At 41.5% G+C, this 60,897-nt stretch overlaps 1 protein-coding gene and 1 pseudogene across 1 annotated transcript; both read left to right on the forward strand.

Moving 5' to 3' along the window:
• The first annotated feature begins 31,067 nt into the window (after window positions 1-31,067).
• On the forward strand, window positions 31,068-31,612 carry LOC126493008 (40S ribosomal protein S15-like; annotated as a pseudogene).
• Window positions 31,613-46,952: 15,340 nt separating this feature from the next.
• On the forward strand, window positions 46,953-54,209 carry Anhx (anomalous homeobox). Its single transcript, XM_050129759.1, has 6 exons — window positions 46,953-47,201; window positions 48,952-49,079; window positions 51,479-51,602; window positions 52,350-52,557; window positions 52,848-52,968; window positions 53,849-54,209. The coding sequence occupies exons 1-6, from the start codon at window positions 46,953-46,955 to the stop codon at window positions 54,207-54,209; spliced, it is 1,191 nt and encodes a 396-aa protein (XP_049985716.1).
• The last annotated feature ends 6,688 nt before the right edge of the window (window positions 54,210-60,897 follow it).

Genomic DNA, 60,897 nt, shown 5'->3' on the forward strand with positions numbered 1-60,897 from the left:
GGGAAAGGGGAGGCGGCGGTGGGGAAGAGACAGAAATCTTTAATAAATAAATAAATTAATTAATTAAAAAAAAGAAAATCCTAACAATAAAAAAAATTGAGGTAGACTGATTGACATTAAATTTCTTTTAATGTTTCTGTGGCTGTCTTCACTGATAAAAACATTAAATCTTTGCATACAAATATCATCTCTAAATCTTTATACATGTGTATTCCTTCCTCTGGAATTCCTGTGTATTATAGAAGGAATATTATAATTCATAAGCACTTTTGGCAAAGCAATCATGTCTTCCCTCAAAATCTAAAGTTAATCTTGCATTACTTTCATTGCCTTTTTTAATTAATGGAATATTCTTTTTTCATTTCAATTTTTTATTAAAATACTTTTTTGATTACAGAGACAAGCAATGAGAATACACAATTATATATGTTTTAGGTCATGCTAAATGCAATAAACAGATGCTTGGGAATAACCAAAGTAAGTTAAAGTCTTAAAAGATGCTGTCTAAGTACAAACCCTTCAAGCGTGTCCAGTTCTAAACCTTGTTTTCCAGAGAAGCTTTAGTTTCTTTTCTCTATTTTGAAGGTTTTTTCGATTTACAAATACTTGTTCAAATATCCTAATGACAATCTTATTTTCTGAAACTTTAGAACATATACTTTGGCCAGGCAGTGGTGACACACTTTAATTCCAGTATTTGGGAGGGAGAGATGGTGGATCTTTGTGAGTTTGAGGCCAGGCTACCCTACAGAATGAGTTCTGGGACAGTCAAGGCTATACAGAGAAAGCCTGTCTTGAAAACCCAAAAAGTTTTCTTTTGATGTGAAGACCCATTTCACACCATCCTGCGTAAACAAACACTACATTTTACTTGAATCACCATTTGCTTTTGTACCATAATTATGAATAGTTACAGTCCTAATTAAATGTTATGGGAGAAACACAAGACAAAAAACTGCCCATAAGCCCATGTCTTGCTACAGGAAAGTGTGTGTATATATGGATTTAATAATACCCTCAGATTCACAGAGATGCTTCACTCATATGTTCCCAGTCCTGTGTCAGTTAAATATATTAAAAATAGTTTCAGATGCACCCAAATGTATTAGGACATCACCCTTGGAATAACTTGATCAAGAGAAATCCCCAAGGTTGATTTCTCCACTTTTTCTCTTGTGACTTGCCTCTTTATGCAACAGGTGGTGTTCTATCTGAGATTTATGCCTGTTTTTCTGTCATGAACTATTACTCATGTATGAGTTCCTAACAAACGGCTTTATTCTATATTTGTTGAACATCACATAAACCATAACATGGGAAAGAGATGATTTATGTTTTCCTAATATTTTACAATTTTACATGGAAAAAACTGATTTATTGACCCCAACAAACATTGCAACACTCAGAAAACCAAAAAGTTTTGTAAGCCTACAACTGTCAAAGTACATCTATGGGCTGCTTGCAATGCTTATGATACATATTTATCTATTGGTTTGCTTCCAAACTGTTGGCCACTTTAGCTAATGATTACTGCACCACACAAATACACACATGCATTACTCTTAGTCTATGGCATGATAGGATACATAATTATGATTTAAACTGTGCAATAGCTTAGATAATAAAGGCTCATTACATAGCAACTCCAAAGCAAATAAAGTTGTTTGGGACATTGTTGCATTAAAGGCAGGATAAATAAACAGGGTAATTACACAATAAGGTACCAGGACAAGACTTGTGCAATATGAAGGTATATTATTAACTTGGCTGTCAGTCTAAAAATGTTCAGTCTCTTCAAATCTAAGGGTTATAAACTGAACAAGATATATAGAGTTGTGTCAATACACAGTCTTGATCAGATTAGATATCCTTAAGTGTTTGTTTAACTGAGTTGAAGGGATTATTAACTTTCAAATGACTTTGCAATTGGTTAGGAAATGGAATGTTTTACATGGGTGACCTAAATGATGTCTTGACTGATGCTGAATTCAAAGACAGAAATAACCACCTTAGAAGCATGATGTCATCCATATTATGGTATAGTGATTTTCACGGTCATCTGTGAACACACACCACACTCCTAATGGTAGATTCCTATGTGATGTTTTAGGAATCACATAGGAGGAGCTGAGGAAGATTCTCCTTAGTTATTCAGTCTTTCTGGTTCAGTCAAAAGAACAGGAAAGTGGCCCATTGGCCCTCATAACTTTCCTATATCCTTGGTTCAGATCCTAAAGACACAACCAAATAACTATTACCTCTTCCTGACACACTGCTCACCCTCATTCTAGGCTCTTTTCCACAACTTGAACAGATAGCTGCTCAGGTACAGGCCAAGCCAGTGAAAAGGACATGTGAAGGCCATGGCAGTTGAGAGAAGAGATAGGCAAACTCAACTGCCAGAACTTCAGAAAGGTGGCCCACATATATAATTACTCTATTATCTCCGCACCCAACCGTATTAAAAATATCACCAGTGACCCCTCTCCTAATCACCATGTACCACCATTAACTTAACATTAAGAGACTCTCTGCTTGACTAGATATCAGACCTGCTGCCTGAATATCAGGCCAGCAGACCATAGAAGACCAAAGAGGAAACAGAAACTAAGGAACACAACAACCATCCAACAAAGATAAACTTAGAAATAAGTACCTAGACCTGTAATCATCCCAAACTTAGATGCCTAAACTATGGAAGCATACAATCAATAACATCAAGGGCTATATGTCCCTACCAGAAACCAGCTATCCTACTATGACAAGATCTGACAATTCTGACACAGCTGAAGCACAAGAAAATGACCTTAAAACCAACTTTTCAAAGATAATAGAGTTTCTTTACAAGTAAAATAATAAATTTCTTAAAGAAGGGCAGGAAAGAAAGACAAACAAACAAATAGTTAGAGGAAACAAATAACATGGTTTAAGACCTGGAAATGGAAATAGAATTAATAAAGAAAACACAGCTATAGGGAATTCTGGAAATGGAAAACCTAGATAGTGGATATGAACTACTGGTGCAAGCATTACTAACAGAAGACATGGAAGAGAAGATTTCTGAAGAAATTGACACATTAGTCAAAGAAAATACTAAATCTAAGAAATTCCTAGCCCTAAGATCTAGGAAATCTGGGACGAAACCTAAAAATAATAGGAATAGAAGAAGAAGATTTCTAGCCCAAAGGCTCAGAAAATATTTTCAACAAAATTATAGAAGAAAATTTTTCTAGCCTAAAGAAGGACATACATATAAAGGAGAAGAAGCTTTTAGAACACCAAATATAATGGACCAGAAATGAAGACAACCTTGTCACATAATAATCAAAACACTAAATGTCCAGAACAAAGAAAGACTATAAAATTGCAAGGGGAAACGACCAAGTAACATATAAAGGTAGGCCTATGAGAATTACACTTGACTTCTTAGAGCAGACTCTAAAATCCAGAAAGCCCTGGAGAAATGTAATGCATGCTCTAAAAGACCACAAATTTCAGCCCAAATTACTATACATGCAAAACTTTTAATCATTGTAGATGGAGATAAATATTATTTCATGAAAAAGTCAAAGTCAAATAATATTTATCTAAAATCTGTCCTTAGAGAAGAAAACAAAAGAGAACTCCAAAGCAAGGAGGTTGAAAAACAAGAAATAAGAAGTCTCATACCAAAAAAAGTTAAAGAAAGGAAGCTAACTCATATACTCCATCACCACCGCTATCACCACCCTGATCACCAACAACAACAAATAACAGGAATTATCAATCTATTGGTCACTAATATCTCTCAATATCAATATTATTCAATAAAAAGACACAGTCTAGAAGAATGTATTCAACATATGATTCATCATTCTGCTTCATTTAAGAAACATATATTAACATCAAAGATAAATATTACCTCATAATAAAGTGTTGGAAAGAAAGATATTCCAAATAATGTACTTAACAAGCAAGAGACTGCAGCTATCCTACTACTTAACAAAATAGATTTCAAACCTAAACTAAGTCAAAAGAGATGGGATAAAAATATTTCATACTCATCAAAGGAAAAGTCCATCAAGATGACATTTCACTTTTTAACATCTATGCCTTAAAAGTAAGGGCAACTACATTTGTAAAGAGAACATTACTGAAGCTTAATCAGATGTCAACCCTCACACATTAATATTGAGTGATTGCAATAACCTTCTTTCACCAATGAACAGGTTATCAAGAAAAATTCTAAAGAGACAAATAGTGTAGCTAATAGATGTTGTGAACCAAATGGACCCAAAAGATATCTACAAAACATTTCAGCTGAAAAAAAAAAGCATATACCTTCTTCTCACTACCTCACATCTATTCTACAAAACGGACGGTAGTGATGAGGTGTGCAGACCTGATTTTGTCCCGCCTAGCTCCCACACGGCTAGCTTAGCCCAAAAATAATTACATGGAAACTGCATTCTTTTAAACACTGCCTGGCCCATTATATCTAGCCTCTTCTTGACTAATTCTCACATCTTCATTAACCCATTTCTAATAATCTGTGTAGCACCACAAGGTGGTAGCTTACTGGGAAAGATTCAGCATGTCTGACCTGGCAGCTGTCTCCATGGCTTCTGTCCAACTATGCTTTCTTTCTCCCAGCATTCTCTGTTCTATCTACTCCACCCACCTATGATCTGACATATTAGGCCAAGCAGTTTCTTTATTAATTAACCAATGAAAGCAACAGATAGATAGATGACCCTCCTTCATCAACAGACTACAAAAGAAATCAGGGAAACAACAACTCCCACAATAGCCACAAATAATATAACTTATCTTGGAGTGACACTAACCATGCAAGTGAAAGACTTTTATGAAAATAATTTCAAGTCTTTGAAGAAAGAAATTGGAGTAAATATCAAATGTAAAGCTCTCCAGTATTCATGGATTGGTAGAATTATTGTAGTAAAAATGGCAATTTTACCAAAATCAATCTGTAGATTCAACATGATCTTCACCAAAATTCCAACACAAACTGAAAGTGATGAGGATACTTATGGGCCATGCTGCTGCCAGGTCCCAAATTTATATTAATGATTATACTGCCAACTTTGGCCATGTTGATGTCAGTGGTCTATGATGCTGTAATATCCATGGCCCATGTTACTGCTGAAGGCCATGCAGATGGCTGTGGACCATGCTGCCACGAGAAGCCCTGTTGTTGTTTGTGTGCCTTCTGCCACCCAAAGCCATGTTAATTTGAGCGTCTTATCCTGCCAAGCAAGGGCATGTTGATGTCCTCGACTTGTGATGCTGCCAAGGGCTATGATGGTGCCCATGGCCTATGCTGCAGCAGAAGGCCATGCTGATGTTCATGGTCTGTTCTGTTACTGTAGATCATAATGAGTTCCATGACACATGTTAGTGCCTGCGACAATGAAAAAGTCCATTGATCCAGGCTACTGATGATAGTAAAGATCAAGGAGGCTACATTTTCTGTAGTATTGATGACTGCAGACTCACATTTGAGATAGAGGGAAATAGAAGACCTATATGATGACGCTATACCTTTTTTTCAAAAGTAACAACCTAGACAAAAAGCCATCAGGGAACATTCTTAAAAACTGTGATAAGGATGCTGAAGTATTTCTTAACTGATGGCTTTCAATGGAGGTACATGTAAGTAAAAACTCTATTTTCTTTAAGGGGTGGCCACCAAGACTTTGATCATGCTCCAGTAAGTATATGGGCAACTTAATTTGCAGTTTTTCTTTATTCTCCTCATTTTATTCCTTTTCCACCTTCTTTTTGTCGTGGGGAATTCACTAGCGAGAGGGGGTGGACCTGTGGATATTGGGAAATGAGTGTAATCATGGTGCATGTTGTCAAATAATCAATAAAAATGATATGAAAAAAACTCTTAACACAATTCTTTACAGACCTTGAAAGGACAATATTCACTTTCATCTGGAAAAACAAAAAAGCCCAAATAGGAAAAACAATCCTGTACAATAAAAGAACTTCCAGGGATACCACTGCTCCTGATTTAAATCTGTACTACAGAGCTATTTTAATAAAATCCACATGGTATTGCCAAAAACCAGACAGGTTGATCAAAGGAACTGAACTGAAGATTCAGATGTGAATCCACACATTTATGGGCAGTAGACTTTTTTTTACTAAGAAGCCAGAAATAAAATGAAAAGGAAAGCATCCTCAACAAATTATGATTGTCTAACTGGATGTCTGCATGTAGAGGAATACACTGGCACCAAGATCAACAAATAATACATGGAACCTTATGAAACTGAAAAGTTTCAGCAGGGCAACAGACAAACTTAAAAAAGAAAAAATGGCACCCTATATTATGGTTTCCAAAATGGGAAATGATGTACCTCAAGACCTAGCTCCTTGGCATATATCAAGTGATGCTCCATACTACCACAAAGACACTTACTAAGCCATGTTCATTGCTGCTCTATTTATGACAGCCAAAACTTTGAACCCATATAGATCCCAAATGTTCCTCAATTGCAGAATGGATAGAGAAGCCTTGGTACATTTACACCATGGAGTATTAATGAGCTGTTAAAAGATAACATCATGAAACTTGTAGGCAAATGGTTGGAATCATTCTGACTGAAGTAATGCAGACTGAGAAAGACAACTGTGGTATGTGCTTCTAAGCTGATATTAGCTGTAAAGAATAAGAATGTCACAATCCCCAGACCTAAAGAGGCTAAGTAATAAGGAGGGCTCAAGGAGGAATATAAAGATCTCCTGGAAGGAAAAATAGAAAAAACATTCATGGATGGACTGAGAATTGGTGGCAATGGGAACAGGAGGGATCAGGTGGGGGATAGGGATGGAGTGAGAGAGTACTGTGAGAGATGACTTGAATATGGGAAGGCAGATTAGAAACCTAGCGCAATGGAAATTCCATGGAATCTATGAGGTTAACCCTATTGAAGACTTTTGGTAATGTGTGATTTGGAGCATTAAATGTCCATCTTTTGTAATCAGAGAAGGCTTCCAGTAGTGGGAGTGGGATATCAACCCAACCACAAAGCTTTTGGCCTATAATTTGTCCTGTCTGCAATATATGTTGGGGTAAAAGTGGCCCAGAACTTGTAGGATTAACCATTGGTTGGTTAATCCTACTTGAAGCCTAAACCAGAAGACTGAGCCCAGGCCTGACACAGCCTAGATGGTAAGGAGTTAGAACTCAATAGCCCAAAGATCTAGGATAGAACCAAACATGACTGTTCAAAAAAAAAGTCTATGAAATGATTCCTAATAATATTCTACTATACTTATAGACCAAAGTCTAGCAAAAATTTACCCAGAGATGCTTCATACAGAAACTGATTGGAGAAGATACAGAGAGCCACAGCCAAACAGTAGGCAGAACTTGGGTAGTCCCAACAAAGAGGGGGAGAACGAATTGTTGGAACCAGAAGAATCATGGACATCACAAGATCATGACCCAGAGAATCAACTAAGCAGGGTTCGTAGAGGATCACAGAGACTGAAATGACAACCATGCAGCCTGTATTGGTCTGATCTAGGTATTGTATTATGCAATAGGACCTTACCACTGGGATGTGGAAATTAAGCAATAGTTTGTGATGTTTACGGATTTCTCAATGAACCATCTTTGTTTAATGACTCAATGAGGTGTAACTCCTGATACTGAAGGTTTACTTGATATTTTAAGATATTTTGGAGGCATTTTCTCCTTATTTGGGGTCTCTCTTTAACTTCTGGTTACATACATGTATTTGTCAATAAGCTTTTATAGTAATAGGTTTTCAATGGCATTTATTGTTAGTTTCCCTTCCCTGTATTGTCTGTCTACTTTCCCCCTATTTTTCCTCCTTCTTCCTACTTCATACTTTGATTCTAGTCTGCCCTCTGTCACTCCATAACAATATATTATATTTCTCCTTCATTAGAATATCCTTCCTTCCACCCTGCTGCCTTAGTATGTACCTAATCTCTGGGGCTATTCAGATTATAGCACTCATTGAAAAGGCTTAAGAGCTGATACCCTTGTATAAGACAAAAATATTTGTCTTTTGCAGTCTGTGTTTCTTCACCCAGGGTGTTTTTTCTAGCTCTATCTATTTACCTGTAAATTTCCTTTTTGCTTAACTGCTGTACAATATTTCACTATGTAAAAATACTGTATTTTCATTGTCCACTCATCAGTTGATTGGTACGGGAGAATTGTCTGTATTCTATCAATCATGTTTTAAATAAATGCTGATTGGCCGGGAAGGTATATAGGCGGAAAACCAGAAAGGAAGTAGAAATGATGTAATGAGAACAGGAGAATTCTGGGAAGGTGGAAGCTGATTCCTCCCACTCCTGGCCAGAACACCGAAGCAGCAGGATGTGATCTGCCCCACTGAAAAAAGGTACTGAGCCACATGGCTAACATAGATCAGAAAAATGGGTTAATCAAGATGTGAGAGTTAGCCAGTGAGAGGCTAGAGCTAACGGGCCAATTAGCTTATAATTTATGGAAACGTATGTGTGATTTCTTTTTGGGCTAAACAGTTGTGGGGTACTGGGTGGGACAGAAACACAAACAAACAAGCCCCCCATCCATGTTACAGTTGATGAACAAACAGCTAGACTATTTCCAATTTCTGCTATTTTTAATAGATTAGTAACAAAAATTAATGAGCAAGTATCTTTATGGCAGGATGTAGAGTTTTTTATTATAAACTCACTGGTGGTATAGCTGGATCTTAGGGTATAACTATTGAAAGCTTCCTCAGATATCACCACATAGATTTCCATAGTCAAACAAGTTTGCATTCCTATTAGCAGTGAATCAATATTTTTTTCTTTCCTCACCAGAATGAGCTGCTATTTGTTTTATTAATCTTCACCATTGCAAATGGTTAACATGAAAATCTCAAAATAGTTTTAATTTCCATTTCCCTGATGTTTAAAGATGGTACACATTCCATCAGATGTCTTTTATTATTCATGTTTCATCTTTTCAAAATGTTCTTACTTCTGTACCCAATTTTAAAATTGTGTTATTTGTGTTCCTGATTTTCATTTTTAAGTTCAACATATATCCCAGGTACTAACCTACTATCAGATATGTAATCGATAAAATCTTTTCTCAATATGTAGGGTGCCTCCTTGTATGGGTATTGGTGTCCTTTGCCATACAGAGGAGTTGAGTTTCGTGAGATCCCATTTACAAATCGCTGGTCTTAGTGCCTGTACTATTAGTGTACTGCTTAGAAAATACTTTTAGTACCAGTGAGTTCAAGCCTATTCCCCACTTTCTCCTTTATTAGATTCATTATTTCAGGCCTAATGTTGAGGTCCTTCATTCACTCAAAATGGAGTTTTTTGCAGGATATAATACATGCATCTCACTGTATTCTTTTACATGCAGTCAACCTGTTTGACTAGGCTCCACTGATGCTCTGCTTACTCTAGTGTGAATTCACTGCTTTTTGGCAGAAATATGATGTTCATAGAAGTGTGGACTTACATCTCAGTCTTCACTTTAGTTCCATACATCAATCTGTCTGTTTTTATGACAATACCATGGTGTTTTTATTACTATAGGTATGTAACACAACTTGAAGTCTGGGGTGTTGTTGCCACCAGTAGTTCTTTTATTATTCATGATTGTTTTAGTTATACTGTGTGTGTGTGTGTGTGTGTGTGTGTGTGTGTGTGTGTGTGTGTGTGTTAGCTTAAATGTAATTGGCTCACATAAGTTCATAGGGAGTGATATTATTAGGTGTGGCCTTCTTCGAGGACGTGTGTCACTGTGGCAGTGGGTCTTGAGGTATTCCATTCTCAAGCTATGCCCGGTGTGTCAAACCACTTTTGACTGCCTGGGATCAAGATGTAGAACTCTTAACACATTCTCTAGCACCATTTCTGCCTGCAAGCTACACACCATTATGATAATAAACTAAATCACTGAACCCATAAGCTATCCCAAGTTATTGATCTCTTTTAATAAAGAGTTGCCTTGGTCATGGTGTCTTTTCACAAACTATACCTAAGACACTTTGTATCTGTATATATATAATCAGATATGTAATTGATAAAATCTTTTCTCAATATGTAGAGTTCCTCCTTGTATGGGTATTGTTGTCCTTTGCCATACAGAGGAGTTTACACACACACACACACACACACACACACACACACACACACACACATATATATCTGTGTTTCCATATTAAATTCAAGATTTTGTTTTACTTTTTGTGAAGAAATGTTTTGGATGTGTTTTTATGGTATTTCTTTGAATCTGTAGATGATTTTGTGTAGTAGGGCAGTTTTCACAACAGTAGTCCCACTGATGAGAGAATACGGGAGAAGTTCCCATCTTCTGGTGCAATTGTCAGTGTCTTTCTCAATAACATCAAGTTGTTTTAGTTTTCAAATATACAAGTCATTCAGTTGTCTGGTTAGAATTATCACATGACACTGATTAAAGAAGAAAGTTTTATCTTTGTAGTCATTATCTTCCAGTCATTTCAGAAGGAGTATTAGAAAAGCATATTCAACTGCTATTGACAATGCAAAGGAATTTGAAAACTTTGAGAAAGACATTTCATGCATCACACAAGAGTTTGGAAATATACAATTCCCCTGTCATTTTACATCATTTTAAGTTTTAATGTCTGTGTGCATTGTGTTTCTGCAAATAATATTTAATAAAGGAAATCCCATGATATCTCTTATTTTTGAGATCTATAACTGAGACTATTAGTTATTTTATTCAGAAAAAAGAGCTATATAACTGCAAAGTTATTTCAGAAGGCAACTGATACAAAAAATAAAATATTTAAATATAATAAAGTTTTTAAAAAAGAGTGGAATTGCATATACCAGAATGAACAAGAAAAAAAAACTTTGTGAATCACTGGCAATAATAAAATGTTTTTCAAATTCATGAGATCTTATGAACTCCATCGGCTTCAAGGAGCAGCATAAAAGAGAGGACCACTATGTTCAGTCTCCTAAATCATCTCAATTCGTAAGGTGTCATGTCATCCATCACCTAAATTAAGGTCTTCTTTGCTGAGTGCATGGAAATAATGAATTCACCTACCTTCAGATGACCAAGTTTCTATAGCTTTCAGGTACAGGTAAGGGCTCTCTGTGGAGACATGTCTGTATGGTACCACCAACTCCAAGGGTTTTTCTTAGCTCTGATCAACTAAATTTATACAATTTCTCCTTTCAAGATCTCATTTTGCTACTTTGACTATCATATGACATATTCCTGAGCTGCTGGGCTTTGTTTACCTATCTGAATGAGGACTTCACTGTGCTTGGAACTGTAATGCATTGAGGGAGACAGAACAGTAGGGCAACTGTGCACAAGAACAATCTAAGGGAAACCAGGCCAGGTACCCAAAGAGGTATTTTGATGTAAAATGTTTGTAGAAGCATTACAAATTTAGTGAAGGCGGGCCTATGGCTATCTAGACTTTATGATTAATGGTCCAACCAAATATGTCCACCATAGGCTCAAATGTTTGAATATTTGTTCTCCATTTGATCGAAACCTTTCTAGTATTAAATCAAATCAACTTTAAAGCCCAAACAGTATTAATTGTTCTGGGATAAATATTGAGCCAGGCACATCCTGTCCTCACAAAACTGAGATGTAATAGGCATAGACATACATTCTCAAGAAAAACAATATTGTTCAAGCCTAAACAAAGCATATTTACAGAAATATGGATGATTTTTCATAAGATTTTTGAATATAGTTAAACTGTTTTTTTTCTAACTGTTCCTTGTCCTGCAAATGGGTGCTTCAAACCCAAGCCTCTTTATAAATGGTAAACCTTTGATAAGGTGTTTCTTTCCACCATGTCTCGTTGTTCTTAAGGTTATTTTTTCCAGAATTGGGAGATGAAGTTAATGTCTCCTGTGTTGTTTCCTTATATATGCCAATTAATTTTATTGCCTCTCATCTTGTCATCACTAAATCAGAAAAATTCCTAGTGTCTGGAATAACAGTTATTATTTTCAGATAAAAATATGAGAATCCGTGATTCTCAATGAATCTTAGGGGAAATAGTTGAGAAAAATAGGGTATCTGTAAGTGAACACATTTGTTCCACACACAAATGATAAAGTGAAATTAAAAACCACCATTACAGTCTTCAACATTATAAGAGGTAAGAGAGTTTGCAGGCTGGATGGTCCCAGCAGTATTCTGAGCTGTCCTGAGATCTACAGGTTCTACTCAGTGAAAGACCATCTTCATTGTCCTTGTCTTCTAGAGACTCATTGGACAAACATTAATACGCAGATCCAAAGCTAGGCCACACAGCTCCCAACACTTCTTCATCTTGTCTCTCTGTGATATTCCTCTCTCTTTTGCTCACTTCTTCCTTTCTTTTCCTCATTTTTCCTTTCTTCATCTGTTTTTGTATATGTAATGTATATGTGTTTCTGCCTTTGTGGCCTAGAGATAGTTCTAGTGTGGTAGTCTCTATGTGTGGATCTATATATGTATAATGTATACATTGTATAAGCATGTGGAGATTCTATGCACATAACTGTCTTTCAATTTCTCTCCATTTTTGTTTTTTGATATGGCTAGAAGGGATTGACAATAGGGATCTGCCTATTAACACCTGCTCAATTGTGGTTTTGTAGGCACACATGACTGTTTCTTCACAGTGTTTCTAAGGATCCAACTCACGATCTCATGTTTGCAACTATGGATAATATTTACAACCCTGTTTCCAACTCTTGACACAACCTTAAGAACAATGGGTTTATATGAAAATATACATTCCCACTTAATTTCATGGGTACCTGCATCAGTTGGAAGAGTATATCGAGGAACAATAAACAATCTATAAAACTCAATGAAAGTCAAGTAAAACAGATGCTTTAAGAACAAGGATGCAATTTGAGTGTGATTCCACATGCCTTTAATTTAAAAAAATCAATATGTAGCCTGGAGGATTACATGTTTGAAACCAACTGAGTTATATAGCAAGTTCTAGACCTAAAATAGAACATAGTGAGAATACTCAGCTACCTTCTCACCCCATAAAACAGTAGGCAAATCTTTAGCAACACATAATACTAATATTACACCCATAATATTGAAAATTTATACCTATATTTTATCAATATTGAAAAGTTAAAATCTGCACCCATTTACTTTTTCCATCCTTTTGCTTATTTATTTTTAAAGCAATCTTATTTTGCATAACAATTCCAGTGCCCTCTCCCTCACATCATACCACTCCCCCAAACTTTGCCCCACATCACCTCCCATCTGTTCCTCAGAGAGGGTGAGGCCTTCCACGGGGAGTCAGCAAATTCTATCATTTGAGGCAGGACCAGGGACCTTCCTCCATATCTAGGACAAACAAGGTATCCCTTCATAGGAAATGGGCTCCAAAGAGACAGTCCATGCACTACGGATAAATACTGGTTCCATTTCAACAATATTGAACAATAGGTGCTGGCCTAACTGGATATCATCATGTAGAAGAAGGAAAACAGATTCATATCTATCCCCATACACAAAAAAAAGTCCAAATGGATCAAAGATTTCAACATGAAGCCAACCACACTGAACCTCATAGAAGAGAAAGTGGTAAGTACACTTGAACACACCGGCACAGGAGACCACTTCCTAAATATAACCCCAATAGCACAGACACTGAGAGAAACAATTAATAAATGGGACCTCCTAAAACTGTGAAGCTTTTGTAAAGCAAAGGACATGATCAACAAAACAAAACAGCAGCCTACAGAATGGGAAAAGATCTTCACCAAACCCACATCAGACAGCAGGCTAATCTCCAAAATATACAATGAACTCAAGAAATTGGGCATCAAAAAAACAAATAATCCAATGAAAAGATGAGGTATAGACCTAAACAGAGAACTCTCAACAGAGGAATCTAAAATGACTGAAAGACACTTAAGGAAATGCTCAACATCCTTAGTCATCAGAGAAATGCAAATCAAAACAACTCTGAGATTCCATGTTACACCTGTCAGAATGGCCAAGATCAAAATCACTGATGACCACTTATGCTGGAGAGGTTGTGGGGAAAATAGAATACTCCTGCATTGCTGGTGGGAGTGCAAGCTGGTACAGCCACTTTGGATATCAGTGTGGCGATTTCTTAGAAAATTAGAAAACAACCTTCCTCAAGACCCAGCAATACCACTTTGGGTATATAGGCAAAGTATGCTCAATTGTACCACAAGGGCATGTGCTCAACTATGTTCATACCAGCATTGTTTGCCATAGCCAGAACCTGGAAACAACCTAAATGCCCCTCAACTGAAGAACAGATAAAGAAAATGTGGTACATTTACACAATGGAGTACTAAACAGTAGAAAAAATAATGAAATCTTTAATTTGCAGGCAAATGGATGGATCTAGAAAATATCATATTGAGTGAGGTAACCCAAACCCAGAAAGACAAATATCACATGTACTCACTAATAAGTCACTTTTAGACATAAAGCAAAGAAAACCCCGCCTACAAATCACAATTCCAGAGAACCTAGACAACAATGAGGACCCTAATAGAGACATACATAGATCGTATCAACATGGGAGGAAGAAAAAGAAGAGATCTTCTGAGTAAATTGGGAGCATGGGGACAATGGGAGAGGGAAGAATGGGAGGGGAGAAGAAGGGAAGGGCGTGGAGAAAAATTTATAGCTCAATAAAATCAATAAAAAAAGAAAATGTGGTAATGACAATTTTTACAAGTATTAAAGGTAGAAATAGATCTATAGACAAAGTATAAATCAAGGGGAAAGGCCTTTCTTAGTAGAGAAAAGGGAAAGAAACGAAATCAAAGGAAAACTTCCCAATAGAAAGGAGAAAGAAAGGAAATATCTCTGCAAAAAAAAAAAAGGAGAAATGTGTAAACAGGAAAAAAAACATTTTCCTGATAAAAGGGGGAAAAATATTGAATCCAGGTCTAAAGATTAAAAGTCTTCAGAAACAAAATATAAAGGAAAGAACAAATCCTTTTTCCAATAGAAATGGAAGAAGGAAAAAAGGCTCTTCTGACATAAGAAACTGAGGGATAAAAAGTCAGAGCTCTTTCTGACTGAATTCTGCCTTTTGGCTCTTTCAGGGATCCTGCATTCATGTCAGTGACATCTGAATTACAAAGAATGGCAACAGGAAGCTTCACTGTTGGAGCCTGAGCAAGCATAGACTTCCCAGGACTTAGAATTTTCTTGTTTGTTTGCTTAAATTTGGTTTAAATGTTTTGAGGTTTTGTTTTGTTATTGTTATTTTTCCTTCAGAGTGGGAATAAATCAATATTAAAGGTCCCTTCATGGGAAATGTTTTTATTTTTCCCTAATATTGGTAATAACTCATTGTCAATGGTCCCTTAATGGGAGAGAGAAAAAATTAAAATAATCCCAAATCTTAGTGAAAAACATTTGTAGTTAGGGCATAAAGTCAATGCTGTTTAAATTTTCAGCAGTATTAGTCGTTCATTTAATGGAAGATATTCTCTTTTCTTGGGTGTTTAATTAATATTTAAATTAAGGTTTAGTTTTTACATTAAAAGAACTAATAGAACAAAATTCATGAGTTTAAACTATATTTTGGGGTATGCTGTCATAACTAAAATTTTGGCTTTGCTCTTTAAGTTGCTCTCTGAAAATAGTTGGTTATATTTTATTAAAATGTCACACCTGCAACAGAGTGGGATGAATGCTTATTATTTACTAAGAAAAAGCACATAATAAATAATCTCTTACTGAGAAAGAACCAAAAAATATTTTTCCACTAAATAAAATACAAGTAAATTGTTCCACAACGTTATTAATTGGCAAGTGACATGTTACTTGGGATATATAAAAAAGATTCTCTTTTGAAATTTTATAAAAATAGTTTATAAATATTGCCTCAAGTTAACTCTCAAAATCCTATATAGATTATTTTTAATACATGGCTTATGTAAAAAGATCCAGGCAAATAGAAGCTGGTGATCAAATTGCTGAATTGTTATTACTCCCATATTTTAAAGGCAAAGAGGCTCCAATATGCAGGACAGAACATTTTAGAAATACTGAAAAAAAAGTATTTTGGCAAACTCTTATTAATGATGAGGGGCCAAAGGTAAAATTACAAGTAAATGGCATTGATATTTCAGGCCTACTAGACACTAAAGCTAATAATTTCTATTGCTATGGTAAATACCATGGGCAAAACCAACTTGGGGTGGAGAGGTCTTATTAATCTTACAAATTGCTGGCCACAGTCTGTCACTGAGAGAAGTCAAGGCAGGAACTGAAGCAGGAGCTGTGAAGGAATACCACTTACTGACTTGGCCACCATGGTTTGCTCAGTCTGCTTTCATATACAGCCCAGGACTAACTTCCCAGGGGTGCCACCAACCACAATGAGTTGAGCACAGTAGCTAATTAAGAAAATGCCCTACAGTCTTTCTACAAGTGAGCTGATAGAGATATTTCTCAATTGAGGTTTCTCTTCCAAGTATGTGTAGGTTTGTTTCATGTTTCCAAAATGCAACCGGAACAATAGCATTCATATTAGGAGGGCTACTTGGGCAAAGTCTTCTTTAGACAAGTTTTGCACTTACAAGATTCTTCAGCATGAGCTGTTTTGAAAAGAAGTGACATGATCTAGCAATTATATTATAACAAATGCAGGACTAGGCATTATTCTTCTAAGCATTAACTGAATATCATAGAAATATCTCTCCTTGATTGTCTATATTGAAATATAAGCAAAATAACTATAATTCTTTTTTTCCTGATGGAATGTTCCTTCCAGTATATGCCTTTGTATTTTAGTCTAACTTGGAATATTTCAATAGTTCTTGATGATAAAAAAATACCTGTTAATAGTAAGAGGGAAACTTCATACACATGATAAAAATGTCCCAACAAAACTTTCATTCAACACCTACTTTGTTGAGTAACACTGGCTACCCCATGAAGAAATAATTTTTAAAAATCTGCTCTCATATTTTACTACATGGCGACCTGATGTCTAGCTATTGCAACGAAAGGAAAAAATTAAATTGTGTGTGATTTCAGTGAAGCATTTCCATATTCTGATGATACCATTAACTATAAGTAACATATAAAGAATATATACAAAAGTTAAGGAAATTGTAAAGGACAGAACACCTATAACCACTCACACCCAAGGCTCAGGGAACTTTATGGAAGACATGGTGGAAAAACTCTCAGAGCTAGAGAAGTGCCATGAAAGGCTGGCCTCAAATGGGTATTACTCACATGAACTCACTGATGCTGTGGCTAACCCCACTAGACCTGTGTAAGATCAATCCAGCTTTAAAAATCTAGAATTGAGAATAGTTGCATGAGTGTTTTTCATCCATCACAGGTGTGCAGTGCCTGCAGAGACCAGTAGAAGGCATCATATTCAAACCCTGATCTTCTGAAAGAGCAGTCAAGGTTTCTTAATGAGTGGGCCATCTCTTCATAAACAGTATTATTAAACTTGATAAAAGCATGCCATAGTCCTTAGTGCACAAATAAACTGTTGTTGTTAGAAATGTGTCACGTTAGCATGGAAACTGTCATTCTTCTGAGCGAGGGACATTGGGATTAACACACAACACAACTTCAGGTTCTGCAGACAAGCCCTTTATTCCACTTTCTAACACTATATATATAGCCCTTAGCAGGGGAGGCCAAGCCAGCAAAAGCAGGAAGCTCATCACCGTAACTCAATGGCTTAGGGGTAAACGTCCTTAGAAATATTGCTGAAAACAACTGTGTTGAAATATGGAGCAGCGACGGGGCTGCGTCCCCAACACCCTGGCCGCTTGGCTAGCTCATGCCCGAAATAACAACACACAAACTGTATTCATTTAAGAACTGCTTGGCCCATGAACTCTAGCCCTTACAGGCTAATTCTCGCACCTGGACTAGCCCATTTCTAATGATGTGTGTAAGCACCCCAAGGTGCGCTTACCGTGAAGATTCTAGCCTATGTCCATTCTGGGTTGGAGTTGCCTGGGAGAGCTGAGCATGGCTTCTCTGCTCCAGAGAGTAGAGCTGTGGGGTCTGTCCAGGAGCAGAGCAGAGTCTGAACTCACTTCCTCTTCCACCCAGCATCCTATTCTGTTTACTCCTCCCACCAATGCTTTAACCTATCAGGGCCAGCCAAGCAGTTTCTTTATTGCTCAGCCAATGAAATCAACAGATTGATATGACACTCCCACATCACAACTGACTGTTCCTGGTTTTGTTCCTGTTTTCAACCAACCGCAAGAGTGCAAAACAGATCAAGTGGGGGTGCAAAGGCCTGTCCTCTAGGGACCCAACAGTAATGGATATGTGACACTAAGCTAAGCACTGGGCTGAGCTTCCAAAGACCAGTTAAAGAGAAGGACGAACAATGATATGAGCAAATGTGTCAAGACCATGATGGGAATACACACACAAAACAGCTGAACTGCGCTAGTGGGAGCTTACTGACTCCTGACTGACTGTGGAGGAACTTGCATAGCACCAAACTAGGCCCTCTGAATATGAGTGACAGTTGTGTGGTTTGATCAGTCTGTGCAGCCACTGGCAGTGTGACCAGGATTTATACCTAGTGGGGTTTTGGGAGTACATATTTTGAAGCGATATCTTGCTCAACCTAAATATGGGAGGAGGGCCTTAGTCCTGCCTTAAAGTGATATGTCAGACTTTCTTGACTTCCAGTGGGAAGTCTTTCCCTCTCTGAGAAATGGATGGGGGTTGGGTGGGGAGAAAGTGAGGGGAGAGCAAGGACAGGAAGGAATGAAAACTGGGATAGATATGTAAAAGATATAGAAAAGATATAGAAAATATCATTTTAAAATAACATATTAAAAAGAAGAAAAATACAGAGAAATCTGGAAATGGAAAAGCTGGGCAAACAAACCAGAAGTACAGATGCAAACATAACCAACAGAATATAGAAGGTAGAAGGGAGAATCTCAGGAATTGAGCCTATAATTCATGATCTTAGAGAAGCTAAGTAATAAGGTGAATTCTGAGAAAAACATATATAGATCCCCCTGGGAAGGGGAAATAGACAAGATCTCCTGCCATAATTGGGAACATAGGGGTAGGGGAGATGGGTGAGTAGAAGGGTAAGAGAAAATGAGAAGTGGAGGAGAGGCAAGAAGAAATTAAGGGAAAAGGATAGTTGAGATGGAGGAAGGACATAGATGAGAGCAAGGAAAGAGATGTTTTGATTAAGGGAGCCATTATGGGATAGCAAGAAACCTGGCTCTAGAGAAATTCCCACAATCCTTAAGGATGACCCAACTAAGACCCTAAGCAATAGAAGAGAGGGTGCCTGAACTTGACTTGCCCTGTAGTCAGACTGATGAATGTCTTAAATATCACCATAGAATCTTCAAACAGCAACTGATGGAAACAGAGGCAGAGACCCATATCACAGAACTGGACTGAACTCCCAAAGTCCAGTTGAAGAGTAGGAGTAGTGAGAATATCAGCAGAGGTCAAGACCATGATGAGTATACCCACTGAAACAGTCTACCTTAGCTAATGGGAGCTCATCAACTCCAGCTGGACTGGAAAGGAACAAGCATAGAAAAAAAACTAGTCTCTCTGAATGTGGTTGACAGTTTCATGGCTGGGGCAGACTGAGGGGCCACCAGAAGCACCAGGATTTATCCCTACTGCTTGTACTGGCTTTTTGGGAACCCATTCTCTTTGGATGAATACCCTGCTCAGTCTAAATACAGTAGGGAGGGTCTTGGGCCTTCCCCAAACCAATGTGCCTTACCCTCTCTGAGGAGTGGATAGGGGTGGGGTGGGGGGTAATTGGAGGGAATGGGAGGAGAGTAGAAAGTGAGAACTTGGATTGGTATGTATAATTTAAAAAGATAGGTTATTTGCTTTTAAAAAAAAGAAAAAGAAATTTTAAAAAGTATTATTACCAACTCTTTAGAATATTAAGGAAATACAGGTTAGTATTTACCTACCTAGTATAATCAAACTTGTAGTCATAAGAGGTATGTTTCTAGGTCAAACAAAGATATACTTTAGATAGACAAGTCATCTTCAAACACTTCAGAGATCTACAGAATATGGCATTTAAGATGTTTTAATAACATAGGTTTTTCTTTTTTATGATAATGGGCAATGTCTGCTCCTGATATCTAAGAAACTCCACATGGAGTTTATTTTCTTTGTGACAAAAATAAGCCACTGGGCATGAAAATGCCTCTGTCTCAACTGCTAACATTATGCTTTTTAATTAGACAAGCAGAACACAAAATACTCTGCTTCACAGAAAAATCTGTTGGATGTGTAGGATGAGGATGGATGCTGCAACATTGAAGAGGAAGTTTGGGTGACTGTCCAGGAAGTTAGCTGATTCTGTCATTACCCATAATTTTTGGAGGTCACTTGCTTGCACTTCCTGCTTACTCAGTTAATATTATTTCCTTCTTGGATCTCTGAGGGAGTTGAAGATTAGACAGTTATGGTTATAGTTTAACAGACACAGAAAGCAAGTTATGATAGAAAGTAAATTAGGTATATGACTTTGGATTCAACAAGACAGGATAGATATAGAACATTTTCTCTGAATTTGTCAAATGCAAATGGACTAGACATTGTTGATGTATTTATTGCCTATAAGTATTTTATATAGAGAATATACTTATTATGTATAGTTTTTCTTATATTAGTTATAGATTTCTTTTTTATTTTAGACAAAAAGGGAAAATGTAGTAGCATTTCAATTATATTTTAATGAATTAAGACTGCCTGAAGATCTGAGAGTAAAACAGCCCCACTGGTCAGCCTTAAAGACCGGACAATGGTAACCCACACCTTTACTCACAGTAGCCAAACTACTTTGCATTAGAAACCATGTGGTACATGCCTTTAAAAACAGTGGTGCATGTCTCTAATCCCAGCCCTAGAGACGATTATAAAATTGCAGAAAACAACTCTCAACCACAGTCTCGTTTTGAGGTTTTCAGGAGGCAGGATCATCATTTTCAGACTGAGGTTGAGGTAAGAGCACATGGCTGGCTGCTTTGCATTTTGGGTCTTCAGGTTGAACACCAATGTCTGTCTCTGAGTTTTTATTAATTGTGCTTCATTAGTGCAATGGGATAATGCTCTTGTATCCTGTAAAGATTTGTCACTAGCATTGGTTTAATAAAATGCTGATTGGTCAGTATCCAGGCAGAAAGTATCAGTGGAGTGGCCAGACTAGAATTATGGGAAGAGGAAAGGCTCAGTCTGCAGACATCAGTCAGACACAGAGGAAGTAAAATGAGAATGCCTCACTGAGTAAAGTACCAAGCCAAGTGGCGAGGCATAGACAAGAATTATGTATTAATATAAGTTGTAAGAGCTAGTCAGTAATAAGCCTGAGCTAATAGGACAAACAGTTTATAATTAACATAAACCTCTGTATGTTTTTTGAGACCAAATCACTGAGGACTTGGCAGGACAGAAACTTCTGCTTGTCAAAGAAAGCATCTTAAAAATGATGCTGGCATAACTGGATGTCAATATGTAGAAAAATTCAAATAGATCCATACCTATCCCCATGCACAAAACTCAAATACAAATGGATCAAAGACCNCATGCACAAAACTCAACATAAATCCATTCACACTGAACCTCACAGAAGAGAAAGTGGGGAGAAGCTGTGAATGCATGGGTACAGGAGACCACTTCCAAAATATAACACCATTAATATAGACACTGAGGACAACAATAAAAAAATGGGACCTCCTGAGACTGAAAAGCTTCTGGAAGGCAGAGTCAATCAGACAAAACAGCAATCAGTTGAAAGGGAAAAAAATCTTCATCAATCCCACATCAGAGAAAGGGATGATCTCCAAAATATATGGAGAATTCAAGAAACTAGACATCAAAATACCAAATGATACAATCAAAAATGGGGTACAGATTTAAACAAAGAAGTCTCAACAGAAGAATCTGAATGGATTTTGTTCAGCATCCTCAACCATAAGGGAAATTCAAATCAAAATGGCCCTAAGATACTAATAAAAATGGCGAAAATCAAAAACACCAATGAGAGCCTATGGTGGAAGTGATGGAGAATAAGAAGAACACTCCTCTATTGCTGATGGGGAGTGCAAACATGTGCAGCCACTTAGGAAATAAGAATGGTGGTTTCTCAGAAAACTGGGAATTAATCTGCCTCAAGACCCAGCAATACCACTCGGGCATATACCCAAAAGATGCACAGTCATAACAACAGGAAATTTTCTCAACCATGTTCATAGCAGCATAATTTGTCATAGCCACAACATGGAAACAAACTAGAAGTCCATCAACTGAAGAATAGATAAGGAAAATGTGGTAAATTTACACAATGGAGTACTATTCAGCAGTAAAAAAAATCAGTGACATATTGATATTAGCAGATAAATGAGTAGAACTAGAAAATACCAACATGAGTGAGGTATCCTAGACCCAGAAAGACAAACACAATATCTGCTCATTCTTAAGTGAATATTAGACATAAAGCAAAGGATAAACAGATTGTAATCCATGACCCCAAAGTAGCTAGGTAACAAGGAGAACCCTAAAAGAGACATACATGGATAACCCTGGGAAGGTAAATAGACAAAAACTCCTAAGAAAATTGAGAGCATGGGTGGGAAGGAAGGGCATGATGGAAGGGTAGGGGAGAGTGGAATGGGAGGAGTGTATGAGGGAACAGGATTGCTGAGGCAGGTGAAAGGAGAGAAGGGGAGTGCATGACTTGGGGCACTTCCTAATTACTGGAAGGCAGCCAGAACAACACTTGTCAAGTGACAGTGTGCTGTACATGGGGTTGCCGCATAAAGCAGCAGAGAATCCAAAAACAGAACATTGCAATAGCAATATCAGTACAAGTGAGCATTCCAGACAATCGCTAGAACCAGCCCCCAAGCTGGGACATGGCATTCTACTGACTGGATCCAGACACAGCAGGGACGCATGGACTATTAATACTAACAATATGATGAGCTGTCTGCAGTGTAAAATTCAAAAAGGAGGAATTCCAAGGGCCATCCAAACACGCATTTAACTGTTCAACCACATCAGAAGCATTTACAACATTAGCAGGTGTAATGTACAAGACACTTGTTGCAAGAATCAAAGGGAATCTACCTGTTCTTGCAAAAGCACAGTTTTTTTTATTTTAATTTAAAAGTCCAAGTCCAATATGAGAGTCCAGAGCACTCTGTGTCTGTAAGGAATCACTTACCCTTCCAGACAGCTGATCCCCAGTCTCTGTAGTCACAGGTGTCTGTGAAATGGCAACTCCAGAAACCATAGCCGCAGTAGCAGCAACAGCAACAGCAGCAACAATTACAGCTGTTCACCTGCTGTTGATGAATTATGATCTCCTGATGTTCTTGAGGCACTGGCAGAGGAATCACAGCAGGCACTCGAATGATCAAAGCTCAATCAGAACTGTCCCAGCAATTACTCGGCTTGCAGGTCCTAGAAGAACAATTAAGAATATAGCCCCCCAAAGTGCTATTCCACAATACAAAGAGAAATGGGGCAGGAATGCAAGCAGAGGATCAAATAGTCAAATTGCATCCAGCAGTATAACAATTTGGGTCCTTGAGTGATACATTCTTCCCACATAACTGTGGGATAGAGATTAAAATCTCTATCAGCATCCCAACACCGAGGAACAGGTTTGGGGCCATAGGTATTATACAATACTAACTGGCATTAAAAGTGGGGGGTTTCTCACCAGACTCCCCATCACTTATAATTCTGTTACTATCACCAGAGTCACCACCTGAAGCAGAAGGAGCATCGCGGTCTTCATCCTGGGTCACTGGCTTTACGCTCTGCTCTGGCACCCAAATTGGTTTATCAACTTCTGGAGGAAAAACACATACAGCCCCCCTCACCTTTGCCAACAAGTGGGTTGGTTCCATCCATCTTCCTGTTTGCAGATCTTTCCAATGAACACATCCTAGGCTCTGAGCCCTAAATTGTGTATTGCGCTCCATAGGTGAGCGCAGCTTCAGCATCCACAGTCAAAAAATTTAAAATAAAGAGAATGGTGGATAATTGAGTTGCTTGGGAGAATATGAACTCCCCCCTTTTATTTTTTGAAAATATTGCTTGAGGGTCTGATTGGCTCTTTCCACAAATGTTTGAGCCATTGGGTTATATGGGATGTGTGTTTTATGGGAAATTTCATAGAATGAACAAATGATAAAATATTTTTGCTGATATATGCTGGGCCATTATCTGTCTTAATAACCTCAGGTTTGCCCATATAGGCAAAAGCAGATGGGCAATGTGCAGTGGCATCTTTTGCTCATTCTCCTGAATGCAAGGATGTGAAAATTACTCCTGAAAAGGTGTCGACTGATACATGGACAAACTTAAGTTTCCCTGAGGCAGGCAGGTGTGTAACATCCATCTACCATAACTGATTTGGTCATAATCCTCGTGGGTTAACTCCTAAATTGGGTCTGCCTAGGAAAGGAGCACAATGAGGACAAGAAGATGTAATGGCTTGTGCTACTTCTTGCGTGCATTGAATATGATGCCGAAGGGAGCACGCATTAAGGTGAAATTTATCATGTATTTCTTGGGCGTGGTCAGAAGTAAAGCAAACACGTATATATTTATCAGCTAAATCATTACTTGGTGACAATGGCCCAGGCAACTGGGTATGACTGTGGATATGTCTGACAAACAAAGGCTCAGTCTGCTGCCAAATCAAATGCTGAACACAGCTGAGCAAATGATGGACCTTAGAGGTAGGTGATATATATGCAGATGTCTGCAATGGCTTAAAGATGCGGGCCATATACACATTATCAGTATACAAATTTACAGGTTCCCCAAGGACGAGCTGGAGTGCAATGATGCAGGCTGTTACCTCTGCAGCTTGGGCTGATACATCTCCCACAGGACATTTCCATACTTTTCCTCCAGAAACCACGACTGCATTACCTTTAGGGGAAGCATCTGTAAAGACAGCACAAGCTGAAGTTATGGGAGATCCTCTAATCACTCGGGGTAATATAACAGGATGATTTTTGAATAGGACCATTAATGGATACTGAGGATAATGAGAATCAAAACTTCTGGAAAAGGAGGTGAGAAAAAGGGTCCACTCATCATGGTACTGCTGTAAATGTACTAGCTGGTCTTTAGTATAAGGTGTTAAAATCTTGTCAGGGCACTTCCCAAATGTCAGAACAGCAACCTTAGCTTTCCAAAGTAATTGTAATATAGCTTCATAGTATGGGGTGACTACCCTCACTGGAGAGGCATCATGTATACCCATAAAATAGGTCCATCCTGCCAAAAGACTCCCATAGGGGCAAATTTGGAAGCAAGAGCTACAAAATTTAATGATTGATCATAATTAATCTGCTGGAGATGGACCCTTTCAATGTTGTCCAGAAGAAGCCTTAAGGCCTGCCTGGCCGCAGGCATCAATATTCAGGAAGAGGTTGAGTCGGGATCTCCCAAGAGTATATCATAAAATGGTCTTAAGTCACCTGTTTTGATTGCTAGGGAGGGGCGTATCCACTGTACGTCTCCCAGGAACTGCTGCCAATCATATAAGGTTTTAAGATGAGAGGTGTCAATAGTTAATTTTTTTTTGGTTTAATTCCATCCATGGCAAATTGGTACCCAAGGTAGGAATATGGGACTTGCGTTTGGACCGTCTCAGGAGCTATGATCAGCCTTGCCTTCTTTAAATCCTGTTGCATTTGAATATAAGCCTTGAGCAGTTGATCTTGATCAGGCTCTGCTGTTAATAAATCAGCCATATAATGAACAATACATAACTGTGGAAGCTGACAGCGGACAGGCTCCAAGGCAGCAGCAACATAAGTTTGACATCTGGTAGGACTATTTGCCATTCCCTGGGGGAGTATAATCCAACAGAATTACAAAGCTGGCTTCTTAAAATTGACTGAAGGGAGCCTAAAAGCAAAATGACAGTAATCCTGTTTGGCTAGAGGAATAGTAAAAAAGCAATCCCTGCTGAAGAGGCTGTATAACCTAATTGATGGCCCTAAGGTCTTGTAATAGTCTCCATTTTCCAGATTTCTTTTTAATGATAAATATGGGTGTATTCCAAGGGGAAGTAGAGGGGACAACGTGCCCTGCCTGCAGCTGATCTTGGACCAAAGCATGAGCAGCCTGCAATTTCTCTTGAGTCAAGGGCCACTGTTCCACTCGTCAGATTTCCAAGTTGTAGGAATTGGGGCAGGCTTGAAAACAGTGACCCTAACTAAAAATGGCCTAAGACTGCTTCGGTCTCCCAGCGGTCTGGTAATTTGTTTATCTGGTATCACTGACTGCAACTGGCCCTGCAGATTTTTCCCAGCGCCTGTCCTGGTCTCCATCCCAGTTGCTGCATAATTTGGGACTCTGGTGGTGGTGGTGTGGGCTGAGTGGTCAAGACAGCTCCCATCTCACTCAGGACATCTCTTCGCCAGAGATTAACAGGTAGTCCTGGGAGGACATATAGCTGAAAGTAACCCTCATGGCTTTCATTATCCTGCCACTTTAATATTTTTGCACTCTTCTTGGGACTTGCTTGACCTATTCCTTGTAGGGTGGCAGTACTACTTTCTAATGGCCACTTCTTAGGCCAGAATTCTAAGGACAGGACAGAGACATCAGCTCCAGAGTCTAAAATCCCATTAAATGACTTTCCATCAATAATCAATTCCAATCCTGGCCTTTCTTTCATATGAGCTACCCAAAAGGCTGCAGTTCCAGATGACCCAAAACCCTTAGAACCCAGACTGGACCTGGCCACGGGGTTGGAGGTGTTAACTAAGGGTACCAAGACCAATTGGGCAATACGATCCCCCTGAGGAATTACTGTAACCCTTGAGTAACTGATGTCATAATTTTTATTTCTCCTTGATAATCTGCATCAACAATTCCAGGATGAATTTGAATTCCCCTCAAGATGGTACTGCTTCTTCCTAAGATAAGCCCCAAGTTCCCTTTAGAGAGCAGCCCAAAAACGTTAGTGGGTAAAGCTTGAACCCCCAATTGGGCTGTCAAGACTGCTTGGGTGGAGATACTGAGTTCCAGTTCTGCACTTCCTTGGGTGGCATGGGCAAGGTCTGCAATGCAAAAGGATTGCCCTTGGAACAAACTGCATGTAGCCACTGCTGGGGTGGGACCCCCTGACTCCTGGTGTCATTGCTCCATACACTGAGGATCTGGGGCCCTGGAGCGGGGCCCTCCACCAGTTTCCCTGCTGTTGGCCTTGGATAGGCAGAGGCCTTCCATCTATATCTGTCTTAGATCTGCAATCATTTGCCCAATGGGCCTCCCTTTTACATCATGGGCACTTTCCTGATCTGGCAGTAGTTCCCTTAGTGAGTTGTGGACATTCCTTTTTAAAATGTCCTGGGGCACCACAGTTAAAGCAGGTTTTATCCCCAGTTGTCCGGGGTCCTCCCCAGGCCTGATGGCAGTGGCAATCACCTGGCCCTGAATAAAGTGTCCATCAATATCCTGGAAGATCCAGATGTATTCATTTAAGCTTTTTGCCTTATGTGGCCACCAGGCTTCCTTATAGTACTTATTGACATTCTCAAATGCCAGCTGCTTAACTATGGGCATAGCTGTGGTCACATCACCAAACAATCTCCCTGCCCCCCCCCCCCCGTGGCCTTGTTTGGCAGGGCTTTCCAAGCTTTGGTAGCCGCAGCTGCCATCTGGAGATATATGGCAGGATCGAGCACAATTTGATTGGCCAAGTCAGCATAAGCTCTTGCTCTAGTTAGCATGTCCAGATTGTGCTGTGCCTGTCCCACTTGCATGTTTAACCTAGCCATTTGTAAACAATTTTCTTGATATTCTCCCGTCCACAATAAGTAATCTCCTCCTGACAGTACTGCATGGCATAGCTGCTGCCAATCACTAGGTGTAAGATTCAATGCTGCAAAAGACTCTACCATGGCAAGAGTAAATGGGGCCTGAGAGCCGTGTACCACCACGGCCTCTTTCAATTACTTCATCTCTTTAAAGATCAAGGCCACATGTTGTCTCAGCATCTGTCCTTGATTGTTAGGATCAGGTACCTCTATAACCGGAGCAACTGTGTGCTGGGGCCAAAAACAGACACCTCCTCTTCTTCCTGAGCCCTCTTCAGCCTCCCTGTCATCTGTCAGTCCCCAACGGGACTCGCTCCTTCCCCAGTCCTCATTAAAAGAAGGTGGGGCTGACAGCACACGTGAGGAATCCTTCGCCCTACAGTGCTTCAGCCTTTTCCGAAGTACCTTAATGTCCTGCATTAGTTTATAAACTATTCTCTGCATTAAAGCTGAGGCTGTCTTCCCAATTTTCTGACTCAGAGGTTATTGCTATCTGGTTTTGTGCCCAAAAGTGTGCAGATTTGGTGCTAGCCTTGGTCCCGCGCCAGATTCCAAACTTCCCCCTGATACCCCTGACATTTCCTTTCAGTTCCTATGAGACTCCTCCACCGATCCTATGAACTGGTGAGTCTCCTCCTCCTGTATTTCCTCAAGTATTTCTTTAGCCCACAGCGAACTCTGGTCTCACTTTCACTTTATCGTTGTTGTGATCTAGCTGCCCTCACTCCCCCTGACCAACAGCCTAACTTCCTTGTGGTCTTGTAATTGACAAGAATGTTTGTGTTCTTTGTGATCAGAGGTTTTCCACAGAAGCAGTAGAGGTATAAAAGGTTTTAGCTGAAGCAAAATAAAGCTTGCTGTTCTTCTACCTGAAAAGAAGCCTCAGTGTCTGAATCCAGACACCCCAGTCTCGGCATCCAGGCTGCACTGGCTGTGTGCACTGAGATCTGGAAAGTGAGAATCCATGAACGGGGTCACTCCATTGGCCAGCTAACTCGAGGAGCATATTGGGGAAGGTAACATGTCTTCTTTTCATTCCCCAGAGATACTCTGAAGGACACCCTCCAAAAGACTAGCAAGTATAAAGAAGAGACAGGACGGTGAATTGAAGGCCTTAAAAAGTAACTGAAACTCTTAAAGCAACAAGGCACCGAAGTAACAAGGAAGACAGCCAAAGATTTCATACAAACAATAGCTCAAGTTAGCCCCTGGTTTATTATGGGAGGGGGGTTAAATGTTCCAAACTGGGAACAAGTCAAGTCAGATTAAAGGGAGTATGTCTTTCTTCATCCCCAGAGATGCTCTGAGGGATGCCCTCTGGAAGATTGGCCAGTAGGGAAGTAATAAAGAGGAGGCAGGAGGGTGAATTGAGGGCCTCAAAAAGATAGAATGTGTACAGATGTATGTTCTTGTGTTGACTGTGTTGTCTTCTGTGTTCTGGACTGGAGAAAGACATTTGATTCTGGGAACTGCTAAGAAAGGTATTTTGTCTTTAAAATATGGGCCAAAGGATTTGATGTTTTGGAAAAGAGGCTCTGCTTTTGTCTCCACAGAGGATGAGAACCTGTGGATTCATTGCAAATTTATTTGGTTTGAATCACCAAGACTCCCTGAAATGTTGATGTAAAATATCCCCAATAATGCAGCACCCCCGCTCAGCAGGAAGTAGCCAGACAGGTTGACGATGCCAAAATTCCCTTAAAAGATTGTTAAAGTGGGGCTCCTTCAATGGTTCCCGAGCAGGAGCAGTGAGCCTGCTTCCCTGAGTTCTGCTCTGCTCCATGCAGCAGTTTGGACCCAGAAGGAGTGCATCTGGGGCCAGAAGTCAGCTGGAGAAGAGCTTTGCCACCACAGATACTGCTGCCAGAGTTGCTCTCTCCCAGACTGTGCAGAGAGCTGAGACTGTCAACCAGCTGGCTGAAAGAGTCAGCAATGTTTTGGACATTCAAAATGATCTTAACGGACATATTCAATTAGGCATATTGACCTTGAACCAACAAGTGGCTCTGGTTCAGGAGCAAGTGGACTATCTTTGGGCTTTTCAAAGGCTAACATGTTCCAGCTTTTGTCATATTACATGTGTTACTCCTGGCACTGTATTGCATCCTTCTGCTACTGTTATGGAACTCTAGAGTCATATGAACGGGGTTTAGAATACTGCTTTTGTCAATTTTACCACCCAGTTAGTGCATGCTAGATGGTTGCAGCACTGGTCTGCTTCATTGGCACTATCAGTTCTGGGGATATTTGGTTTAGGGCTATGTGTCTGGGCAGGACTGGCAATATTAGAGGGCTATTCCCCATGACAGGCAAGGTATAAATAAAACAGGGGAAGTTGTTGTGATCTAGTTGCCCTCACTCCCCCTCACTGACAGGGGAACTTTCTTGTGGTCTGTAATTGACTAGAATGTTTGTGTTCTTTCTGGCCGGAGGTTTTCCACAGAAGCAGTAGAGGTATAAAAGGTTTTGGCAGAGGCAAAATAAAAGTTGCTGTTCTTCCACCTGAAAAGAAGCATCTATGTCTCAATCCTGGCACAGCCTGTCAGTCTCAGTATCCAGGCTGCTCTGGCTGTGGCAATCGGTAAGCAGGGTATCACAGACCAGGTACCATAGCAAAAGGGTAGAAATAGAGAAGCACCCTCCTTTTGCAGTCGTTTCTGAAAGTCTCTTTTTACCTGTTTCCAGTAGGAGATGTTCAAGCCCCCACCTGTCAAAAACCATGGGCTTGCTGCGGCTATAGTCTATAGTTCTCTGTTTAACCGTGCTTCCTTGTTGCTCTAACAATTTAGATATCTGATATATCAGGTCCCTCTTACTGCTTGTGGATCCCATTTTACCCCAATCCGTCCTTACCAGCTAGGACAACCCCGTCTGCTACCCCTTCTTTCTCAGATCTTGTTGGGACCTCCACTTTGCCATGCCAGCATAGCAACTGTAGTTCTCTGAGCAAGGGACATCAGGATTAACACACAACACAACTTCAAATTCTGCAAATAAGCCTTATTCCACTTTCTCACACAGTCTGTATAGCCCTCAGCAGGGGAGGCCAAGCCAGCAAAAGCAAGAAGCTAATGACTGTAGGAGTAAACATCTTTAGAAACATTGCTGAAAACAACAGATTGTTCTATTTTTGTTCTTCTTTTCAGAACAACCAACCACAAGAGTGCAAAACAGAGCTTTTCCGAGTTGCCGCCAAGATGGCCGAAGTGGAGCAGAAGAAGAAGCGGACCTTCCGCAAGTTCACCTACCAATCACACCTTGGACCTGGACCAGCTGCTGGACATGTCCTATGAGCAGTTGATGCAGCTTTACAGTGCCCAGCAGAGGCAATGCCTCAACCGCGGCCTGTGTTGGAATCAGAATTCGCTGCTCAAGTGCCTGGGAAAGGCCAAGAAGGAGGCGCCACCCATGGAGAAGCCCAAGGTAGTGAAGACCCATCTCAGGGACATGATCATCCTGCCCGAGATGGTGGGGAGCATGGTGGGCATGTACAACAGCAAGACCTTCAACCAGGTTGAGATTAAGCCAGAGATGATTGGCCACTAGTGGGCGAGTTCTCCATTATCTACAACCTGTGAAGCATGGTCAGCCTCACATTGGTGCCACACACTCCTCCCACTTCATCCCGCTCAAGTAGCTGTGGCCAATAAAGACTCATGTTTAAAAAAAAAAAAGAGTGCAAAACAGATCAAGTGGGGGTGCGAAGTCCTGTCCTCAAGGGACCCAACATAAGCTAACATTGTTGTTTTTGATCTTAGCCATTTGGACTTGTATAAGAATGTATCTCAGAGTCATTTTGATTTGCATTTCCCTGATGATTAAGGATGATGAACATTTCCTTAAGGGTCTTTTGGCCAGTTGAGATTCTTCTGAAAATTCTCTGTTTAGAACTGTACCCTATTTTTTAATTGGATTATTTGGAATTTTCATGTCAAACTTCTTGAGTTCTTTATGTATATTGTAGATCAGTCCTCTGTCTGATGTGGGGTTGGTGAAGATCTTTTCCCACTCAATAGGCTATCTTTTTATCTTATTGACTATGTCCCTTCCTTTACAGAAATTTCTCAGTTCCAGGAGGTCCCTTTTATTTATTGTTGCTCTCAGTGTCTGTGCTGCTGGGGTTATAATTAGGAAGTAGTCTTTTGTGTCCATGCAGTGAATGCTACTTCCCAATTTTTCTTCTATCATGTTGTGTCGTCAGATTTATATTGAAGTCGTTAATCCATTTAGACTTGAGTTTTGTGCATGGAGATAGGTATGGATCTTTCTACATTCTTCCACATGCAGACATCTAGTTATGTTAGCACCATTTGCTGAAAATGCTTTCTTTTTTCCATTGTGTAATTTTTGCTTCTTTATCATAAATCAGGTGCTCATAGGTGTGTGGTTTAATGTCTGTGTTTTTCTATTTGATACCATTTGTCAACTCATCTGTTATTATGCCAGTACCAGGCTGTTTTCATTACTATAGTTCTATAGTAGAGCTTTATGTCAGGGATGGTGATTCCTCTGGAAGTTCCTTCATTGTAAAGGATTATTTTGGCTATCCCTGGGTTTTTGTTTTTCATACAAAGTTGAGTATTGTTCTTTCAAGGTCTGTGAAGAATTGTGTTGGGATTTTGATGAGGATTGCAATAAATAAATAAATTGGTTTTGGCAGAATTGTCATTTTTATTATGTTAATCCTACTTATCCATAAGCATGGGAGCTCTTTCCATTTTCTGTTATCTTCTTCAAATTTCTTTCTTCAAAGACTTGTTGAACAGGGCTTTCAGTTCTTCATTAGTGTTACCCTAAGATATTTTGTATCATTTGTTGCAATTGTGAAACATGATGTTTCTCTGATTTCTTTCTCAGCATTTTATCATTTTTATATAGGTGGACTACTGATTTTTTTTTTAGTTAATATTGTATCCTGCCACATTACTGAAGGTATTTATCATCTGTAGGATTTCCCTGGTAGAATTTTTAGGATCACTTATATATACTATCATATCATCTGCAAAAGCAAATGTTTGGCTTCTTCCTTTCCAATTTGTATCTCTTTGTTCTCCTTTTGTTGTCTTACTGCCCTAGCCCATACTTTAAGAACTATGTTGAATAGATATGGAGAAAGTTGACAACCTTGACTTGTTCCTGATTTTAGTGGAATCACTTTGAGTTTCTCTCCATTTAATTTGATGTTGACTGTTGGCTTCCTGTATACTAAGCAATAGAGGAGAGGGTGCCCAAACTTGCCTTGTCCTGTAGTCAGACTGATGAATATTTTAAATATCACCATAGAAACTTGTCAGGAGCCATTTCAGGCTTCTCCTTTCTCACAGGGCCTTGAAGTAAAAACCTTGAGACAGAAAACTTAAAGTTAACCAAAACATTACGTGCTAACCTTGGAGACTCAAGCTCTGGAAAGCACCACAGAGTGCCCCCATTATTCCTTGCTTATCACTAACAGCAGGTGTTTTAGCCACTGACCTTGCAACTGCTAAGCTTAGCTGCCAAGCTGCTGAATCCCTTCCTCCTTCTTCTCCCTTCCCCCTTCCCCAGTTCCCCCTGTCCGAGTTTCTCACTGAGGAGTATTTAAGACTAAAGCTTGCTTCAATAAACGGAGACTTTGACAAGAGAATTTTGCTTGGTCTGTGTTTCTCTCTCTCGCCCATGTTCTTTCAGATAGTGCCCCTTCAGACCCTGGAACAACTGGACCTGCTGGGCGGGTACACTCTGATTCCTTCTGTTGGTAATTCATTTGCCAATATTAGGAGAAATCTGCTTGTATGTGGGTTATCTAGAGCTTGTAAACATTAAGGCACAAATAACTCACCTGGCTACAAAAACTAAAAATGGAGAGTGGTACTGTTTGATCCAGACTAATTCAAAGTTCTCTCAGATACTATTGCAAAAGGACAAAAGTCATATTAGTTCTGTGTCCCTTCCAAAAGACAGAGAAGCTTCTATCCAGGTCTGGAGCCAAGGCCTCTTAGAACTTGAAGCTGCAGTTTTTAGGGATCCTACTCTTTTCTTTGGGTTGTGGTTATCAGACCTAAGGTAACTGTGCCTGAGGTATCCTGGGTTCTCTTTGCCAACATTGTCTGACTTAACTCCCAGCTGACCTTGGCTATCGCCCCCTCTGCAAATAGAATACAATGAGTTATGCTGAGTAACAAACTTGCTTGGCATAAGTCATCAGCTTATGTAAGACCTCCAAGTCCCAGAGATCTGTCTTTTTTATTTCTCTTGCTCAAGCATCCTTATTGAAACCTTACCTTGGGACCCTTATTTTTGCAGGTTTGGGTAAGCACAGTATAACCCCAGCCTTAAAATTAGCACTTATTCACCTATAAATAAGATGTCATGGTGTTCACAAGCACCGATTAAGAATATTAAATAATCTCTGATCATCATCTGAACAGCAAGTTTGAGACCAGTCTTGTCTACAGGAGACACTATTAGAAACAAAAACAAAACCCAAAAGGTGTGTTTCAAAAAAATACCTAAAAAGAAAAGATCACCCCCCAACAAAAATGCTAAGGGAGTTATTGCTTTTTCAAATGGGGCAGAGCATGGAATTCTTAGGAACTTAAGCAATTAATGGAGTTCTTGGTTTTGAAGAATTATGACTTGATAAGTAAACCTTGAGTATTCAGAAGAACAAATCTTCCAAGAGCTGCAGTCTGCACATGGGCACTGCTCCTGGGCATGAGCTTAGGAATGACAGGCCAATAGTCCATCCTTTAGAAAGCATTCAGAAAGACTCTGTGTAAATTCAGTCTATATTTTATAGGTACATGTATATGCATATATGTATGCACGTTTGCATATTATAGTCCGCATCTATACATAATTTTTCTCAAATTTGTCAAATCATGCTTTCATTAGTGATTTTATATAAGTGATTCTACAACTGTTTTAGGAAACAAAACTCTGAATCTGGTTAAACATCTGAGGTTCACAGGCAACATCACCTTACCTCCCATATTTCCATTCCTTAGAGTCATGCACAGGGCTCTACATCGAAGTGAGATGGATTGAAGGCAAAACTTCTTCTGCATGGGGAAATCTTGGCTAGAGCTCTGGAAATAATAAGATTAAAGAGTTCAATTGGGAATTCGAGCTTGTGCATATTCCCCCAAAGTAACTATGTGCTTCCTGATAGGCATATGCCAGAGATACTCAGCATGGATGCTCAAGGTTGGTGAGGTCCTGCTGGGTGGCCTTACCTGTATTTATTTAAATACTGATTTAAAATAACTGTACTTCTCTAGGATCTGTAATAAAAAAAAATTAAATCTTTGATGCTCCCAACATCTGCACATCAGCATTTTAGCATCAAGTCCTAGTGTGCCAACATCCAGGGTCCTCACCTGACCTGTCACAATCCTGAGGTCACAAACACATGTCAGAAAAACCCAAGGATAAACATGTAATGATTCTGAGTGTGGCACAAACAATTCTGCAAACTGAAAGCCTTACTATTAATCCCAATGGCCATTTGAATGGATGAGAAGACAGGGGTTTAATGGCATTTGTGTAAGGGACACAAGTCACAGAAGCAAAGTTGGGAACCTAATATCACTCACCCTCCTGTAGTTAAGCATTGTCCCAACAAAAGGCAGAGGTTTGGAGCCAGAAATCTCTAGCTTCTTAAAAAGTTCACGAGAAGCTGGGTGGTGGTGGCACACACCTTTAATCCCAGCACTTGGGAGGCAGAGACAGGTAGGTCTTTGTGAGTTTGAGGCCAGCCTGGTCTACAAAAGCTAGCTCCAGGACAGGATCCAAAGCTACAGATAAACCATATCTTGAAAAAAAAAAGTTCATGAGAAGAGGTCCTATAACTAAAACATGGAGGAAAAAAATCAGGTCATGGGCTTGTTAATCATACACATAAATATTCATATTCATACAATACATAAATACACACATTCACATATATAAATATGCATATTAATATATACACATCAACTCATGTATATTATTGACTCAATATATATGAGTAGATGTACATGTGTATATGTATATATATTTGGATATAAATACTGAAAATTACCAGAATTTTTCAGTGAGGTAACAGGTAAGCAGAATATAACATATAACATAAAAATTCAGAGTAATAATCCCCTTCACAATCCATCTTATTATAAACTTTTAGGCTAATACTTGATGATCCTAGTCTTAGCGTTAATATGTAATAAAACTTTATAAACTTGAGTTTGAATGTTGCTGAAGGACTCATCAGACTTGGGAAGTAAAAAGAAGGCATCAGTGTGTGTAATCTTTAATGCAAGATCCACATGATCCATCCTCAACATTATGTAAAGAGTGAACAGTGAGGTTGTTGCACCCTGAAGTCCAATCACCGAGGAGGAGTCACCCCAAGAGACCACTCTTTCACCACAGTTGATGTAAAAGCAAGAGGATTTAATTAATTCTGTTGCGACAGGGTCTTTTAGCATTTAGGAAGCCAAAAGACCCCAAATAGCTGGTACAGGCTACTTTTAAAGTAAAAAGCCATGGAAACAAGGGGAGAGTTTAGGGGCTGTTTTTCCAACTATTAGGATTGGCTGATGCAAAGGGCTATTAACAATGATTGGTCTGAGCTGAGGCGAGAGAGTGGTTTCTAGAACAGGCGGAGTAAGGGGGAAACAAACATCTGTGAGTCATCCTAACCGTATTGGAGGAACGGAGTCAATATCCCCTGACAAAGGCCAAGGAACTGAGTCAAGATAATCTAAGGGTTATCTTGCCCCAATTCCAATAACTGAGTTCTATCTGGAGAACATCCACAAGGACACAGGGAGATGGAAAATCCCCAACATTCCAGTACGTGCATGGGAAGTTGTTAGGTCCTTGGTTCCTAGGGGAGGGGGGAGCACTACTGCTGAGAGGCCTCAGAAATGGCTTCAGATTTGTCCTAGAGTTTTACAAGGTTGCACAGCATGAGAGGATAGCCAGCCAGCAATCTTCTGACAAGGCTATCCTACCTGGCCTGTCCCTCAAACTGAAAACTCTGCATAGCCTCCCAGGTGCAGCTGGTGAGATGGCTCTTCAGCTAAGAGCATTTGCTGATCTTGCAGATGACACAAGTCTGGGTTCCTAGTCCCCGCATGCCAACTAACAAAAGTCTTTCATCCCAGTCCCTGAGAATCCAAAGCCTTCTTTTAACCTTTGTGGGCATCAGGCCTGCATGTGAAATGCATGCACACATTCAGGCGAAAACATCCATAGGGGCCATGTAAAAATAAATATATTTCCTTCTGACACCAATTTTGTGCATCATCTTCTGTTCATGTATGGTGTTTTGATGCTGCAGTTATTTTTGAGCCATTCATGCTTCTGCAAATAACCTTTCAAATTTCTGTAATAACTTTGTAAACTCATGTCTCTCCAAGTTAAACTTTGGAGGAATGGCTACATTGATCTGTCAATTGTGTTCTACTGAGGTCAAAGGGAATTTGCTCACATCCTTTCTAGAAAACTCTAATTGCACCATGTGTTACCAAAATGAACTCATGAGGCGATGAACTACAAAAAGCACTATTTCTGTGCTCTGTTTCTTCCTAGATCCTAGACAGCACAATGGCAGCTTTCTGTACTAAGATGATCAGCCACAAGCACACAGTTTACTATCAGTAATGAGCCAATCTGTGGCAATACTTTCTGGACAGGTAGGCCTGAGTCTAAGTAATATATCTTATGTGTAGTTTCCCTCAATGTGGGTTCAAGATCCTGCAAACCTTCCTATTCCCATGTGATAAATAAATGTCAGAAAAAAAGAACAAAAGAAACAGCTGAGTCTAACAATTAGAAGCCCGATCCTGATTGCCTCACCACATTAGCTCCTTAACAAGAGTCAAGAATCTTACTAGACCTGGATGGAGGTGGGTGGTCCTTGGACTTCCCACAGGGCAGGGAACCCTGATTGCTCTTTGGGCTGATGAGGGAGGGGGACTTGCTTGGGGGAGGGGGAGGGAAAGGGGAGGCGGCGGTGGGGACGAGATAGAAATCTTTAATAAATAAATAAATAATTTAAAAAAAAAGAATCTTTGGCTGAGAAGCACAGTGAGATAAATAATCTAGTTTACAGCAGAAATGTGTTCAGCGGTGGCAGCGTTAATTTCCACTAAATTATATCTTTTGGTTTTCTAACAGGGAGAAAAGGGGTCTAAGAATCATCCCAACTCTTAGGCCACAAGGGAGAGGCATCCAGCCTCATGGGCAGAGGAGCAGCAGGATGGTGGTCGCCAGCAGAGTCCGTGCTTCTATGGAATCAGGTCCATAGCTCTCTTCCTTCCGGAAATCTGTTCTCTGACTTTTCCTTGTGGGTGAGGACTTGAGTTTTCTTTCTGAGTACAAGTATAAATCTGTGATGCCAATCTGAAGTATTTGTGTTCTAGGAAAGGGGGGTGAAGCAGTTGATACTGCCAGTAGAAAGACCAAGTGTATGTATATCGCAGGTATGGAGAATATGGGTGTCTTCTTCAGTTGACTATTCACAATAGTTTATACTAACTCACATTTTTACTTCTTTCAAGTTCTTTTCTGTAGACAATTAATAAATAACTAGGCCAACGACTTGGTAAGACCAAAGGTCATAGATGTTTGTCAGACCTTCTGAATACAGTGACCCCCAACTTGGCCTTCATAGTGACAAAGTAATAACTCGTAGAAAGCTCATTGATGAGGGTGATGGTTATAAGAAGGGACATCCATTCTGCTCTCCAGCTCAAAAGATAAAACCCCCTGTTAATTTTATAGCAGATGAGAGGTGAATTACATCATGAATGCTTACTCTCCTCTGTTTCCTAGAGTTTCTTTCCTGATCAAGCATCTACCAGCCTATTTCTTTCATTTTCCAAATTATCCTGAGTGATTTTTCCCACTCTTTAAAGAGTTCCTGATGTAAACAGACTTTCTCCCACAGTAGCCATCAATTGCAAAAGCTCCTCAAGTAGAGGCAGGACTGTGTGAACCCTTTTCTCACCCATGGTGGGATACTGGCATGCTAGATCTTATGTCACAGTCCCCATGAGTTCATGCGTGTAACCGCACTACCATGCCTGTTTCTCTGAAGGTGGCTGTTCTCTCTGCCTCTTACAATTGTTCTAGCTCCTCTTTCTTGATGATCTTTGAGCCTTAGGGGGATGTGGTACTATAAAATGTAACACACTGAAGGGCTCATCAGGCTCCACTGTATGGTCTCACACCATGGGCATACAGTTGGCCCTATATGGTTAAACAACTATAGCAATAACATGAAGTTAGGTGGAAAAGGTGATGGGTGGGATAGTAGGGTAACTGGAGGCAAGGGAATGGGGTGGAGTTTCTGTTGGGCCCTGCCCCCAGGGATGTTTGTCTAGTTGCCTGCTGTTTTGTGTTTTTGTGCAAGTATATCTTGCGCCTGGCCTTTTGCTTTTGTGACCTTTTTTACTTACCACAAGGTTCCTTGTTTCTCAGTGTTGTTTACCACCTAGCCTTGAGAACATGAACTTCTGAACCCGGAGATTTCTCCACAGTGTGCTAAGGCTGTATATAGGGCTGCCTTGAGCTCTCAGTAAACTGCATTCCCTGACCACGAATTACCCCAGGTGTTGTGCTTTTTTAAACCCTCAGCCCCTCACCCGCAACTCGGTACTGTGGCAGCGCTGGCGCTACAGGTTTCATCAAAACACTTTATATAGTATGTATGAGTATTAAACAAAGAAGACGAGAGTACAGGGACTGGACAGGCAGCCATTGGTTAAAAGAGTGTTTTGTTCTTGTAAAGAGTCAATGTTTGGTTCCTAGAACACACGCTGAGTGCCTCATGACTACCTGTAACTCCAGTTTCAGGGAGATTCGCCATCTCTGTTTCTGTGGGCACCTGCATACATGTACATGCACCTACACATGAACACATAAGCACAATTTTTAAAATAATAAAAACATATTTTTATAAAGTGAAAAGTAAAATCTTCCATACATCATATCTGTGGGATAAATTGTTCTGGTTTTATTTTCACTCTTATGTTAAAGATATGAAAACTGTCATGTGGAAGAAGCTTTTGCAAATGATGAAGCCATGAAGCCGAGACATGCGGAGAGTGCTTACAAATCGAAATTCTACCCCTGATTAAATTTCAAGGGTCAGAAGAGTAACTCTCTAAAGTCGCAGAATTTTATAGGACAAAAAAAATCTGAAAAACATATTTCACTAAGTTCTAAATTTGGGGAAAAGTATGAATTTCTAGACACAGTTATATAACAGAATGAAAGCAGCAATTAGAACAAACTTATATCCAGAAGAGGTAAGACTGAATGACTAGTTTTTAAACATCTCCTTATTTAAAATGTAAGGGTATAAATGAACTGGTTCAGAGGTGAGTTTTACAAGATACTCAAAAAAGAAAAAAAAAAAGACCATCTTGAATATCAGATATTTACATTTTGATTCACAACAGTGGCAACATTGCAGTTATGAAGTAGCAATGAAAATAATTTTATGATTGGCTGGTCACCACAGCATGAGGAAACTGTATTAAAGGTCTCATTATTAGGAAGGTTGAGAACATCGGTCTTGGAAATAATGTTTCAAACAGACTTCCTGAGTCTTGCTCCAGATACGATGTATCAACTCCTAGGAAATTGCTTCACAGACCTGTAGCTGCAGGAGTTCAGCAAACATTATGAGGCTCTGTTTCTTGAGAATCAGGACAACATCATGTGGCTGGTGATTAACTCTTGCTTTCCTGAACATGGATTATCCCAGGAGAAGGAAGGCAGTTGGAAGAGGGGTCTCTCAGTATATTTATGAGGCAGCAAGAATTGAACTCCTGACGTTTTTGAGAACTGAGACCAAAAATATATGTTCTTAGAATCACTGAAATGCTAGCACATTAGGAAACTCTGGATATACAGTCTGGAAAAGAGAGTGGTTCAAAGCAGAAGATGCAACCATGGTTCTCCAAATGTCATAAACTTGACCTTGCAAAACATTTGGACACACCTAGTCATTTTCCAGGTAATGGAAATTCTGTGGTCTCCTCTCTTATAGAAAAACTCTGTTGGTGACAGTGGTATATGAGATAGGATACAGAAAAAGGCAAAATATGGGACATGGGAAGAGACAGGAGCCCTTCATCCAAGAGTCTGCTTGAAGCCTCTCTCTATTAGAGACTCAAGAATTTCAGTACAATTAGTATTTGCTTAAGGCCTTTCTCCTTTCCCAGCTATAAATTACAGTTTTCTAAGAATTTCACTAGGAACCCCACTTACAATAAAAGACATGTTATAAACCTCTTCTTGCACATCCTTCTGCTTTATCAATTCATCTTTGTAATCCCATTGAAGAATTCTTTATGGGCTGGAAAGATGGCTCAGAGGTTAAGAGCATTGCCTGCTCTTTCAAAGGTCCTGAGTTCAATTCCTAGCAACCAGATGGTGGCTCACAACCATTTATAATGGGGTCTGGTGCCTCTTCTGGCCTGCAGGCATACACAGACAGAAGATTATATGTATAATAAATAAATTTTTTAAAAGTATTCTTTAGAGCCACCCTACAATCAAACCTATAGGAGAGTGAGAGGAGGCTGAGGAGATTGCTCAGTGGGTAAGGCACTAGCTATCCTTGAAGCTTGAAGGTGGAGATTCAGGACAAAACCTGGGGGCTTGTGGATCACCCAGTCCTGCTGAAATAATGAGCTTCAGGTTCACTAAGAGTCTCTGACTCAAAGCAACAGAAGAGAAATGGTGGAAGATACCAGACACTGACAAGTGTCTTCTTTGTGTGCATGCACACAAAATAAGTAAAAGAAGACGTCAATTTGAGAGGATGTGAAGGGAAAGTGATAATTAAATTTTAATTAAAATTTAACAGTTATAAATAAAAAAAGTTTTTTTTTTTGGAATCTCAGTCATTGTCTGGAAATGCTTCTATTTAACATCTAAGGTTTCATTTTATCCTGCAGCAGAGGAAAGCTTCTCAGCTTTTTTTCCTCAAAACAGGATTTCTCTGTGTAGCCCTGTTTGTTCTGAAACTCACTCTATCGACCAGGATGACCCTGAACCCAGAGATTCCCTCCTCTGTGTCCTGAAGGTGTGTGTCACCACCATCTAGATTTTTTAAAATGTACATTGATATTTTGTCTGCATGAGAGGCTGTTGGATCTCCTGAAACTAGAATTACAGACACAAGTTAGCTGTCATATGGGTGCTGGGAACTGAAATCAGGTCCTCCAGAAGAGCAACCAATATTCTTAACAGCCAAGCCATCTCTCTAGCCTCTGATTAGGTTTTGAACAGTATCATATTTGTTTGGATATAAGATAGTCTTAATGTCACACTGTGATGCTTTAACATCTTTTCATACATATAAAATATTTTTAGAAGAGAGAAAAACCATATTTTAGCCTAGAGATAACTTTCAAGGTTATCAAAATGTCAAGAAAAGAGAGAAGAGGGAGAGGAGCAGGGAGGTCATTCCTTCATGTGTATGGCTGCCAGGATCAGAAATATTTTGCTGAACACTGGCCACAGTTTGAGTGTTGACTGAGGTTTCTGTCCCACCTAATCCTGCAGTCTTTCATCCCAAAGAAACACACAGAGTTCTACATTAATTATAAACTGATTGGCCTAGTATCTCAGGCTTCTTAGTAACTCTTATAACTTATATTAGTCCATAATTCTTGTCTGTGTTAGCCACATGGTTTGGTACCCTTTTCTGCAAGGCAGTCACATCTTGCTATCTTACTTCCTTTGCACTGCAGACTGAACTTTCCTCTCCCAGAATTCTTGTTGTCCTGCCTCTACCTCCTGCCTGGTTGCCTGCCTATACTTCCTGCCTGGTTACTGGCCAATCAGCATTTTACTAAAAATAATATAAGACCATTTTCCCACAAAATATTTTTAGAAGAGAGGAAAAACAATATTTTAGCCTAAAGATAACTTTCGAGGCTATCAAAATGTCAAGAAAAGAAAGAAGAGGAAGGGGTGCAGGGAGACCATTCCTTCATGTGTATGGCTGCCAGGATCAGAAATATTTTGTTGAACACTGGCCACCATTTGAGGAGCAATTATTTTCTCTTAAGATCTAAGTTCTAAATGGGGCTTGGGTTCTTAGGCAAGAACTAAAATATCACGTAACAATTAAACGCTTCTTCATGCAAGGCTAGCAGTAGAAGTTAGGACATTTTCAGTTCTTTGAAAAAATCCCTTATGTTCCATTAAGAACAGTGGTTTTCAATATTTCTAATGTTAGGACACTTTAATACAGTTCCTCTTGTTCTTGTTGTGGTGACCTCCAACCATAAAGTTATTTTTTTATTTATTTATTATGTATACAATATTCTGTCTGCGTGTATGCCTGCAGGCCAGAAAAGGGCACCAGACCCCATTACAGATGGTTGTGAGCCACCATGTGGTTGCTGGGAATTGAACTCAGGACCTTTGGAAGAGCAGGCAATGCTCTTAACCTCTGAGCCACCTCTCCAGCCCCCATAAAGTTATTTTCATTGCTTCTTCATAACTGTAATTTTGCTAGTGTTATGAATAATAATGTAAATACCTGACATGGAAGATGGTCTTAGGCAACCCCTGTAAAAGAGTCCTTTGACACAGAGGGGTCATGACCCATAGGCTGAGAAGTACTGGTTTAGATTCTAAGTATAGAACTCTGCACTTCATGCAGAAAGAATTTCCCCATAGTCACAACACATGTGGGTCTCTCACTGTCCCTTGTCCCTTCTTCCATAAATGACCACCTCAGAGCTCACAAACACAGGATCACCTGTCCACTATCCCAAGATGCAAGAGAGTGGTCATAGCAGTCTCGTCCTGTGGGATGAGACACATAGGTTAAGAACTGCTGGTCTAGATGGACACATCTAAATTTATGTTTATCAGTTGAGCCCAAATTACCAAAGGAGATAAAAAATACTTAGGTTTCTCTGCAGAAACTTACTGATTTCACACTTAGTTAAATGGAGATAAAGCATTTATTAATAGCCCCATAAAAGATATAAAGATAGTAATTGCCATGGAGTCTGCCCTGGAGAAATTTCTGGATGTAAGAACTTCAATTAAGAATCTAGGGGCTGGAGAGATGGCTCAGAGGTTAAGAGCATTGCCTGCTCTTCCAAAGGTCCTGAGTTCAATTCCCAGCAACCACATGGTGGCTCACAACCATCTGTAGAGGGGTCTGGTGCCCTCTTCTGGCCTGCAGGCATACACACAGACAGAATATTGTGTACATAGTAAATAAATAAATATTAAAAAAAGAATCTAAAACATACATATTTATAACCTACATAAAAAAGCAAGCAAACAAACAAGGAGGGGGCTGGCGAGAGGGCTCAGCAGATGAATGTGCTTGCTGCCATGCCCAGAAACCTGAGTTTGATCCTAGGATCCACATGGTGGAAGGTGAGAACTACTTCTGTCAACTTGTCCTCTGTCTGAGCTTCAAATGCACAGTGGCTTGTGTGCCCACAAGCTGACAGTCACCTACACACACAACTAAAGTGAATTTAGGATGCTGTATCAGAGTTCTTTCAGTGTCATCTCAAAAAAAATGTATAGCATCTTATATAGAATTAAAAGATATACTATATTGATTTAGCATTTACTCCACTGCAATTCCAGAACTTGGGTAGGACAGCTAGGAGTATTGGAGTTCCTAGTTATCCTGTCTTTGCGTCAAACTCAAGGTCTACATAGTTGGAGGCCAGCCTGGTCTACATGAACCCCCCCCAAATACAAATCCACCTAACAAACAGCAAATCAGAAGCTAAAATAAAACAAATTCTCTTTATCCAGGGGCAATTGTGGTTTAATGTGTTGCGTATAATTTCACCTTTGTTTTCCAGTGGTGAAACAACATTCATCCATTAGTTTGTGCCAGACATCAGGGTCAAGTGTTCTGATCACAATTGCTAATAGCTAGGATCCTGCCCTCAGGACTGTAGTAAGCAAACATAACATACAACTTGGGCTATGGAAATTCTCCTCAGACTGTCGATCTATAGTGTGTCTGGACTAGAATATCCCAGGGGACTGGATAGACCATTTTTATACTCTTGGCTTTTGAATACCATTTATTTTTTTTGCAACTTCTTGCCATTTTTATTTTTCCTGTTTTAATTTTGCAGATGAAAGAAACTCTCAGAGATGTATGTTTCATGAGGTCAAACAACATCAGAAAAGCAAAGGAAATATTCCAGTCGATGGCTGTAGGACACACAGCTCACCACAATGTTGTGTGAGCTTGGAATGTAGTGCTCCCCAGAGAGTAAGTCTTACAAACATGGACCACTGAAGTGAGAACTCAGGGTACAATTGTAATATTGGCCAGTCACCCCTTCATGTCCCTCGTAATGACTTCGTATTTTATGACATGGAACTATTTAGCATGAACATGGTTATACCATTTATGTACTTGCTAAACTACCAGGAAACCTTTTTCTCCCACCAGGCTCAGCCACCTCTTAAAATTGGCTTCAGAAGTCACCTTTGCCCAAAGCCCCCAAACTCTTTTCATTCCACACCCATATATGGTGAATGCTCACCCTCTGAATATCTGAGAACCCTGCCAGGCCCCCAAGGTTGCTTGTCTTCAGAGTTTGTGACAGAGTGGCCACACTGCCATGTGCACAGAAACAAGTCAAAGAACGCAGTGCACAAGAGTGGCCCCAACTTTCCTTATGGTTTGGGCACTGTGAGAATGTCACAAGGCATGTCCTGGTTCAGTTTCCTCCCCTCCTGCAATAAAGCACAAAGCACGGGGTCTTGGTGTCATGCCCCGACATTCAATATCCATCGGGGCCTCGGGACTGGGCAATGCAGAGATTGAAGTTTGGATACTTTGTAGCTATACCTTCCAGCCAGTTGCTCCGGTTGCGAAAATCACAAAAGTAGGTGCACCGGAAAGGGGATGCAGGTGGGGGAGCATGTCCGGGAGGAATTAGAGGAAGAGGTCAGGGTGGAAGGGTGTTGAAGGGAGGCGCCTCGGGGTGTGTGTCGGTGGTGGTATCCAGAAAGCTAGGGAGGCTGTGGCGTTCAGCACCGCTTCTTTCTGTCTCTTCTGGTGTTTGGAATCCAGCATTTGGCAGCCTATTCCTGTTAAAAAGAACACTGCTCTGAAAAGGTACCTGGCAGCATGTTGCTGGCCCTGTTGTTTCAACCTGGGTGGGGGATTCAGAGAGAGCCCGTTTCTTCCTCAGATAAGGGTCTCATCAGGAAGGGACCCTGCTCTCAGCCAGCAGGGAGCAATAGTACTGGACAAAATGGGGGTCCTGAGATAGCTTTCCTCCTGGTTTCTGAGAGCCTTGAACTTTCTGTTGGGAGCTGGTGAGGCACACGATGAAGTCTCCAGTGTGTACTGAAACCAACCCCAGGGAGGTCCTTGCCAGCAGGCCCCGTATGCCGACTACAATCAAAGTCGTACTCAGCCTCACTTCTGCCCTGTGTTCCACAGAAATGCGATCTCTGTGAGTAGGTGGATGCCTGAAAATCGATCATCAACATGATGTACCAATGCCCTAAGGTGGGAGCTCTTAGAGCTTGTAATTCAGTGAGAAACTGTTGTGATTCCTCCCCCTAGAAAATTCCTCCTGGTGTAAAATGCTTCAGGACCCAGCAATTCATTAAGGAGATCTGTATCCCTGGCTCTGAGAAAGAAGAGACTGTCTGGTTAGGTGAATGCTGCGTTACCCAAGCCAGGGTCTTTGGAAAACCCAGGGGTCACAGCAAAGAACAAAAAGAAACTTGCTCATAGCTTGTATCAAAACCTGGAGCATAGAAAGGAAAAAAGAGATACAAGGACCAGGCCAGAGTGAACAGTTAAGGCTCGGAAAGGTGAGATTGGATGGTTGCACAGTGCCCTGCAAAATGGTCTGTGCACAGCTGTCTTCTTTAGGGACACAGCTATTTGGGTGAATTAGAAATAGGATGTGCAATACCACCCCAGTTTTGCTCAGGTGAGTTATCGTACCTTGAAGTTGATATAGCCTATGGCTCGCATATCACCTGCCTTTGGGAATTGGTCTGAAGACTCGTGGAGAGAAAACAGTACTGGCATTATTCTGAATATTCTGTATTGACAGAGCTACTCTTGCAGAATGCAGAATTTCCTGAGGCTGCTGAGGGAGCACGGGGACACCCACTCTCCCCCACAAGAGCTGGTGACCCTTGCAGGCAAGCTATGTCGGGACCTCCAACACAACCATGTTCAGGTGCTGTCTTTGGTGGAAGCCATTCTGGACAGCAAGCACCGTCAGCACCTGCTAGACAATGCAGATGTGGCGCTGGTGTGTGCCCAGGTCCTGGTCCATCGGGAGCAACAGTTCTCAGCTCTCCGGATTTTAGAGGTATGACAGAAAGAAGTGGGAACGCAGCGGCCTCCACCATCCCCAAGTTGTTGTAAGCTCAGGCAGGGTGTCCACTCTCACTTGACCAAGTTAGACCTTGGTAACCTTGACAACTACCACTTAGAAAGTCCTTACTGAGTGTTGGTGAGGAAATGTGCCTATGTAATGTATGAACGAGCACCTTTGACATAGCCACCTAGATACCTGACCTGAAGCTTTGATAAAATGGTGCATACCTGTAATCTCAGCACTCAGGAGGCCTAGGAAAGGCAACAGAGTTTTGCAGGCCAGCCTGTGTCAAAGTGATAACTCTAAATCATGCAGAAAAAAAAAGTGGAGTCAACAGAGAGGGAGCGCCTGGTTGGAACTGAGGTGACTACTGAGTAACATTTAGTGACATTGGTGATTAGAAACCCTAGAGTGTGACTAGAAACTCATCCAGGGAGTTATGATGCAGAACCAGGTCAGGAGAGCAAGGCATCCTGAAATAGCCGTGTTTGCTCTCTGTACTTGTGTGAGTCAATGGAGGACTGGGTTTACTTATTTCTTTGTAGGGTTGAAGGGCTTCAGATCAGAAAACAGGTCTCAGATCTGCTCGTTGCTGGTATGAAATATCTACCATGGCCTGCGAGGTAACTGGCTGAGTCAGGCTCCTCAAGGCCTAGTAGGGACTGGAGGGTTTGTATGTCTGGCTGACATTAGTGGTTTGTAGACCAGTGGATTCAAGGATAGATGATTGTCTTTCCCGTAGGCTGGGTTGGTGTGAATAGCAGATTCCATCACACTCCAGTGATGTAGGAGTCCACTCTGTATGCTGTGAATACGTTATATCACCATTGGTTAATAAAGAAGTGGCTTCAGCCTATGGCAGGGCAAAATAAAGTCATGTGGCAAATGCCTTTAAAGCCTGCACTTGGGAGGTAGAGGCAGGCGGATCCTATGAGTTCAAGGCCAGCCTGCAATACAAAGTGAGTTCCAGGACAGTCTCCAAAACTACAGAGAAACCCTGTCTCAAAAAAACAAAAAAGAAAGAGAGAGAGAGAGAGAGAGAGAGAGAGAGAGAGAGAGAGAGAGAGCGCCATTTAAGTGCTCTGTAACAGTATCTCCCTAAAAAAAACAGAGCTGATTGTGCTGCCAGAACTAACCAGGAAGCTGGCTTTTAAAGAAGCCACACAACTTTTGCTTCTACTGCTGAGTCAGGAAGCCTTTTCTTAAACTGTGCCTCTACTTGCTTCTAGTAAACAGAGTTCACCTGAGAAAATGCTGCTACCAAGAAGCTGTGCTTAACTCTGTTCTTTTGTGTCTAGAATTCCTTCCTAAGCTCTCTCAGGTTTTATGTGGATGTAGTTGGCCCATGTTGGTGCCATCTGTAAACAGAAACTGCTCTTTCATTTCCTGGCCACTCAGACCTGAATAATCACACATAAACTATATTAATTACAACACTTCTTGGCCTATTAGCTCAGGCTCCTTACTAAGTAACTCTTACATCTTAAATTAACCTATTTTTATTAATCTTTGTATTGGCCCAAGGCTGTGGCTTACTGGTAAGGATCTGGTATCTGTCTGACTCCACCTAATTTCTATATCTCTGTTTGGGTTTCTCACCTGGCTTTATTCTCACAAGTCATTGGCCAAGACAGCTTACTCATTAGCCAATAAAAGCAACACATATACAGAAGGACTTCCAATATCACTCCAGGGCTTAGAGTGGTGACTGGGTTTCGATTTCAGCAGGCTTTCCCCACAGGGGTGTCGGGTGCCAGGAGGCAGCAAGGAGCTGGTACAACTCTGGAATGACATTCACTACCACCTGACCATGAGGAAGCTGGGCATCACTAGGCTGAGCCCAGTGCAGAAGTTTCGCTGCAGGAAGAGGTACTTGCTGATTCTCCTCTGTTGTAACTCCCTGGGTCTTCCCAAGGCTGGATGTGTCATCCAAACCCCATCAGAGCTGAGGAAACAAGGTCAAGAAGTCACCTTAGCAGTATTTATATGGCTCGGTGGTTAAGAGCACTGCCTGCTCTTCTCAAAGGCCCTGACTTCAATTCCCAGCAACCACATGGTGACGCACAACCATCTGTAATGTGATCTAGTACCCTCTGGAGGAAGAGACCTGGTCAGTCATCCTCATAATCTTAGACCATGAAACCCAATATGGACCAGTTCAACAGGACCACCGTGTACGGGCTGCCCGTGCATTACCCGTGCCCATTACCAAGCTACCACTCGATCTGACACCTCAGGGGTGTGGTATTTGGAACTGGATAGCTGTGTGCCGCTTGACATCCTGACCATATCTACTTTCCATCATCATTAGACAAGAAGAAGCCTGTGGGTGGGGATAGTGAGTGCGGGGAGACTGGGTTTTGTTCAACTGTTTCTCAGGTCATCTAATCCCCACACCTAGGTGTCAGGCTAGACCCTGGGGACCGCAAGATGCGAAGGTTATCATCTTTACCATTTATGGAGATGAAATCTCGCATGAAAAAGTCAAGTATCATTTTTGAGGTTTCTCGTGGGAGATACAAGATCAGGGTTCCTGAGACACTGATACTGTGGAGCCGTTGTTCTTCATCTGGGGCCTCTCACTGGCAAAGGAGAGCTGTAGGCTTCCCTTGGCTGCTCTAAGTAATGCAGGCATCCTGAGTCGCAGGGTCCTTTCACTGCAGGAGGAAGTTTTTTTCTTTTTTTTTTTGTTTTTGATCAGAGAGTCTACCGAATATTGACAGTATTAGATAGATCTTTGGAAGCTCGGTAAAGAATCAGCATCGAGACAGTGGATTTGATAATATCACCCCAGAGATAGCCCAGCAGACTGCAGCTAGGTAGTCATAGTGTCTTGTCCCCATGCTTGTGAAGTGTTCCCAGAGTGCTAGGTGCTTGGAGGTTGTGGGTACAGCCCTGATTTTATACAGCCGGCCATGAGCTAAGTTCAAAAACATAAGAGAAGAAATAAAGTGGGTTTCTTCATGTGGAGAAGGGGCTACATTTGACCAGGTCATTGGTGCAGATCTGAGGAAACCTTGAATGGGAGTAGGAAAACCGCACAGGCGAATTTTCCAAGCAGGCAGATGTCAAGGTCAGAAGCCAGGGATGGTGAGGTATGGTGCCTGGTGTCATGGAGCGGAGAGAAGACATCTCAAGAGAGTTTGTTTCCAAGCCTTCAGAAATGCAGACCTGTCCTCAACCTGCGGCTGCAGGAAAAGGTGGTGGCTCTGTTTATCTTCCCCTTCCAAGGCCTCTTGGGAGACTGATAATGCACCTCAGGAGCATATACACAGCGACCAGAACATGGCTCTACTGTAACTATGCTAACTGACCCTGTGATGTCTTAGAGATGATCGGCTGTGGTTGAGAGCTGAGGTGTAGGAGGGAGGCACTCTGTATTGACTAGGAGCTGCCACGAGCAGGGCGCTTCATTCTGGGTGTGTTTGGACTGGAGGAGGCTCTGGAGTTCTATGTGGATTGTATTTGGAATGTGTTAGATGAGATGCTTTGGGGCTGTACATTAATGCCAAACATCTGGATGACATCTGTTCCACAGATACGTGATCTTTATACATGTCCTATATCATTTATGAAGAAATTTAGAGATACAGCAGGAAAAATCAGCCCAGACATAAGAGAAATGGCCACCGGTTCCTTCAGGAACACAGAATTCCCCGTGCAGTATAGAGAGGCGATGGAGAAACAATGACGGTCCTTCTGCGTGGTGTAGTTGCTTCCCAACACAGGGAATAAAATGGGAAGAGTGGCATGAAAAGGAAAACGGAGAACACAAGGGGCTGGGATGCTGAGTGCAAGAGATAAGTGAGAAAGGGGCCAAGGGGAAGCCAGGGTCAGCATATGGAAAGTTGGGCCAATATTCTTTCAGTTGTACTGTGAGGGAATAAGCCAGGAAGGGTGGCTAGAGGGATTCGTGTATAACTGGGAGAGATCCACAGCTCTAAGAGCTCTTGGGGAGGACCTGGAAGAAGAAATCCTGAAACAAGTTTATTAAACCTGCTGTAAACAGGACAGAAAAGGGAGTCAGTGTTCTTGTTGTGCTGGGCTCTGGGGTAGCCTGTGCTCACTCACTGGGTGGCTGCAGAGTATGGTGGACCTCCAGGTGGTAACCCAGAGAGTAGTAATCAGGCATTTTGAGGTGATTGGGAGTGGAGGGCAGAGGTGGGCTGGAGAGGGTTTTCCAGAACGTCTTCCCTTTGAAGTGCCAGGCCCTGAGAAGGGAGCAGATGGAGTTTATGTTAAAATTCCTCTTGGCCCTCCTCTTTCAGGAACCCACCACCCCCTACTCTCTGCCCTGAGGGCCCTAAGAACCGGAACTTCCCCCCAGAGATTCGCCACCAGCTGCAGAACTTTGCCACAGGTGTGGGCACTTACCCCAAGAAGGCCCAGTTGGTAAGGACAACAGCCCACCCCAGGTGGCTTCTCTTTATCCAATAACTGAGGCTCCTCACCTCTTCCTGAGTAACTAACTCCCCCCTCTTCTTCCCAGGCAGCTTTTCTTGCTTCTCTCCAATCTACTTCCCCTGCACCTTCCCCAGGGTAGCCCCTTGTCCATCTCCTAGGCAGATCCCTCTTCTTTTGGGTGGCTCTGCCTCCACTAGGTAATTCTTTAGCTATCTTCATCTCCTCCATAGCTCGATGGGATCCTCAGCCCCTCCCAGGGTGCTGGTGATCGCCACCTTTTCCTGACCTCTTTCTTTGCCAAGCTTGGTTTTCTCATGTGGGACTGTCTACTTCTAGCCCTGGCTAATTCCCAGATGCTCCCCAGCCCTCTGCTCTATGACCTCAAGCTAAAGGTCACAGTGGAGGAAGGAAGGGGCTCCTGGTTGGAAGTAATGAAGGCACTGATCCAGGAGTTGATAGCATCAATCTTGCTGTTTTCCTGCTTTAGGGTCTTGGGTGCTCAGAGCTTCAGTTGGCCTAGAATGGAGCGGGTGCAGGAGGTGGGGCACATGTGTATTGATCTCCACTTCCTCAGCACATGCTCAGTAGACAATCTCTTTTCCAGTGTACCAGTTCACTGATCACTGTCTCTGTCACCATTCCAGGGATCAGGCTGGGCTATGCTTCCTTAGTGGGTATGAGTTCTCCTAGCCACCTCTGTGCACACTTACAACTCACATCCTGTTTTGTGGTCAGGAGAAACTGGCTTTGGAGACTGGCTTGACCCACGAGCAAGTGTACAACTGGTTCGCCAATTATCGGCGACGGCAGAAGGCTTTTTCCCTGAACAGTCAAAGAGCCCAGGAGGCCACGTCAGAAGTCTCCAATGCAAAGGAGAGGGGGCCTGAACCACTCCAGCTCTCAGGAGACCGTCATGAGTCTGTGACTGTGTCTCAGTGGTCAGGTGAGCAGTCCAGGGGCTTCTTGGGGTCTGTAAGAGCTAGCCGGGTTGGGATTGACCATGGTGTGATGGTGTGCATCTGAAGGTGGGGCTTGAAATAGCCAGAAGGAAGGGACAATGAGTAGATTGGGGAAGTGAATCAGTCTCCAGGTTTGGAACTGTTGGTTTTCACTGAAATCAGAACAAGGATAAGAATATTTGTATGACTGAAGACCACAACTGTGGAGGTGCTCTCAGCTGGAAGGAGGCTAGGATCCAGTGTACCCTTCTCTCCCTCTCTGATCTGCTTTTAGTTGGATGTGAAAGAAGTGTGTCTCTACAGTCCCGAGAGACAACCCAAGAATCACATGGGCTGCAGTTCCTGACTTGGAACTTTTCTGGAGACAACACCACTTCACAGTCGCTGTCTTTCAGGTAGTACCATTCACTCAGGTCATGGGACATGTTTCCTCTTTGGTCCCTTCCTCCTTTGGATGGAGACCAGAATACAATTTATCCTTAACTCCAGACCAGCCTGTACTGGACCTTGACAACTGTGGATTGTTTTTGCATTCCTTTTTTGAGCATTTGGTCAGGTGTTTACTTCATGAGTGAGCAGCAGCTGGTACGTTTCTCACACCTGATCCTCTCCGTGCACTCTGCTCCCCTGTGACAAGGCACGAGCCTTCTGCATACAGCCCAGCAATGGTCATTCATCGGAGCAGTCCCTGGCTGGACACTGCCCAGGTGTATTACCACAGGAGCGCTCCCATGAAATGGTTTTGTGATAGGGCCTGCCATACAGGCTATGGCAGAGATGGAGGGGATGTTTAACAAAATCTTTGACCATGTCTGAGGCACTTTAGTGCTGATAGAATTTTCATTATTGCCAGCTTTTGCCTGATGTTCCTTTAATACTAACCATCATTTATTCACTTCATATGAGGGTCTTGCAAAACATTTTCTGGTTTTATGCAATAGATTTTTAAAATTTATTTCATCATACATATCAATCCAAGTTCCTACTCCCTCCCCTTCTCCTATCCCCTCCCATCCCACCCACATCCAGTCCTCAGAGAGGGTAAGACACGTGCAATAGACTTTTTTAAGTGTCTGTGACTGAGGCCATCAGAGCCCAGCTGAACCTTGGAAACCCTCAGGAATGAGCAGGGAGGATCATTAGTAAAGTATCACATTCTACAGCTTTGTGCGTTTCAGCCCACATCCCCCAAACCGGATGCAGTCACCTTCCAACTCCTCCCTCCCGCCCATGGTCTCTACTCATCAAGGCACATGGTTTGGTTATGTTCCCCAGGTCACTGTATGGATGTGAAGTGTACCAGGAGGGGCGAAGTTACCATCCAGTCAGCCTCACCTCCATATGCCCCTCCCCTGACCTCTGCTCGCTGGGTACTAGCAACAACATGTTTGATTCCTCTATGGTTGTCCCTGAGTCACGGATGATACCCCTTGCACCGTCATCTTCCAAGGAAGTTTTCCTCTACAATGGAGAACTGGACCATAGGAACCAGCTGGACTCTGGGATGAATCCTGAAGATGCCACCATGATGGCCATTGCTACTTTCAGTGATCCCAGCCATGCAGGTGGGTCTACCTTGCATAGACATGAGATTATGGACTCACCCCCACAACTACTCAAGTACTCAGGTCTTTAGGCTTTGTGTTGGGGTGGAGGTGTGGGTGTGGCCACCATCTGCTTGTATCTCTAATGTTCAGTGAAACCTAGAACTAATGGAGTAGGGAAGACTCTTCCCACAAAATATTCAGATTATTTATCATTTATGTCTATTGGGAAAAAATGCATGAATGAAAATCAAAACAGTTAGGAAAGGGTTGAAATGGGAGGCCGTAGTTGCATCCATATATCAAGCCCATTCCCCAAACTGTCCTCTTTTATCTGTGAGTGGCCGCCCCTTCCTGCTCTGCACATCATGCTAGCGTAGAAATGTCAGGGGTTTGATTTTAAGTTATCACTGTAGTTGTGCCTTTAAATTACACCTTTGTGGCTATAAGACAGTAGGTGTGTGACTCCATCCTTTAAGGCCCTGTTGACCTGCCTGTGTTTCTCAGCATTGAGGAAAATGCATCTTTTTTCCTTGAAGCTTCTAATTGCCTCGTTTATTAAAAAGTACATTTTTAAAACATACTTCCTCCAGCAAACGTCTATCACCTAAAGGTTCCATACTCCCCAAAAACAGCACCTCTAAAAGTGGACTAAGTTTTCATAGTTCTCATACAAAGAATCACAAGCTCTTTATTTTTTTAAAAAAAAATTTTTTTTCCTTTTTTTTTTCTTTTTATTTTACCTACCAACCATAGTTTCCCCTTCCTTTTCTCTTCCTGGCCCCTCCCTCCACCCCATCTCCCCCTGCCCCATCTGCTCCTCCTTCTGTGTCCATTCAAAAAGGGGCAGGTCTCCCATGGACATCAAAAAAGTATGGATAATCAAGTTGGGGCAGGACCAAGCTCCTTCCCCTGCGTCAAGCCTGGAAAAAGGCATCCACGCATGGACAGTAGGTTCCAAAAGGCCTGTTCATGTGCCAGGAGCAGATCCTGATCCCACTGCCAAGGGTCCCACAAAGACCAAACTACACAATTGTCATCCACATGCAGAGGCCCTAGGTCAGTCGCATGCAAGTTCCCTGGCTGTCAGTCCAGAGTCTATGAGCTCTCACTAGCTCAGGTCAGCAGTCTCTGTTGGGCCCCCTGTCATGATCTTGAGTGCCCTTGCTCCCACCTGCATATCTTCTCTTCATTTGGCATTGAATACACCAGGCTTTCTGGCTGGCCGGTGAGCCTCCAGAGAGTCTCTTAACCTCTACCAATCTGGTGGGCAGGCAGGAGACTAGAGCAAGGTTTGCCCCAGGCCCCTGGTTCTGGTCTGGGCTTTAGCTGTGCTAGTGCTAGCTGTACTACTGCATGGAGTCAAGGCGGTGTAGAGCCTTCCTTTCAGACTCCTCCCATCACAGTGTACCCACCCATAAATTACCTAAATCTACTATCGTGGCTTTTAAGAGTTAAATGTCTTTCAAAAAGTCAATCTGTGCCACAGATGGAAAGCAATCCAGTGGGCAGGGTGAGGTAGTAGCAACTCTTTTCTCAAGGAAATCTCAGTGAAACCTCAGATAAGAGGCAAAAAATGAAAACAGTAAAGCTGGCATATGGCCAAAGCCTGAAGTGCAAACTGCCTGTCATTGACAAGGAGGGGAATGTTTGGGTCAGATTGAAACTCTGGCACTGGACTGTGTGAAGCCCATAGTGGAAAGTCCAGCCTAGGATCAAAAGAAATGGACTAAAAACCCATTGCCATTGTTCTTGAGTTCTCAGTAGTCCTCATTGTCCACTATGTTCAGCGAGTCCTATTTTATCCCAGGCTTTTTCAGATCCAGGCCAGCTGGCCTTGGTGAGTTTCCGATAGAACATCCCCATTGTCTCAGTGTGTGGGTGCACCCCTCGCGGTCCTGAGTTCCTTGCTCGTGCTCTCTCTCTCTAAATGGGAGGCGGTGGCGGGGAAGAGTCAGTAATCTTTAATAAATAAATAAAAAATTAAAAAAAATGGACTTTCACATTGTCTTTGGAGGCCGCAGACGTGAAGGATCTGTTCATCCTTTTCTTGAGAGGGAGGCTGAGACTCTCAGGTGGTGAACTGATTTCTTACAGCCTAGGCAGCCTTTTGGAGACAGAGGCATGCCACACATGTGCTGTGTGCCTTCCTTTCACCTACAGTTTGTGTGATTTTACCTGCAGAATTCCCTGACCTGCGTGGTAGTTGTTCTCAGAGCTTATATCCAGAGAATGGTCCAGGACTGAGCAGTGGGCTGTCAGATTCCGCTGCTGGCTCTAGACTTCATCATCCCTACAGGTAAGCTAGAGGAGTTCTGGGTTTTCTTTGGGTCACAAGGCAAGATAGGGCAAAGTTTACTGGTTCATAACCTCAGGATCTGAAGATCAGGTCCTTTCCTTATGTGTTTCTGAAAACATTAACACTCCTTCCCTCAACCTAAGAATGCCCCTAACCCTGGTACATGCATGGCATCTGCACCCAGAACGACGTGCAAGCTTGTCCCTGGCCAGAGCTCTCACTGGGTTCCACAAGACTCTTTCTCATATTTGTTCCATAAACCAAGGCTGTTGGTTTCTGAGAGGTATCAACTTTTTTTACCTTTTAATTTTCCAAAATGTATTGAAAGGGCTTAAAAAGCCTAAAAGGTGCCAAAACATGGACTTTATTAAGATAAGGTGACCAGGGCTTCTGGGAGAATGGTAGTGGCTTGGGTGTCAGTAGAGGGTGTAGACCAATAGAGGGTCCTGTGGTAGAGAGATAATGTCTAACAACCCAAGGGACTCGAGACCAAGAAGGATAGTGTCAAGGATATTCCAGGGTTCTGTGATTGAGAGAAGATGCCCAAAGTTTTCATGAGACTGCATATAGGGGAGGGGTCTGAGATATTTTGGTTGAGATAAGATAACAAAAACCTCCAGGCTGAGAGATATTTCAAGAAGACTGGAAGTATTGTCTGGGATCTTCTGATGTTAAGGGAGTTGTTATCCTGTTTCAGTGGACACCTGTCCTGTATTCACTAGGGGTAGCCAAAGCCATGTTTCCAGGTTATGATGGAACCTTTCTCATCTCACCCATCAAGTTCTGACACTCCAGGGCTAAGGATGTTCTTCTGTTATAATGAATGACTCCATTCTCCTGTGTGACACTATTCCTCGGGGTTATAGGAATAAATGCATACTCATCCCAGAAAGGGAGCTAATGACAAATCAAAGTATCAATACCACCAAAGACCATCTTGGTGAAGGATGAGTTTAAGGAGTGAATCACAGAGCAGGGATGACCAAAGACAGCTGAAAGGCTAAAAGCCCACCCCAGTACATGTGTTGACTCACAAAAACTGGAGCCCTGATGTTCTCTTGAAGGCAATTTGAACAGGTTTAACATCCTCCCTGGGCATCTCAGCTCTTTAGAGAGTCTCCTTCAGGCATCTTGACTACCCAAGTCCCCACACTCAGCAGCTACTTGCTGCTTCTATAACACTGTGGAAGGGATCTTTGGGAATCTTAAAAACTTCAACTTTCCCAGACTTGAAGTTTGTTTAATTCCCGAGTCTAGTGCGTCTTCCTCCTTCCTAGAGGGAATGTTTCAACCAGGAGAAAATGACTCCATGACAATTCTGTAGAATTCCATGAAAATAAAATCAGATACTGTGTGCTCAGGGCTTTTGTTTGTTTGCTTGCTTGATGACAAAAAGGTCTCTTTGTGTAGAATTAGCTCTCCTCAGACTCCCAGCTATCCTCCTGCCTTACCCTGGAAGTGTTGTGGTTGTGGATGTTGGCTCCATGCCCAGCCTTTGATTTTCTTTTGCTTCGCTTTGCTCTGGTGTCAAGTGCTTAGTGTATCCACTGCGAGATTGTCCTGGCTGGGTTGGGTCATCATCAGCGTTGCCCTCTTCAGTTGTTCTCTATGGCCTACCATGTGAGCCTTCTCACAGTATGTTTTTCTCCTGGCTAACTCTTCAGAGTGCCTTGTCTGACTGAACAGCGTTCACAGTTCCATCCATCATGCAGAAATTATATAGTCAAAGTCATTCTGCAAGATGACTTTATATCATAGAACTATGTGGATCATGCTACCCACTATCCTATTGAGAAAGAACCTGTTCTGATGTGAGAAGCAGAGTTACATAGGATAAAGGTCTTCCCTTTCAGTTATCTAGAGGTGACACCAGCCTCATCTGCCATGTCAGCACCTGTGTCCACCATGGAGCTGAGCCAACCCTTGTTCTGTGGCCAGGTGAGGCCTTCTGGGGTTTCTGTGTTTCTTCTCAGAGGTAGTGCTCCTGGGTTGTAAATAAGGAACAGAAGTGACCTTTGAGTGGATGTTACTATATTCATAACTGGGTGGGATTGGGGACACAAATCCCTCTCTTAAGTCCAGAATGGGTCTGAAGAGGCTGGGAGGCAACCAAGTACATAGGTGGGAAGTCAGGGGGTTCAGCTCCTGAGAGCATGTGTATATAATGCTGAGTTCTGTGTATAATGCTGATCTGGTTTTGCAGGTGCAGTGGTATGACGGCCAGGCCTCCCTCCTGTAATGCTTTCTGGAGAGCCGCAATGCTCCTGAGTTTTCTGAATGCAGCTTGCTTCAAACTGCCTGTGAGGAGATGGGACACTGCGTGGAATAAGCAAGTGTGGATTGTGCACCAGTTCAACCCAAGTTAGAGAGGTTTGCCCCAAATAACAATCAGTATCCCCAGCACTAGCTAAGAGAGTCTGCTAGGAAGCCCCAAAAGATTGTCACTCCATACTGTTTGTGAAGTTTGGATGAGAATTCTCTGTACTGTAAACTGTTTTGAAAAATGTTTATGGCATCATAAGTGTAAGGTGGGATTATTTCATGTAGGCATAATAAATGGGAGTTGAGCCTGGTGACAAGTGCTGGGCAGGAAGGCTATCTAGATCCAAGATTTCCCACTGTTGACCCTTCCTATCCTCCTGTACACAGGGTCACTCTCTTCCACTCTTTAACTTTGTTCATGGGTCCTCTTTCTAGAGTTCTGAGCCATAAAGTTGTCTGGAGATGACCCAGATAGTGTGAAACAGGGTGGGGCTCTTTATCTGTAATCCTCCAGATTTCAGAAAGTAATGTTTTTTTAAACTAAATTAGGGTTTTTGTTTTGTTTCAAACTCCCCACTTTACACTGTATCCTGGTATCTGGTCATATCAATGTAACTAGATTAACACCAGTTTTCCCCAGTCCAGCACTTATTGTGGGGATGCTTTCTAACCCCCCAAAAGATGTTGACTATTTTCTAGGCTAGTTCATAAGCAGCATTTGGCTGGCATCATCTCTTATCTCTGTTCCTTCCCCTTTGCTTGGTTATTTCTCCATTATAAATCCCTGAAAGCTGCGTTCTTGTTGAGTTCTTTCTGTCTGTGTGGTTTTCTGTGAAGTCTGATGGCCCTCTGATCACCTGCCCAGGTATCTGGTACAGAGTAGAAGCCATGTACGAACTGCGAATTCCTAAGAATGGAACGTGAACTTCAGACACTAATCCTGAAGTCAGGTGTTTCCAAGGCTGTGGGAACATAGACATATAAGAGCTTCTCCTCACCGATTAGGGGTATAAAAATGAGGAACCACTGCTGGGGTGCATGAAGGTTAGGCTCACAAAGCATGAGAATCCTAACTGAAATTGGAGATGGGTATTATGGGAGAGTGGGGAAGGGGGGTTTCAGCAAATGACACAGGTGCTTTGGAATTATTGGTGAAGCCTGTTATACTCCACAGTCTGTGAAGGGGAGGCAGGCAGTGACAATAGCTTCTCAGGAACACAAGTCAGAGGATCTATTGACATCAACCACTTATCTTCTGGCCACAGGAGTACTGAGTCTCTAGACCCCCTCACTTGACTGGCTTCCCCAGATTCAAGGGTGCTGTGGACAGCGACTGTTGTGCCTTGGTTTGCTGCAGAGGACCACTGGTCCTCTCAGTAGACTCACTCTGTCCTCGACCCGTGACCTCTGCTAAGTCTGTCAGGTTAATAGCTCCAGTGCCTTAGTTTCTTTTTCTGTTGCTTACCACAGTCGTCTCTCAGAGTCTTCCCAAGCCAGCTCCAGCACTGCCACACATGCCCTGGCCTCAGCTGTTCTCGGGAACTATGGAGCAGGACTTCCTAAACCCACCAATCTTGTATCTTGCATGCTTTCAAAAACAGTACTACATGGATGCTGCTGCTGCCAACTTGAGTTGGAGCATGTCTCGCCCTAACCATGGCAGCGTCAGCTTCTGTGGGCTAACCCCGGGAGGCACTTCCAGATTTCAGCTGATTTAGAGAAACAAGGAATTCCTTCAGTTCAGATTTTCATTCTTCAAATGCGTTTGGACCTTCACCGGATGGAGCCTCCAGTTGGATGCCCTGAGGACACCCTCCACTTAGGCACAGAACAGCACTTACCCTTTAGTGGTACTGATCTCTAACAATTATAGCTGGGTTCTTAGTTCAAACCTAATGCTCTCATATCTTGAGAATTTTGCTACCAAAGGACCCCATTACATTTCAATTGAGATTCACTAAAGTTCTCAGGGCACAATCAGAATGAAACCAGTATCTTGACAAATTATTACACGAATTCTTTCTCTTCAGATTGCTGATAGATTCCTTGTTGCTTTCTGAGATTTTGAGCAGGTCTGAGGCAGGTAAGTACAGAGAATCAGTGTCCTGAGACTCTTTTTTTTTTTTTATTTATTTATTTATTAAACATTTCTGTCTCTTCCCCACCGCCGCCTCCCCTTTCCCTCCCCCTCCCCCAAACAAGCCCCCCTCCCTCGTCAG

The sequence above is a fragment of the Alexandromys fortis genome, unplaced genomic scaffold (assembly GCF_014885135.2).
Source record: "Alexandromys fortis isolate MF-2015 unplaced genomic scaffold, M_Fortis_MF-2015_v1.1 scaffold_306, whole genome shotgun sequence".
Taxonomy (NCBI): domain Eukaryota; kingdom Metazoa; phylum Chordata; class Mammalia; order Rodentia; family Cricetidae; genus Alexandromys; species Alexandromys fortis.

Excerpts from the sequence above, each read along its gene's own strand:
- Anhx (XM_050129759.1), top strand. The coding sequence starts at position 46,953 with ATGCAGAATTTCCTGAGGCTGCTGAGGGAGCACGGGGACACCCACTCT. Across the intron at positions 47,202-48,951 it reads CAGCTCTCCGGATTTTAGAG|GGGTGTCGGGTGCCAGGAGG; the intron begins GTATGACAGAAA and ends CTTTCCCCACAG. Across the intron at positions 52,558-52,847 it reads GACTGTGTCTCAGTGGTCAG|TTGGATGTGAAAGAAGTGTG; the intron begins GTGAGCAGTCCA and ends ATCTGCTTTTAG.